The sequence below is a fragment of the Diabrotica undecimpunctata genome, chromosome 9 (assembly GCF_040954645.1).
Source record: "Diabrotica undecimpunctata isolate CICGRU chromosome 9, icDiaUnde3, whole genome shotgun sequence".
Taxonomy (NCBI): domain Eukaryota; kingdom Metazoa; phylum Arthropoda; class Insecta; order Coleoptera; family Chrysomelidae; genus Diabrotica; species Diabrotica undecimpunctata.
In genome coordinates this window covers 103,880,035-103,952,123 of record NC_092811.1, presented here as the reverse complement: position 1 = coordinate 103,952,123, position 72,089 = coordinate 103,880,035, and the positions used below count along the sequence as shown (strand labels likewise).

At 33.7% G+C, this 72,089-nt stretch overlaps 1 protein-coding gene and 1 non-coding gene across 3 annotated transcripts; one reads left to right on the top strand and one right to left on the bottom strand.

Annotated features, from left to right (window-relative positions):
• Positions 1-13,720: 13,720 nt before the first annotated feature.
• Positions 13,721-43,495, bottom strand: LOC140449829 (odorant receptor 88a-like). Of its 2 annotated transcripts, none has more exons than XM_072543187.1 (5): positions 43,368-43,495; positions 39,315-39,693; positions 32,659-32,763; positions 32,348-32,503; positions 13,721-13,829 (listed from the first exon to the last, which is right to left on the bottom strand). In XM_072543187.1, the coding sequence occupies exons 3-5, from the start codon at positions 32,734-32,736 to the stop codon at positions 13,776-13,778; spliced, it is 288 nt and encodes a 95-aa protein (XP_072399288.1). In that variant the 5' UTR covers positions 32,737-32,763; positions 39,315-39,693; positions 43,368-43,495; the 3' UTR covers positions 13,721-13,775. Both variants share the same exon structure in this region; 1 of them encodes a protein (XP_072399288.1).
• Positions 17,110-17,216, top strand: LOC140451560 (U6 spliceosomal RNA). Its single transcript, XR_011952082.1, has one exon. It is a non-coding gene; the product is annotated as a U6 spliceosomal RNA (small nuclear RNA).
• Positions 43,496-72,089: the final 28,594 nt, after the last annotated feature.

Genomic DNA, 72,089 nt, shown 5'->3' with positions numbered 1-72,089 from the left:
AGATATAGATCTGCTTTTTTGCAAAAAATAACTTTTTTGTAGTCCTCGCTTCGCATGTTTTATAAGTTATTAAAAGGTATTTTACAACGTGAAGTACGACACATTTATAATTTAAGATGTGGATTTATCAGTGGATATTGAAAATACTATAGATTGAAGTAGTATCAAATGATAAAATTAAGAAAGATAATAGATAATAAAAGCTGTATACGCTCTCAAGCACAATACATAGGGCCAACATTGACCAGAAGGAGATCAGAATTATTCAGAATCTATACTGGAACCAAATGGCAAAGGTGAGGATTGATCAAGACCAATATACTGATGAATTTAAAATCCGGAAAGGTGTCCGCCAAGGCTGCATACTCTCTCCGATGCTTTTTAATTTATATGTTGAAAATATATTTGCGGAAGCATTAGAAGACACGGAATTAGGCATTAAGGTGAACGGCATACCAATTAGCAACCTACGCTATGCAGACGACACAGTGATTATAACTGATAAATTGGAAGATCAGCAGTTATTACTTGATAGGGTGAATAGCATAGGTAAAAAATATGGCCTCAAAATCAACATTTTGAAAACGAAATATATGGTCATTAGCAGAAACCCTCCAGAAAACCCGATAATATGCATAGGTGACGATCGCATAAAACGCGTGAAAACTTTTAAATACCTTGGCACCACAATCAATGACCAATCGGATCCACAACAAGAGATAAAAACCCGAATACAAATGGCAAGACAAGCTTTTGTGAAATTCAGACCGCTTCTATGTAATCAAAACCTACATTTCGAAATACGCTACAGAATGGTCAAGTGCTACATATGGTCCATCTTGCTTTATGGCATGGAAACGTGGACTTTGAAAAAAACATCTATCAACAAACTTGAAGCATTTGAAATGTGGTCATTAAGAAGAATGATGCGCATACCTTGGGTGGATAGAGTTCGAAACGATGACGTCCTTAAGAGAGCCAGCGTGGAAAGAGAACTCTTTAAATTAATTAAAAAACGCAAGATTGGTTACCTTGGGCACATATTAAGAGGAGCAAAATATGAAATACCTCAGTTAATCCTACAAGGGAAGATCGAAGGTAGGAGAGGAGCCGGCCGCAAACAATTATCCTGGTTAAGAAATATTAAAGAATGGACAGGAATACACAATACAGGCGAGCTGTGTCACGCCGCCAAGAACAGAATTCTAGTAATGAGATAGTCGCCTACGCACTTTGGTGTATGGCATGTTAAGAAGAAGAACGCTCTCAAGCCCTGTTTTAAACCGGTCCCAAGCCCGGTCCAAGAAAGAAAGAGGGTGAAACGGCTGACTCTAGATTTTGGGGTGCTCACTGATGCCGATAGGTGGGTATCACAAATACTAATAAACGTCTTAAATTATAGAACAGCTAATACATAGTAAACATCGAGAATTACCGACCAATATCCTTGCTATCACATCTGTATAAATTACTAACTAAAATCATAACCAACCGCCTAACACATAAGCTCAATTTCTATCAACCTATCGAGCACTCTGGATTCAGAAAACATTTTAGTACCATAGACCACTTGCACATTCTAAGAACACTAATAGAAAAATGCACCGAGTATTATGTTTCAATTCATATGGCGTTCGTCGATTTCCATAAAGCATTCGATTCCATCGAATTATGGGCTGTGCTTGAATTTCTAGAAAATGCACGTATAGATTCAAGATACACTAACATAATTAAAAACATATATGAAAATTCCACCATGTAGATAAAACAGGACGAAAGCACAAAAACTAATCCCATAAGACTACAACGGGGAGTAAGACAAGGAGACACCATCTCTCCCAAACTATTTAACCTTGCTCTAGAAGACATTTTTAAGAAACTAGAATGGAACAACAAGGGTATCAACGTCGAAGGATCATACTTAAACCACTTGAGATTCGTAGATGAAATAGTTTTAATAGCCGATAATATCCAGGAACTAAATGATATGTTACAACAATTGAATGCAGTTTCAGGAGCGCTAGGCTTAAAAATGAACTACAACAAAACAAAAATACTGAGCCGAGACCAGACAAATATGACAATACAAAATCATACCATAGAAAATGTTAAACATTATGTATATCTAGATAATGTCATCAAACTGGGAAAACCAAATCAAGATGCTGAAATTAAAAAAAGAACACAACTGGCATGGGGCGCTTTCGGCAAACTAGCATATATCTTGAAAAAAACCTCCATTCCTGAAAACTTAAAGAAAAAGGTGTATACCACATGCATACTACCAGTTTGTACCTACGGCTTGGAGACAGTAGCCCTTACCAAAAAATCTGCTAAAAAATTAGAAACGACCCAAAGAGCAATGTAACGAATCATGCTTGGAATATCACTGAGAAACAAGATTAGAAACACCGAGATAAGATGTAGAACGAAGATTAGGGATATTGTGGAAGAAATTACAAATATGAAATGGCGCTGGGCAGGACACGTAGCCTGATATAATGACAACAGGTGGACACGGAGAATTCTAGAATGGAGACCAAGGACGACAACAAGAAGCATGGGAAGACCTCAAAAAAGATGGGTAGATAACATAAGAGCAGTGGCAGGCAAACAGTGCATTAGATTGGCGCAATATAAAGAAAGATGGAAGTAATTGGGAGAGACCTACATTCAGGAGTGGATTGAAAATTGTTGACAAAGCGAGCACATAGTAAGCAAATACTATATTAGAATGAGAAGGGTGAGTGTGAGTATTAAGCACCTACAAACTGGGCCACTCGGCTAAGTGTAGATGGATATTTGCACAATGTTTGTTACTCCTTACTAATTAATACGTACAACGAAATCTTGAAAAAAAATGTTGACGAAGATGCAAGAAAGCCAATGGAGAAGTGGATAGTATAAAGAATAAAAATCAACAGTGGAATAAAGAGATAGAAGATCTTGTGGAAAAGAATAAGGACATGCATAATAAATGGCTAGCAACAAAGGAACTTTTAAGCAAAGAATTTAAAAAGAGCTAAATAAATCCACCAATGAGATGTGGAATAAAGCCTATGATAACGTATAAAATTTTATGGGTACCGCAAAAAGTAAAGAAGCCTGGAAAACAATGAAGGTGAGTAGAACAGATAGTAAAAAACGCTGTAAGTTACCTCTAATATCCCTGGACTTTTGGGTAGAATATTATAAACAAATTCTAATAGAAGATTGAGCAGAATTCCAGGATATTCAGGATATGGGCTACAAAAAATATATTTGCTACCGCGAAGAAACTAAAATAACACCAGAAGACACACCAAGTTAAAAAACACATCAACGTTGGTAAAAATAGGAGAGCTTCAGGACCACAAAGAGTACCCATATAACTGATTAAATATGGCCTTGACAAATTATTTTAGCTCTTGGCTTCTATCTTTAATTTATTCTTGAGAGTTGAAAAGCTACCCCCAGAATGAAAAACTATCAGTAATCTATACAAAACTTAAGGCGACAGAAAGGATTATAAGAACTGTTGAGGGCTTACTGTAACCAAGTCAATATGTAGAATGTACAGGAAACCAAACTGAAGATTGTTGGGAAGACTTTGAAGATCAGAGTTGGGTTTTGTACTGGTTCTTCTTATATAGACTATATGTTAGGTCTAGAACAAACAATAGAAAAGCGCTTAAAACACAATATGGAGACAAATATAGTATTTATTTTAAAGAGGCGTATAATAGTTGTACCATTAGCCAAGCTGTGACAGGTACTACAAGACAAGAATATTTCACCAATTTACATTAATGCTATGAGGGAGTTGTACAAGTACCAGTTGTATGACCAGTTAAATAGATGGGACAACAAGTGACAAAAAAGATAAAAGTGACTAAAGGACTTCGCGAAAGCTGCTGCCTTGCATCTACGCTCTTTAAGATTTACTTTTAGAGGACCTTGGTCAAACAAAATGTTACAGTCTATCCCCACTACCTGCGGGAAAAAGGAAAGACCAAGAAGATCGTGGAGACAAGAAGTAAATGGTGCAATGAGGTGCAGAATGATGAAATCAAAGAGGCCAGCACAATTATACGATATGCACAAGATAGCGAAGAAACCCAGTGGGTGATCGCCAACCTCCGATTTGGAGAAGACACGTGAGAAAGAAGAAAATTATTATAAAAATTTAGATTATTAGCTCCCATCTCTTAAAATTTAAAGCTTTCGAATGTTAAGCTTATTGTTTCCCTGATGTTGCTTCCATTTGCTTGTGATTCTTCAATGTATTTACCAAAAGGGATTAAGATCACTTTAAGATTCCCACTTTTATTTTTTTAAGGCTTTCTTTAGTTTTAACAATTTTTCGCTCCAATTTTTTTTCTAGAAAATTCTTTGTAATGTTAAAGAATTTTTCTTCAGCACAATCCAAAATACCCATCTATACGTCGACTTATTTTCTTCATTTAGATGATCAGATGGAGTTTGAATAGGCATCTTTTACGGACCACAATGAGTTCAGTAAACATACCAATATATAAAGATAAAAAAAAATTACAATGGCTATTCGTACGATCTATTTAAGCAAGTATATGAAATTTAATAACATAAAAGCTAAAAAATGCATTTATCGCTAAAATACTTACTTTCAAAGAGCATTTTATCCCTGCTATATTCTGTGGTAGCTTGGAAATATTTAATATGGTAATATCTTACGTGTAGAGCTATTACAATATTATTATAACTTATAAAGTTCACAATTACATAGTTTAATTATTAAAATTAAAACTATTAAAACTTTCCTACTACCACCACTACTTTACTGGAAATGACAGCCATAAATTATTAAGACATAGATACATTAAGGAATATATATTATAGTTCATATATTTAAATATTTTATATTTAAAATTAATATTTTAGCATTTACAAAATGGTTTTATAAAAGGAAGCAAAACTTCAATAAATTATTATAAGAATTTTTTCACTTAACCAATGATGGTGCGAATTTTAATCTAATTCAACCAAAATATTTAACTATAGTATGGTACAATTGTTTTTTTCCTTTAACACTAAATTGTTTTATATGGTCCATATATTGTCCAATAAAAAGTTGCACCATTTTGGGGGGAGAGGGGTAGAGAGACGTCGGTTAATTAGTAGTTTTTTAGGTTTTCGTCAATAACGTGAACAATGTTTTATACAAAAATGTTCTACAATAAATTTAAAACAAGAAAAATCCTATGCATAATCCTTCTAAAACGAATGCTTCCAAAGTTACGGAGGGTTTACATGTAGACCATGCTACAAAAAATTACGAGAAATTAATAAGCAAATTAGTTTTCAAAATTGTAAAAGTAAACTGGAAATAAATCTGTTAAAATTCACAAACCATAAAAAAAATTAAATAAGTACAATGTATTATAAAACACCTGTACTTGGAAGATAAAAACTGTACGTATCTTGGAAGTGTCATAACAGAAAACGGAGGTACAGAAGACGATATTCGTATGAGGATACGAAAAGCCCAACAAGCTTTCAGCACTCTCAATCCTGTTTGGAGATCTGGCGAGTATACTACAAGGACAAAGATCCGAATATTCCGATCAAATGTCATGTTTGTTCTACTCTACGGATGTGAAACCTGGAAAGTGACAAACACCCTCACAGACAAACTGCAGGTCTTTGTTAACAAATGTCTACGAAAAATTGTTCGTATATTCTGGACTAACACTATCAGAAACGAAGATCTGCTACACCTGACCGAACAAAAGAGGGTACAAAATGAAATTAAGTCCAGAAAGTGGGGTTGGATCGGTCACACACTCCGAAAAAATAGTTCCAGTATAGCAAAGCTTGCCCTAGAGTGGAATCCCCAAGGGAAAAGAAAAAGAGGTTGCCTAGTACAAACTTAAAGAAGATCCATCATGGACGAGATAAGAGGACAAGGAAAGTCTTGGAATGAGTTGAAGGCCTTAGCGCAAAATAGAATCCGATGGCGCGTCTTCACTGAAGCTCTATGCTCCACTTAGGAGTTCAAGAACCTTATATATATATATATATATATATATATATATATAAATATATAATAAAACACCTGAACTATTTTCCTTATCAACAGGACTTATAAGAGATTAAAACATGAACTGTCATAAAGAGTTTGAAGTCGGAACCCTGGCTTTGCAGGAAATTGAAAATAAAACATTCAATGGGATACACTTCAAAAGAAAGTTAGCTGTTAAGTCCCTACCCTCCATAACCATGTCGATTATAACTAACACCACCACAGTATGTATAAACCCAAACACTCTCTTACATCGGATGGTGTGCACAGTAAGTAGTAGTAAGAGACTTGAAGAAATATTTCAATATGAACTATGTGCATATCCTCTATTGTTTTTTGACAAATCTGGCTTGATGAGAAAAGGTCGCAAATCTTCAATGGTAACTGTTTTGGTTCCAGATACAAAATGGAGGTCACCTCCTTCAACGTGTTATCTGGCGACGCCCAGTTACTTTCAAAGAGATTTACGAGCAATACAGAGACTACGTAATTACTTATTACGGCGACTGTTGTATTTGATGGATACCAGCAAGTAAATACAAAAGATGAAGAACACCCACGCAGAGCACGTTCTAGCATTGAAGTCAAAGTTGAAGACTCAATCCATGTAAATATAAACCAAAGTGATTTTTTAGCCAACGCTAACAACAAAATAGTGAAGTAGAAAGCTGAAGCCTTACAGAAGATGCCATAAAACTATTAGAGGCATTTGAAATGTGGTGCTACCGACGTATGTTGAGGGTCTCATATATACACCACACAAGTAATTATTCTCTAGAGGCTAAGAAAAGACAAAGAAATTATTAACACCGTAAAGAACACAAAATTGGCTTACTTCGGCCACATTATGCGTAATAATAAATACCGACTTTTCCAGTTGATTTTACAAGACAAGATTGGGGGTAAGAGAAACCCTGGACGTAGGCGTATATCCTGGATAACTAATCTTAGGAAGTAAACTGGTCTAACGTCATCTGATTTACTTTGAGCTGCTGTGAATAGAATAAGATGGGTCAATGTGGTCGCCAACATCTCTAGAAGATAGACATATTTAGACGAACAATAAAATGGACCGTACTTCACTTCTTACAGTGCATTTGCAAAGATGTGGTTTCACAGTTTATCAAGCATCGCATGACGCTGATGTATTAATAGTTTTAATAGTTTTTGATGAAACTAAGAAAGACGTTGAATCCTGTGTACAGATAGGAAAGTGCAAGTTATCGACGCTCTTCGTAGAAAGCTTCTGGTCTTCAAAGACCTCAAAGCTGACCCCAGTGCAGAAGGTGACTCCGGAAAGCATTTCCTTCTTGCGATTTTTGGTGTCAGTAAAATGGAAGTTTTAGATTGTTCTCGCTACCAGTCTTACTTGAAGGCTATTGCAAAGCAGCCTATGCATTCTTTGCTTAAGTTAGCTGCACTACCCCCACTTCAGGAGCTTCCAGTCAGCATTTGCTTATAACCTACCACTTGGTACAGCAGTGGCGGAATGAGAAGAAAAATCAGCTCAAGTAAGGTTGGAAGAAGATTAACGAATACCTGACACAAATTACAACAGTACGTGCTGTAGCTCACAAAGAATTACTGTCCCCTATAGTGTACAATTGCAAAGACCAATGCATTTGTAACTGTAAGTATAGAAAGAGTGGTCTAAACTGCTCAAGGGTATGTAGCAATGGCTCAGGCGTAGGATGTAATAATGGGGACACAACCGTCATGGACGAAGATATAGAAGAGGAGGATGTTGTACTTGAAGAGGACTGAAACTGCTGAATAAGTTTACTTGAAACTCATTGCATTATAATCATCATTATTATGCAATAAATATTTTGAGTATTTAAAATTATTCTGACGAAATTTACTATTGGAAAGATATTCATGAGACATTGTCCATAGAAAGTTCAGAGTGGGTTTCTCCATACTACAGGTTTATATGGCCTAGGCCTGTGGAAGCCTCGTTTTCCTTGTGCCCTTGACAAGGTTGACGTTCTTTCAGGAGCGTATCACCAATATACCACCGGCCACTGAAACAGCAAATTACTTCTACTTTTGATGTCAGGGTTTGGGTCTAATTATACCATACTATTAATGTTTTTTGTAAGAATCTTTGTGTAAAGAAAACATACCCTCGTTTACATATTTGTATACATACAGCTCTTTTTAAAAGTTTTTACTCAAACTAGTATAACACTAGATAATTAATCCCGTTATGAGAAAACAATATAACACGTATTTACTATATGGAGTGTAAACTGTAATAACTAATAGACTTGTTTTGCTAGTATTAACTTCTAGGTTATATTTTTTACTAGTTTCAGTTACTTTGTTCATTAAAAGTTGTAATTCTTGAGCAGTGTCGGCAAAAAGAGCGGTGTGTTTTTATAATAAGAGGTTGTTTCTGGATATGTGTTTTATTACTAACACAAAAATGTAATAAATTACAAAACAGATACGAATCAGTTAAGCAGCATCTACAGAAATATTGACGCAAATCACTGGAACGGAGTAGCGATATTAGTTGACAAAACTACCCAGAAATTTTTAACTGGCTTCTTACCCATCTCGGATAGAGTTATGATGGTAACACTAAAAACAGCTTAATCTAGAGTCAATTTAATTCAAGTATACGCTCCCACTGCAGAAAAGTCAGATGAAGAGCTCGACCAGTTTTATAATGAATTACAACAAGCTTTAGAAGTAACCAAGTCTAGAGACGTTACAATAGTCATGGGAGATCTAAATGCAAAAATCGGTAGAGGAAGTCAAGGTAATTTTATTGGAAACTTTGGACTGGGCACCCGTAACGAGAGAGGAGACAGATTGGCTCAATTCTGCCAAGAAACCGATTTTATTCTCGCGAATACTTATTACGATCTGCCGCCCAGGAGACTCTATACATGGAAATCTCCAGCAGACAACCAACAACGTCATCAGAAACCAGATTGACTACCTTCTCATCTGCAAACGATACCGAAATTCCATAAAATCAGTAAAATCATACCCCGGAGCTGATGTGAGATCAGATGACAACCCAGTTGTAGGAAGGTTTGGAATTAATCTAAAAAAGCACTAACAATTAAAGAAGATCTCACCAAAATAGAAATTATTCCTACTGAAGATGCGAACAGTAAATGGCATATATTAAAAGATGCTCTTATACGCACATGTGAGACAACACTAATACCTAAGCTGATCAAGAACAAAAATGAATGGATGGACGATTAAGCAAGAAGATCCTATAAAACCAAAGACAAAAACATGTATAATATTATACACACAAAAATAAGGAGAAAGATCAGAGATGCAAAGGAAAGATGGTATAGTGACAGATGCGAAGAGATTGAACAATTGGTAGAGAAACATGATAACTTAAACCTTCATAAAAAAATTAGGAAAATAACAGGCACTAATATTAAGAAAAAATCAAACATACTGCTGGATAAAAATGGTAAAATAATTATAGACGTCAGTGAAAGGCTTAAAAGATGGCAGGAATATATTCAAGAGCTATTTAAAGACGAACGGACTGAGATAGTACTAGAGCAGGAAAAGTTCGACAACGGCCCAGACATAACAGAAGATGAGGTATTAGAGGCGAAAAAGCGAACAAAGAACAACAAGGCAACAGGTCCTGATGAAATACCTGTAGACATAATACGGTTAATAGAAGAACAGCAAATTGGAATATTTGTCGACTTATTCAATACAATATACAGTACAGGAATCATTCCCAGAGATTGGCTGATGTCAACGTTCATAACACTACCAAAAAAACCAAATGCAAAAGAATGCCAAGACCACCGGATAATAAGTTTAATGAGTCATACGCTCAAAATATTTTTAAAAATTATACACCGGAGAATACACAACAAACTTGAGCAGGACATAAGTGACACACAATTTGGATTTAGAAATGCACTGGGAACGAGGGAAGCCTTGTTCGCTGTGAATGTACTTGTGCAAAGGTGCATGGATGTTAATCAGCCAGTATATATGTGTTTCTTGGATTACAACAAAGCCTTCGATAAGGTCAAACATAACCGTCTTATCGAATTACTTGAAAAGAAAAACTTAGATATGAGAGACATCAGGATCATTAGCGCTATTTATTATAATCAGATCGCTGTGGTAAAAGAGAACACCGTCTTTTCAAATGAAATATAGATTGAGAGGGGCGTCAGGCAGGGCTGTGTCCTGTCTCCTACTTTGTTTAATTTGTATTGAGAGGAAATAATCCAGGAAGCACTAGAAGAACTAACTATGGGAATAAAAGTAAATGGCCGACCAATCAATAATATACGGTTTGCCGACGACACTATTTTATTAGCGGAATGTCTTGAGGATTTACAACAAATGATTGACAGAGTGGTAGAAGTCAGTGAAAAAAACTGACTGTCCCTAAACACAAAAAGACACAATTTATGGTAATTACAAAAACCCAACAGCGCCAAGAAAACAAAACAATACATGGAGAACAAATTAAAAAAGTTAAAAAATATAAATATCTGGGTACAATAGTTAACGAAAATAATGAGTACATAGAAGAGATTAAGGCAAGAATAGGACAGGCAAGAAATTCTTTCAACAAACTGAAAAAAGTAGTTTGCAGCAGAGATATTTCAATTTCTTTAAAGATAAGACTTCTGAGATGCTACGTGTTCTCCGTATTATTTTATGGGTTGGAGAATTGGACATTAAAGAAAGATGTTTCGGACAGATTAGAAGCTTTCGAGTTATGGGCCTACAGAAGGAAATTAAGAATAAGTTGGGTGGATAGAGTCACGAATGTCGAGGTGTTAAGAAGAATGGGAAAAGATAAAGAGGTTTTAAAAACAATTAAAATCAGAAAACTGCAATATCTGGGACATGTCATGAGGGGCGAGCGTTATATCTTGTTGCAATTAATAATGCAAGGAAGAATACAGGATAGAAGGAGTCGCGGAAGAAGACGTATCTCCTGGTTAAATAATTTGAGAGCTTGGTTTAACTGCACTTCTGCTGACCTCTTTAGGGCAGCGGCGTCGAAAGTGCGAATTGCCATGATGATTGCCAACCTTCTTAGAGGAGATGGCACGTGAAGAAGAAGAAGAAGACAGAAATATTCTGCAATCCATTTAAGTCAAAATTAATTTACGATGTACCTGCTACCTTATTTTACACAGTGTGGATATTAAGTCTTACCACCCTAGTGAACTCCGTTATTTAAGACAAAAATGAAAAACGTTCGGACCCGTCAATTTTTATTTTAATAGAGGTATTTTATAACATAAAAAAATGTCACCCCTTTCATCCCCTTCACTTGACAGTACCCCCTCAGATTTTTTAAATAGCAATGGGGGTTGTACGATAGTTTGTTGGAAAGGGTTTGAAAAGAAGAATTCAAAAATGTATAAGTTTGGAATTTTGTATGGCATAATGGTTTTATTTCAAATAAAATATACAAAAAATAATGTATTAAATTACATCTTTAAAATCAAAGGAACTGGCAAATTATCCTAAAGAAAACTTAAATTACTACAGGAGATGCTCAAAATGTTCTCCATTTACTTCCTGGCAGAAATAGATTATTTGTTTCGTTGTCTCCCTAACCCTTTGTAGGGTCTGCATATCAATCCTATTACATTCTTCGATTATTCTTTGACGGAGTTCATCAAGTGTTGTCAACTGGCTCCCATACAGTTTGGATGTAAGGTAGATTGGTGGCCATTCAATGAATTCACGACGTCCAATCCATATTCTCTCATACAAATTATTACAAAAATTTCGAACGCGAGCATCCTAATGAGGCGAAGCTCCATCTTGCTGGAAAACAAGATTTTGGGTGAATTCGCCTGGATTGTCTCTAAGCACATTATTAATTGCAGGAATTATTTGTGTTTCCAATAGATTAAGATCGCTTTTCTCCGTTAAATTGCCTTCGATAAAAAAAAGGGCCTATATTGTGATCCCCTAGTATACCTGCCCAAACATTTAATTTAGTGAGAAATTGAGTATGACACTCTCAAAACAATCGGGGGTTTTCGTCAGGCCAATATCTTACGTTTTGTCGATGTACATGACCATTTAAATAGAATGTAGCTTCATCGGAAAAACAAATATGTCTTAAATAATTTGGATCTTGTGAAATATTATTATCCATAGTTTCACAATATTGCAGTCGTCGATCTCGATAATCCTCTGTCAATTCGTGCACCATTTTCATCTTATAGGGATGAAATTTTTGCCTTTTTAAAATGTTTAAGACAGTCCTGTGACTTACTTCGCATTCGCGAGCAACATTTCTAGTTGAACTGGATGGATTTACTACAAATTGAGACAAAATATCTACTTGCTTTTCCTCAGAAGTCTTTTTTCTACCATCCCGTTTTTTGTTTTCGACAAAACCAGTTTCACAAAATTTGATGACAAGTAGTCTATAGTAATGTCGATCAATTGGACCATTCGGAAAACGTTCATAAAATATTCTCACAGCTTCATGGTAGTTACGGCCTGTTTCACTAAATATTAAAATTGCTTCACATTTGTCTACTAATCTACGAGGTGGTGCCATTTTGATTGTTTTGACGTTTGAATACTAAAAATTTTCAGGTTACCACTAAAGCTCACCAAATCTTAAGTTTTTGTCAATATTCTTTAACCAACCTTTAACCAACAGTGCTAATTGCTTGGTTTTTATGACAGTTGTCAAAAACTAGACATGCCACCTAGATTATTAAAAAAATTGTTCTAACCACGATATGTTTTAACGACACAAAAGTATTTATTCTGCAAAAAAATAATTCGGTAAAAACGTTCAAGAATAAAAATTAAATAAACTTTGTTATACCGAATGTCCCATATTAAAGCAAAACCAGTGTACCTACTTTTGTATTGTTGTATCGCAAAGTGGTTCTCCAAACAATAAATCGTTATTAACAAAGAGATCCTTAAAGTTAAAGTAAAGTGTGATATATTTTAGAATTCTTTTTTTCAAACCCTTTCCAACGAACTATCGCACGACCCCCATTGCCACTTAAAAAATCTGAGGGGTAGCTGTCAAGTGAAGGGGATGAAAGTGGTGACAATTTTTTTATGTTATAAAATACCTCTATCTAAATAAAAATTGACTGGTCCCAGCGTTTTTCATCTTTGTCTTAAATAACGGAGTTTACTAGGGGGTAATACTTAATATCGACACTGTATATAGAAATGTAAAGAAACTCTATTTCACTATAGGTACGCTTTTTGTTGTTTTATGTGTATTTTTACTTATTTTAAAAATTGTCAGTTTAATTATGAAAGTGTAAAACAAATGTTTGTCTTGTTTTTTTTTGAGAACAGTTCTACTTCTGTAAGTAAATATTTATGTTATTTTATTGTAATGTTGCTTATCTCTTTGTTGTAAGAAATTTGTAAACAATCAAAGAATAAAATTGTTTTAATTCCAGTCCGACAGAACTTCACATATACCAAAGAAAATTATTAGCTGAAATAAAAAAAGACCCATACAATTATCTTGGGTAGTTTTTGGCAAGTTAAGCTCTAGTTTGAAGAACAAAGATGTACCAATGTGTCGGATATCTTAATTGGAAATTAATTTGTGCTGTATATATAACTATAGAAAGGGCATAGAAAGAAAATACAGAAAAAAATTCAATCGTTTTATTGTTTTTATAAATATCTACATAATTTTGTACATTGATGCTATCCTACAATGACCTGTAACAAATTCCAAAAATCCACTTCTTGTTTATTATTACTTCAAAACTGTATTTAAAACAGTAAATAGAGAAAACGCTAACTTTAAAACCTGAAACAAATTAAAATATGTAATACAATACAAATGCTGCAAATGCTGCATGTTATGATTATTGATGCATCTTTCCATTGTTTCTTGTGTGTTGTCGGCTTAAGTTTTAGACAGATCTCAGTGTAGTGGCTATTTTGAATGTTACTGCGATCTTGTACTTCTAGTAAAATTCTGATGTATAAAAGATAAGTTAATACTCACAATCTTAAGTAGTTTTTTATTGTTGTTTAATTTTTAGGCTAGTACATAGTACATAGGTCTTTGTTCTAACAAAAAAAACGGGTGTGGTAGAAGTTACACTTCTATACACGCATTCGCCGTTACAAATTTATATGGGAGTCAATCTGCATAATCATTCCATTTGTAATGCTATAGGTAAGACAGAGCAGAAAGAGAAACATAATTAGGTATTAAGATATATGGTGCATCGTTCAAATTTTCCTAACACAGCTAATAATACGAAACCCATACGGAACTGCTCGATCTTTTATAGGCGTCAACATGGTATAATAATCAGAAAAATGTAATCATTATTATATTGGGAATTTTAGAATTATATTGATTAAATAACCAAAAACATTTGTTATTATTAATAATATAAATTTTATGAAATAACTCTTTAAGACCAATATTCCACAAAATGATAATTTTTTAATTAAATATATTAGACAATTGTACGCAACTGATATGGATATACTTCAAATTTTTTGACAGTTCAGCGTGTCGTAAAATTGTTTAAAGTGTTGCCGCTTTTTTAGAGTAAGCATTTTGTTTATGTTTTGATTTCTGACACAATTTGATCATAACATATTATATATTAATAAATTATATTTATAAATACATATTAAATTTAGATTAATAGCTTTAAAAACTAATAATTGTTGTGTATTATGATTGTGCTATTCCAAAACAACTAAATAGTCTGTAGAAAGCTGATAAGCTTTCATATAAGATAGATTATTTTAAACAAGAAATAATGGTTGGACGTTTTTACTATTAATGTTCTAAATAGGGGTAAGTTTAAAATTTAGAATATATAATTTTGTATTAAAATGTTCAAATTTTCCTAATACAGCTAATAATACGAAACCCATACGGAACCGCTCGATCTTTCATAGGCGTCAACATGGTATAATAATCAGAAAAAAATAATCATCATTATATTGGGAATTTTAGAATTATATTGATTAAATAACCAAAAACATTTGTTATTATTAATAATATAAATTTTATGAAATAACTCTTTAAGTCTAATATTCCACAAAATAATAATTTTAATTAAATATATTAGACAATTGTACGCAACTGGTACGGCAATACTTCAAATTTTTTGACATTTCAGCGTGTCGTAAAATTGTTTAAAGTGTTGCCGCTTTTTTAGAGTAAGAATTTTGTTTATATTTTGATTTCTGACACAATTTGATCATAACATATTATATATTAATAAATTATATTTATAAATACATATTAAATTTAGATTAATAGCTTTAAAAACTAATAATTGTTGTGTATTATGATTGTGCTATTCCAAAACAACTAAATAGTCTGTAGAAAGCTGATAAGCTTTCATATAAGATAGATTATTTTAAACAAGAAATAATGGTGGGACGTTTTTACTATTAATGTTCTAAATAGGGGTAAGTTTAAAATTTAGAATATATAATTTTGTATTAAAATGTTCAAATTTTCCTAATACAGCTAATAATACGAAACCCATACGGAACTGCTCGATCTTTTATAGGCGTCAACATGGTATAATAATCAGAAAAATGTAATCATCATTATATTGGGAATTTTAGAATTATATTGATTTAATAACCAAAAACATTTGTTATTATTAATAATATAAATTTTATGAAATAACTCTTTAAGTCTAATATTCCACAAAATAATAATTTTAATTAAATATATTAGACAATTGTACGCAACTGGTACGGGAATACTTCAAATTTTTTGACATTTCATCGTGTGGTAAAATTGTTTATAGTGTAGCCGCTTTTTTAGAGTAGGAATTTTGTTTATGTTTTGATTTCTTACACAATTTGATCATAATTTGTTATATATTAATAAATTGTATTTATAAATACATATTAAATTTAGATTAATAGCGTTAAAAACGAATTATTGTTGTGTATTGTGATTGTGCTATGCCAAAACAACTAAATAGTCTGTTGAAAGCTGATAGGACGTTTTTATTAATAATGCTCTAAAAGTGGTTAGTTTAAAATTTAGAATATCTAATTTTGTATTAAAATGTTTTCTTATGTATTTAAGTGTATTGCAGTAATCTTAAAACTAAGTGTATTTGTTAATATAATAGTTTGACAAAGACTTGACATTTTTAAAATTCCTCAGTTACTAACTATTCTGATGTTTTGGCAACGCTGAGGGGTTCTGACGTCGTAAATCTTAAATGACGTGCACGCATTTTTATATGAGAAATACTATATTGATTTCACCGATTCACTCCCATACAAATTTCCAACGTCGAGCGGACGTATAGAAATATAACTTCAAAAATATAAGCTAAAAACAGCATAAAGCAAGCAATAAGCACCTAGTGCAAAAAATAGATAAAATCAAAATTAAATTAAGCTAAAACCTATATCTTTAATTAAGTAAGAGAGCTGATACTAATATAACGTTAATTAAATGAGAACTGTAAAATTAATCAAGTGAGAGAATTGACCCAATATACAATAAAAACATCAAAAATGTCAAAGAAACACAAAATTTTTTTCTCATATATATAAATCAACTCAATTTTAGTGTACTATAATTTCTTTATTACGAACTTTTATAGTGACCAGATTTAAGATGATTTACTCAAAACAAACTCCCTTTCATGGCCATTCGTTTATACCAGCTGAAGAAGTTTTTGGTCAAGTTAAGGTAGACTTACGTGCCCATCCTTTTATTAAGTCACTAGACAAATATTATAAGATATATTTTAAGAAAGGACAAGTTCGCAAGCTGGGCTCTGATTGGACCTTGTATGGCATAAAACATGCAGCACTTTCACTCAAAAAAGTTATAGGCATTAGTGAAGCCAAAAGAATAATCATAACTCGAGGCAAACGAAGTGCTGGGAAAATAAAATCTTTAAAGAAATGGTTCTTCTAAAAAAATTTTAAGTTTATTTCAACCGAAGAAAAAACTAAGTAACATACTACTGCCGGAGTTGCCAATGAAGCATGCTGTTGAAAAAGAAAAAACTGGATAGCGTATCACAATTTTTAGATAGCTTATCAGGCAAGTAATTGGCATTAGATCCAGAGCTGTACTCGCTTCGGCGGTATATATACTAAAATTGGAAAGATACCGAGAAGATTAATATGGCCCCTGCGCAAGGATGACACGCAAAATCGTAAAGCGTTCCACATTTTTATACATCAGAAAGTACGAAAATATTAGCAAACCATTATGAAAATAATTTAGGTGACAACAACTATAGTAATGCCTTCCTGGAAACAAAATACACCAAAGAAAAAGAATTAATGTATTACGATGATTATACACACAACTCAATAAATAACCTTTTTACAAAAACTTAAACTTTACAAGCACTTATAGGGTACAATCACTTAAAAGGTATATAATTAAAAAAAACCCAATCGGGCTATATCAAAAGACAAAACGTTTTCGGAATCCATATTCCATCACCAGTGTCTAGGTATACATGTCTTAAGCCACTAAATATGTAGATAAAAACCCGTTAAAAGTTATATGTTACAGTTTAGTTTACATTATTTAGTCTTATATATTAGGATGTTAAAGTTACCAGTGGATTTGATAACATGGCAACGTACGACTCTACATGAAGTTGAAGTTGAAGTACACTTGGTCCTGAGAAAAAGTGTCTACGGGACTTGATGATAGCAACTTAAGCAACGGGTTTGTACCCAGATATTTAGCCCAGTGGTTTAAAACATGTATACCTAGACACTGATGATGGAATATGGATTCCGAAAACGTTTTGTCTTTTGGTATAGCCCAATTGGGTTTTTTAATTATATACCTTTTATAAAGGATTTTATTAAATATAATTCGTCTGAACCAAGTAAAAATTGACAGGTTACGCCTGGGTCATACAAGACTAACTCATTCTTACCTATTTAATAGAGTCAATCCCCCTAAGTGTGAGTTTTGTAATAAAGACCTAAGTGTGTAGGTATCACATACTAATGAGGTGTCACAAACACAACAATATAAGAACTAACTATAACCTTGCAACTAACCTCACATCTATTTTAAAAGAAGACTGTAATTCGGTAAATGTTTTAAACTTTTTGAAGAATGTAGGTCTATTTCATCAGTTGTAATTGTAATGTAAATATATTTGTAGATAGACCAGGGTCGATAATAATTTTTCAAAAAAAATTATAGTAGAATGAAACCTATTGGAAAAGAAAGAGAATATGCTAAAATGGAAGAAAAAATAAATTCCACTCCATCCGAGGTCGGGAAGTGGGAGGGCGTGAGTTTTTAAGGGTAAAAATCGGTTTATCGCGATTTTCGTCGAAATTACAAGTGCTATGGAAAAAAGTTAAATAGCAAAGTTGTAGGGAACAAAAAGATCTACAACTTTTGTATTTATACTTTTTTCACATAACCTCAAAATTTTGTGGAAAATTAAAAAAACTAAGTTTTTGGTTTTTTATTTTTATCTTTTACAAAAGTTTTTTTTTAAATGTACTGTGGCCTGATAAAGGGGAGTATATTGTAAGCCCCGAAGCGAATTGCCTAAAAATTTAACAATAATAAAACACTATATAGGATTGTGAGAATTGACTCATCTCCTATACATAAATATTATGAACTCACATTGACAACCTTTTTATCATTTTGAAACATGTAAAATTTCTTGTTTTTAAATGACAATGGGTAGGTAGTCATTTTTAGTCAAAACCTTGGTAAGGTTTTTTTCTTCCTCAAATGCATTTTCATTGGAAGAACATGCCGATAACCTATTGTTGTATGGACTTAAGATTAGGTATCAAATTACTTTATACAATTATTACAAAAGTAACATATATTACATTCTTTTATAACAGGAGGAAAGTTACATATAACTTTGTATACATAATCGTTTGGCCGTCGGTAATATAAAAGTATTACTGTTCCCATAAATTTCTTAAATTTGATAATCTTTACAACATACTAATAGACGTGATTTTCTTCGCTGTAACGCGTTGAGTAGTCGTTTTTTCGCTGCTCACGTTTAGTAAATACAGTCTTCGCAAAAACGCTAATAGTCGAGTCGCCTATTATCAAAGTAGTCAATTTCCACCTTGATCAATTTTACAGGAACCGCGAAATTCTGTGGTAGCTTTATTTCGGTTACCTTTTGCCTAATTATTATAATTTGTTGTAAATATGTAATTAGGATTTTGTTTCACACACATTTTTTATATTCTCTCTTAATACCCTAGAAGCAGCTTACAAGTTATAGCAGGATACTTTGCTATTTCTTGGACCTACAGTGTACTGTTACGATAAATAATGACGTGTCATATGACTCAAAACTGTAAACATATTTATTACTAATATCTTTTCTATTCTAGTTATTTCGGCGCTCAGTTGAAAGACCTGTCTACCTGAATTCTGATGAGTCACCCGCGACTTAAAATTTCCAGAAGCAGGCCGAATAAAACCAGTCTGAGCGACCTTCTGGGCTCTCCGATGGGAAATCGCGGCAATTCTCGAATAACAGAATTTTATATTTTAAGAGGAATTTTGTTAGAAAGTTAGTTTTTGACCATCGCGTCGAGTTTTAAAATGTAACGCACGTATTATAATAAATATAGATAAATTATATAATTATTAAGTGTAAGATAAATTAGTAATATTGTACAAATAAAGACTTTAAATAAACTTATAAGTGTTATAAGTGTAGAACTTTTAATAATAAATAAAAACAATAAATTAGAATAATAAAAACATAACAGTACAATGTAGGCAACAGAGCCAGAGCTAGACATGATACCCCCATTAAAAAAATATTTTATAGAATTATCAGGTGAGTAATGATTTTTTTTTTATTTACAAAGAAAATAGTCGCTTCAACCACTTGGGTCATTAGCGACATTAGTTTTTACATTAGATTAAATTATATAAAGATGTATCTTTAAGAAAATTAATTAAGTCTTTGATGTTTAAATGTTCACCTAATACTGTTTTTAAATTGTTGGAAATATTGTTATTTTGTCTGTTGACTGTATATTTTCCACATTCTGTTAGGAAGTGTTTAACAGTAATGTTGATTTGACAGTATTCACACACTGGAATGTCTTCCTTATTCATTAGGTACTTATGTGTAATGTTGGTATGACCTAATCGAAGTCGAGAGATTTTGACTTGATCAGCTCTTTTTAAGTTCACTAGGCGCCACGGACTCACTGTCGATTTAATTTCTTTTAGTTTAGATTCCGATAAATTCCACTCATTTTGCCACGCACTGATCACTTTTTCTTTGACGAACTGTTTTATATCACTGGAAATAGTCTTTGACAATATTGTAGCATGATCGTTTTTGTAAGCTTCCCTTGCTTGGAGGTCTGCTTTTTCATTACCTTGTATTCCCATGTGAGATGGAACCCATATAAATTTGACTTCGGAACCAGTTTCTTGTAAGGCTGCAAGTTCTTTCTTGATAAGTAAGGCTACAGGGTTCTTAGTGAATAGTTGATCAATTGTTGTTAACGAGTTTAGAGAATCTGAGATAATGACGGAGGAAGACTGTTTTGTACTTTTGATATGAATGAGGGCTTGTAATATTGCATATAACTCTGCTGAGTATATAGAGGTGGCCGACCTTAATTTAAATTGGAAGGATGCATGTGGAGTGACAAATGCTGCTCCTACGTCGTTTGCAGATTTGGAGGCATCTGTATAAATGCAAAAACTTTCCCCGCAAGTCTCGAGTTCTTTTAAAAATGACTGTCTGATTACATTTGGTGATGTCTCTAATTTGTGATATTGGAGTAGTGTCGTATTGATCTCGGGAATCATGATTAACCAGGGAGGGGGAGTTTTTAGATTTGAAGGATAGAGGTCAGGAATTTGCAGTTGCAGATCTTTTAAATTTCTTCGGACTCTTTCATAGAAAGGTGGATCGAACTTACTTTTTTTATAAGCTTCTAGATACCGGTCCGTAAATGTATTTCGAAACACTGGGTGGAATTTGTTACTGGCAACTGAAGATGCATACGAAAGGCTTAGATACTTCCTTCGTAGGGTAAGAGGTGGTTCTCCTGTAAGACATTGGAGATTCTTAACGGGTGTGGTTCTAAATGCACCTGTGGCGATCGGAAGTGCTGTGTTTTGAATGATTTCAAGTTGATTGGTAACGTGTTTTTTAGCCGAGTCATATACAATAGCCCCATAATCTATTTTTGATCTAACAAGTGACTTATAAATATTTAATAATGTGGTGTCGTCGGTTCCCCATTTTTTATTTGATAATGTTTTCATTACGTTTAATCCACTTTGGCAAGACTTTTTTATTTCTGAAATATGATGTTTCCATGTTAGTTTTTGGTCGAATACCATTCCGAGAAAATTAATTTTGTCTGAGAATGCCAGCGGCTTGCCACACAGCTTTAGTGTAGTTCTTTGCATCCGGTGCCTTCTTGAGAAAATCATGCATCTTGTTTTTAGTGTGGAGAATTGTACACCTACTGATGTAGACCATATCTCTAGTTTGTAAATGGATTCTTGTAAGTGTTTTTGAAACATTTTTATATTCTTGCCCTTTGCAAATAGAACCAGATCATCGGCATATAGTCTTCCCTTAACTAGCGGGAAGCAATGATCCAGTATATCGTTGATAGCGACAAGAAAGAGAGTTGGGCTCATAACTGATCCCTGAGGTGTTACGTTTTCCTGAATTCTTTTTGTTGAAGTGGAATTATCGGCGCGCACAGAGAAAGCTCTTGACTGAAGAAAGTTTTCTATGAATCTTAGCATATTACCCCTGATTCCCCATTTGTGTAATTTTGATATAATGTTAAACCTCCAAACTGTATCGTACGCCTTGGTAATATCGAAAAACACTGCGATTATGCACTGAGAAAATTCGAAAAGAAAAATGAAGATTGGCGATTGTAATACTAATATTGTAACTAAGTCATTCTTGTCAAAATTAATTTTATTTGAATAAAATTTAAATGAAATTACACATACAGTGCTATATTCTCTGCACTTTGTGGACCACGGAATGAGTCTTCGTGGTTATGTACGCTTGGTAGATCCATGTTCTGTAAAGGTGCTGTGTAGTATTCCAACCTTGTATTTTGAAGCCAAGTGTCTCCAAAATAAATTTCAAGCAAATTCTTGACGTCCTTTAACTTCTCCCGACTGACATTTTGTATACTATTGGTTTTAAGTATGGTGGGATTGATACAAGATAAACTTACTTTATTTTTGGTTAAGCTTCGAAACACTCCAGTTGAAACGCTGAAATTTGAAGCACCCTTCACCAAAATGTCTCCAGGTTTTTTGATGGCTCGCTTCAGATAAAGTTGGATAATCATATAATATTTATTAGATTGCCTCTATCAGGAGTTCCATATCGTGAAACTCTAGGGATAGTTTACCCCCTGCATGGGGTTGATTAACTCGAACTCACCGGATAGTCATAATTACTTTATTGGTTCTCTAAGTACAATAATAAAGAGAGTACCCAGTTGACAGACGACAACACTAGCTTCGACTGTTAACTCTTAATTCTTAATCATCTACTCCCGTTATTTTCCAGGTATTTAACTCACGTGCGTTTGTTTATGCATTCATATTTTACTAATATAATTTGTACACAATATTAAATAAGCTTTTGATTACATTGCAAATTTCACTAGGTCAGCGTCTTGGTAAGCGTGTTCTAGTTACACCAATATTTTTAATGTCATAAACAAACAGTCGCATTGAGCAATAAGCAATAATTAATATTATTAAAAGGATTTTAAATTTTTGAACTGAATTGAGCTACTTAGATCTGATTTCTGGATGCTCAATTAAATCCCGTAACAACTACTTTGTAGCTTTAATGAAGCTATCAACTTCTGTTTTACAACCGAAAAGTTAAAATCTTGGACAGCTATCCAAACAGTGCTATATCTTTCATTTTATTGTAATATTCTGCAGGATTTGTTACAATTTCAAGTTATATTATTTCTCTTTCAATTAGCATAAATATCCTATCGGGAGAGATAAATTAGTCCCCTTTAACATGTACTAATAGCTCAATTGTCTTTATATTCAATGGAGCTCGCTTGTATAACCATGTCAAGCACACAGTAAGCTTAATCATATTCTAATTTTGACCGCTACATCCGTCACCCACAAGTCTCAGAGTAGTTAACTTTAGCATGTCTGTTTGGCCTAAACAGTGCCAGATTGCAGAGGCTACATAATTGAGCGATTTTCCATATTAGCCCTCAGCAATAGCTAAATGAGTTCTGCGGTCCAAGTGCAGCCTTTGAGTATCCCTAAACGACAGTGAGATTATGTATGTAAATAAAGCTGCCTGCTAGTCTGGTATTCTGAAGGTTAAAGGAGAAATTGATTATGTTGGTATTTTCTTCCTTCAGTAAATTATAGAATGCCCTGGCTCGTAGCTTGTTTATTCTTTTTTGACATATTAAATTAGCTTTCTCATCCCCTTCAGACCGTTTAATTTTTTCCTCTAGTTAAATATTTCGAACACATATCTGTATGTGGTGTACGAAAGCCTGGATTGAAATTTTTGTTAAATACCTCATGGAAAAAGCCTCCCTTGACAGGTTTATTTGACGGATCACTTGAGTAAAAACGATAGAGCTTAGTAATGTTTAAGTTTTCAGACATATATCTCCGTTCAGATTTGCCACTGCAATAATATGACTCAATACATTTTAGCTTCATTATAAAAGCTATAACACTTTGCTTCTTAGTTAAAAATTTTGTCTTTCTGTCTCCAGCCCTTCTTTCAATAGGTATACATTATTGTCCTTATTATAATTTTCAATGATTGTTCTAACTCTTTGTCGTTTCATACGAAATATATTCAAAAATGCCTTTAGCCAGACATTTACAACCGTATTATTACTTAAATTAATAAGATATTTGCAAGTCATTGTTTTCGCTGATCTCCCGGACCTCCCTTCTTGCACTTATTGCTGCTTACGTCGTCTTTTTACAACCTGCATTTCAATACCAATTAATATAAATGCATCTTGTGCAACCTTTGTTGAATTGTAATAGAATCGTTTGTTGACTTCTGCAAGTTCACTTAGTTTCAATTTTCTTCACTTAAAAGCTGTTGATTTGTGCTGGGACTGTGGTTGTTTTGGTACTTTTCCGATATACCTAAAATAGAAAGAAAACTGTTTTCATATCCTGAAAAATTGGTGGGTCAAAAACAAGAGATTTTAAATTCAAACAGACCTTTAAACCATACTGTTACAAATAGTATACGAGTACTTACCTGAGATGTTTCTTAACATTGCATATCCGTTTTTCAGGTTGTGTAATTCTTTTTCGGCATTTATAGTAGGGGAGCCCACGATGCTAAATCGGGATTTACTCGAGCGTCATAGAGACCTATTGGATTGCGAAGCTTAGATGATAAAAAGAAAAAAATCTTATATAATATATACCTTTTCATCGGTGGGGGCAGCCGCTATAGATTTTCAAAAATGTAAAAAAAAACTGTTGCATGGACATACTCGAGCGCGTCAGATATTGATATCATCCATGTCCTACGTATTTTTAAGAATGTATGTATGTTAATCTGATTGTTTCCATGATGGGGGTGGTCGTACGTAAGGGTTGAAAATCAAAAAAAAAAAAATTAATCGAGCGCGTCAGATTTTCTGAGGGGATGTTAAGTGAACCTGATAAAAAGCTCTTATATAATAATCTGACGATTTGGATGTGACGCGAACTCGCGGCCGTTATTAGAATGTGCAAAAAAAATTCGCCATTTTGAAATACTCAAGCGCGTCAGATTAAAATATATATGGTTCATCTATAAGCCCTAGATGTCGCTGTCTCATAATCTGACGATTATCTGGGGGGGTTCGCCTAATCTGACAATTTAAAGTTTTTTTTTTAATTTTTTTAGATCATTGAACTTAATTAATTGAAAAGCTCAGGAAATAGCATGCAAATAAAAAATCGTATGTTTTTTTTTAAGTACAATACTTGTATTTACAAGAAAATAATTATAAACAATGAAATTTTTTTGAGTATTTTTTTTAATTTTCATCTTCATCGGTAAGATCATCTTCTTCTTCTGGCTCGATTTCATCCTCAGATTGCGTATCTGTAACAAGAAATCATTGAAATACTTACAAATATTTTTTTTTATGAATAACCTGTATAATTATTGGGGAAAAAATATACCTAATTCTGGAGTATTCTCAAGAGTATCAGGTGTTATGACTACATCTTCATACGCTTTCGGCAATTGATCACCTGCAAACCAGATCATTTCGAACTTTCCGTCGACTATTTTCCATCCATAGTCCGTTGGTAAAAGATCAATAATTTTTGCATTATGGGCATTACTCCACATACATGCAATGAATCTTGTGCGTAACACTTGTTGGAGTAACTCCGATTGACAGGGTGGCAAGTTGCACGCATCGTAATTCCGGATATTCAAGGAGAAGGGTTGTGATGTGTCCTTTACCTTGTACGTCTTATTGAAGATGACAATCCTGGCTTGATTGACATCGTCTAACTTTTTTAGCCCATACAAGTGGCAAGTAAAAGACTGTATGACGTTTAAAGAATCCTGCAGATTATACTCCTTTGATCCTAAATCCAGAAATGCTTGTTGGAAAGTTTCTGAACTCATCAGAATTTGTAAAGGTTTCTTTTTCCCTCGTCGGTAAAATGCTGGGTTAAAATCTCAACCAGTGAACGCATGCAAAGCTGGAAGCGCCTTCGAAATTTTTGGGCCTAATTTATTGTAGAGAGCAGATACGTCGATATATCGGCGTGCATTGCCAACTCCAATATCCATCCAAACTTCTACTGTTGCTTGCAGGTGTTCCATATTCGCCAACATAATGACTACGATATCAGTATCAGATGTTCTGATAGTAATAGTAGAATCTTCTTTTTGTTGACAAGCAAGAAATGCTATCTTCGTATCCGCTTCTTCGTGATCAGGGCATGACAACTCATAATTAATGATGCGTGTTACTTTATTATCAGTAACAGAATATTCATAACACAAATCATGTATTATGTAAATTACCTTACTACCGATAATCGCTGCCATCTCCTGATCAGCCCAATGATCGATGAAAAACTTGACAATAGCTTCTTTAAACTTTATATTTTTCAAATCTTTTGTAAAATCTGCTGTTCTTATTTGTTGAGGACCTGAGATGTGGAATTCCTTGTCATCTACACTGCCACGAAGAGAATGCTCATAGTCTTTGATTGAAGGTGTAAAGTAGCGATCAAATACAATAGCAACTCTACTTGCAGTGTTATTGATAAGGCGTTGCAATATCTTCTTTGATACACCTCCAAAACTACGGGGCATTTCTTTAAAAGTATTTAAAAAAAAGAAGCCATCTACAATTAGAAGGTCAATTTGGGATGGCGGTTGCTCCACATCTTCAACTTGTTTCTCTAACTCATGAATTAGTACTGACTTATTAGTCTTGTTTAAAGAACCATCTATATGGCACAGCGATAACGGGATAGGAGTTATAGGAAAACAAAGTACTTTTTCCAGGTCTATAGACGTGTCAAGAGATAAAGCTAATAACCGACCAAATAAGTCCCGCTGCAATTTAACTTCGTGCACTTTTCCACCAATTTTTATTTTTCTTTTCTTCTTGAGATTTGCAAAAGTCAGCACCGTATTTTTTTTTAATGATTGGTGAAATCTGTCTGAATTTAAATTGCATTCCATTATGAATTGATCTCGCAGAAAAGTTCCTCCAGACACTGTCTTTAGCAAACAGTTTGTAATTTCTGGAGGGGCAGCTTGCCCTGTTGAAATGTTAAACAACTGATCCTTATCAATCGAAAAAGAGAATGGATTAATGGTCTGCAGGACACTGTTTGAAAAAGCTTCAATTTGGATGTTTTGTTTTTTCATTCTATCTGGGTGTAGATCAGCAGCAATATCATGGTAGTTTCTGTCAAGTCCTGCACGAGTAAGTACATGAGATATGATTCTTGTTCGCGCCCCATGATTTTTAGCCCAGCGTTGTCTAGCAGCAATTGAATTTGTGATGTTAACGATTCCAGTAAGACGACGAGCAGCATCACCATTTATCGTCTGCTCTAACGTTAAATCCACAGGAATTCGTGAAAAAGGCTTGATGGTTCTTCTGATTCCAAACGATCCTTTAGCCATTTCAGTTCGGAGGCCTGGATGTGTGTTATCTATGTGTTGTAGTAAATTAAGGTAGTACACTAGCCATCGACTGTAGTTGGGTTGATTGTAATAGAAGAATAAGCTGTCGATTTTCGCAATGGTATATACGTACAAATCTAAATCTCCAACTCTAATACTTTTAACGAATAAGTGGTAAAGATTTACAAAATCGATGTACATTGCGTAAAATTGCGCTGTTTTTCCGTGCTTGCCGTCTAATGTGTCTTCTGTATATTTCTCATAAGATTGAATGAGTTGTTGTGTTTCGGTATGCTGAACTTGTGGAGACACGTCTGTATGAGCCAAAAGTGAGGTGAGATATTCTAACACTGATTCCCCAACTGTCAATTGTTCGTTTTCCAAAAACGCTTCGAAATGTAATTGCTGCAATGCCAATGCCACGAGAGAATGTAACCGTTTACATCTATTGTAATTTTTTCCGCTAATAAAACCTGAAACTGAACCATTAGCGATCAATTCACACTCAGTCATGATATTGCTCAGTCCACAATCTTCAATAAAAGTGCCAAGTGCCTTGAAAAAAGCCATTTCAATATGAAAGGCTCCTAAATGAATAAAAATATTGTCAAATCGTGGAGATTCTTGAGCTTGAATACAATAACTAGTGCGAGCAATAGCTAGATCATAGGTGATCTGGATATAGGAAGCTTGACATTCATTTGCAATATCCTGACTCAATTCTAGAGTTTTCAAGACAGTTGAATTGTTGGTGGGAGATTCATTTATGGGAGTTAGATATGAAACTTTTTGAATTCGTGAATCGTCTACCAAAATCTTGCTGTGAAATCCAACCCACATTGGGGCGTCCGATATTTTATACTTATGTAATAACATCCACGTAATGTCCAGCTGTTTCGACATAGTCAAGTTGTCTGGAGCTTTATTAAGCTCTGAGATATCTAGCTGACTCCAGGAGGTAATTTTTAATTTCTTGGTGAATGGATGCATTTCGAAAGTAACTTCTTCAAAAGTCCTGCGTTTTCGGTTTTTTGTTTTTGTGGTAGTAACGGATAATTCCGAAAAACTACCATGCTCAATCTCTTCGATTGTTGAATTTTCAGGTACACTAGGGCTAGAAGATTCCACAGACACCGGATCCGGATTTTGCACGATATCCTGAAAAATTATCCCCACCGTATCATGCAGAGTATCTTTACCATTTAGGGTTTCTACGAAGCGGTCGAAATTGTCGAATGCGACACCAGTATTCAAATCCGGGCGACGTAGGATATCTTCAGGGCATACGTGAGCACTATTTACCGTTGAAAATGTCAGCTCAGTCTCTAGCTCTTCTAGAGTTGTGTACGAGCAACAATGTCCATATTTTGACAGTATGTTAACAACTTTCTTACTGTTACATAGGCTTTTCACTGCCAGACCAAGGGTAATGTGCTTAGATGTTTTAATTTTGTGGGCAGAAGCTGCGTAAATCAGATCTTGTCCAATGGAAAAAATAGAAAGCTCGTTCTTTTTTTTTCTATTTTCACGTGCTTTGTTGGATATATGAGAAACATCGCCCCAAATGAAGGATTCCAAAAAATAAGTAAGAAGCTCTGGCACGTTATCGCACTCTCCCATCATCAAATCTTCAGCTGTACAATTTTCAGGCAATTCTCTTCTGGCTGAGTTAAGGACTTCTTCGCGAAGTTGTGTTGCAACTGAACGAATTGTTTCTTTTACTGCCATCGTTTTAAATAAATCCTTGTAAGACAAAATAGTGGCGAAAAATGGAGCAATAAACTTTTTCTTCTCAGCGTAAATAATCTTAATCTTTTTGTCAAATGTTTCCATTAATTTTCTTTCTAAGTGACGGTCTGAGAACGAAGAAATAGTAATAGAATCAGACAATAAACTGCTTTGCTGTTCTAACAATTTTTGATATTCTTTTTTTATGTAGTCAAAAAATAAGCATTCATTATTCTTGACCACTCTTTCTTCTAGCATATCACAAATAATAGTATACGCAGTATTGTAAATCTTTTTTTTTTCTTAGAAATTCGCTATTTTCATCCTTATAAATTTCTCGTAAATATTGATCTTTGCAACATTTATGGTAAGGCATTTTGGAATCATCGGAGAAAGAACTAAGTTTTTCCAACATCGATATATCATTTTGTTCCGTGGCCGCATTTTTGACATTCTCTATAGTTTTTAATCTACTGATAGCTAAGCGAACTTCACGACCATGATGCCGTTTACGTTGTTTTTCGCAAATGAAGCAAGTTTGCGATGCTGAATCGTTATGAGCGACAGGCTTATCTGTGTTGAATGAATCATTGAAATCCTCCAAGTCTACTTGAATGTTGCTGTATTCTCCCGCTCTGCAAATTTTTTAATAAAGCTGAAGATTATATTATGAAATTAAAAGATTGATAAAAGAAATAGATTAGTTCATGTTTTATAATGGTATTAATAGTTATGTTGACGCAAGAAATAATGAAGGAACACCCATTAATTACGTCAGCTATTTTTCGATCATTTTAGACCCCTCCCCCCTTAGGTGACATTTAATGAGATTTACGCTATAAATTATTTAAACTAATTTTTTTTATTATTCGGGAAAATAACCGTTTCGGTATACTATAGATAATTTATTCAAATTAAATGAAATTTAAAGCAAAAACAGGTAAAAATAGTACATTTCTCAATTTTTCACTCAATCCATGGAGACTCATGTACTTTTTCGATTGATATAATTGGACATATATCATCTGTTATTTAAAATAATTTTTTCTTTAATATTTGTAATAATTTATATTTTTTTAAGATGACGTCAGATTTTCAATTATCCTCCCCTCGGTGTAAGTGAGACTCAATGAGATTCTATTGGACCCCATTTCGAGCTCACATAATTAATGGATGTCCCCTAGGTTTTTTTTTTGAATAATGATTTTTTTGGTCTATAAATTTAACTAAAAAAAAATTCAATAACTTTTTTTTTTAAATATTTACTACATAAAGTCATACTAAAACTCACTCATCTGTTGATGTACCAACAGCCTCAGTAGATGTGGAATCAACAGTAGCATATGATTTGGAACACTCTCCAGAAACAGGAACTTGTGACTCAGAACACTCTCCAGGAACAGAAACATGTGACTTGGAGCACTCTCCAGAAACAGGAGCATGTGATGAAAGTCTGGTGGTATTTTTATTGCAGTAAATAATTTGTAGCACTGTGCGTGATAGACTTCATGTAATGAAGATTCTTTCGAAAGTTCAAGATTATCGTATCTTGTTCGGGATTTTCTGAAAACCGGTTTGCTTCGACGATATTCTAAAATATTTATACATTTTTGTAATGTGTCTAATGTAAATTTAATTGTTTTTTGCAAAGTAGCTTCACCACAAAATACACACTTTATATTATTATCACTCATAGTAAATATTTATAAACTTAAATTCACCTTACTTATGTTAAAATCACAAAATGAGCAAAAACGTTGGAAATACGTTGTAAACAATATCATGCCACAAACGCGTTTGTGTGATCAGCTGTCATGGCGTCATGGCAACAGAAACCAGAGTGGGGACGGTATGAGAGATAGAGAAAGAGTGAGAGAGGAATAGAAACGCGGAGAGGGGAATATAGGCATCACGTAGCTGCACGTATTAAACTTTATCGATGAATTTTTATTACTTCGGCTTGTGGAAATCGTCAGATTATATATTTTTTGTAATTCTTCAATTATTCCCTTCAAAATAAAAAAAAATTTAGCCACGCTCGAGAATGTCGAGATGACGTTTTTTTTTACAACTTTGTCGCCCTCCCCCTTCTTTGCGTCACTCTCAAATTGTCAGATTAGTGGAATATACACTCTTTAGCATGTAACTAACTCACCCTACCTTAATCTGACGCGCTCGAGAATTTCAGATGATCAATTTTTTTTTACTAATCTGATCCTTTATCCTTGACGGGCGGCCATATATATGGGGTTCATATTTGGTGGAAGTACTTAACTGGGTACAAGGATTCTCTCTGTATAATAATCTGCCGCGCTTTAGTAAATCCCGAAATCCCCGCTTGGGCTCCCCTACTATTAGTTGGTGTTACTGGCAGGAGTGAAATATTCATTTTTTTATTAACTTTAAATTTTTTCAATTTCGATTAATGTTTTATTAAATGCTAAACATTTGTATATAATTAAGCACTGATTAAAAGAAATCGGCCATGTTTCTTGGCCGTCTCAAGTCTCCTCATTGGCTCTTTGGTTACTTTGAAATCGAAGGCAAACTATGTGATGTTTTATAGGCAAAATTCTGGCTATCTAAATACTAAACGTTACTACCAGTTGATAGGTATTAATGAGACCAATCCAGGGGAGTACATATCTCACAACTAGAAAATGGCATTTTGGCGATTTTGATCCTAGGCGAGGCAGTCACTAAAGTCACAGTCATCAAAGAGTAATTCTTTTCGTCGTAACTTAATTGCAATAATAGTTTTTTGGACACAAACAGAAATTATTTTGTTTGTCATCATCCATTATAGAGTTATTCTTTTCCCCGTGGCATGTTATAATCTTCGTCTCTACATAAATAGAAATATCCACTGAGAGTTTTTCTCGCCGTTCCTCATTTAGAGTATTTTTTCGCGGCGCATTACAGGAACTACTGTTTTAGAGGACACAGATCAGACCTGATTAAGTTTACCATTACTTATCAAAAAATTATTGTTTTCACTCTCAAGTGAAACTCACTCACTTTTAGTTTTTCAATAATAACAGTTTTGTTGACACACAAACAAAAATACTTAATTTCACTGGCATTCGTCAAAGGGTAGTTTTTTTTCTGACGCTTTATTGAGAGTTATAGTTTTCTTTGGCATACAAATAATATTCTTCGCCGCATTTATAGAAAAATATATTCTTTGCTATGTTTTTGGAGTTCTACACTTCGTAGACACCAGCGATGTAACAAAATAAGTGAAATGTTTGTTAGATGATCTTTCTGTGATTAGGTAGGTACGTGTTTAAAAAAAGCAAACTATTAGGTTACAGGTAATAAATAGGAGTGAAAGTGACCATACAAAAGAAGGAAGAATTATTCCAGGGCCAGCTCTAACTATGATTTATATGGCTCTGTATCATTAAATTCTAAGGAAACTTACCTTTAACCAAGAAGTCATATTCATGTCATATAATTTATAGGCGCTTAATTGTTGAATTCTTTGGGAATGTTGTAAGACGAAGGCTATATCCTTTTTTAATTCCATATCCAAACTCCACCAGTCGCTTTGAAACAAATAGTCGGGTAATAAATTACTCTAAAATAATAAAAACGTATATAAGTTTTTTAATAGTACTTTTTAAAATTTAGCTAAAATAGAGAAGCTAAAATAATAGATTCTGATATCATTAAAAATAGGTTCAAAAAAGTATAAATGAAAGTGTATATGAAATAAATATTATTAAAACTAACCTGATAAAACATTTCTGTTCCTATAATACAATCTATAAAAAGTTGAGTAACGAAACCTATTGATAATACAACGGCCATCAAGAATTGTACTAAAGCCGTGGATTTCTAAAAATAAACACAAAAAATTTATAAAATACATGTTCAATGCAAAAATTAAAATAAAATACCACAGAATACACACAAAACTGTAAAAACATTAAAATAGTTAGATATATAAATGCATCAAGGGTGTTATTAAGATGGTTACGCCCGGAGAGCAATCTAATCCAAACACATAGGCCTAACCCGAGGGATGGTAGATGCTAGATGGGCGTAATCAGCTGGTAACATCAGTGGTACATACAAGATTTTGGGGGATAAAGGGGTAGAATGCGAAAACATGGAGTTCATTCCAGTTTACTCCAATTAGCCTCTTCTACTTAAATCCAACTCACCTTCACGCTCCCTGTAAATCAAGCAACCCAACTGGACATCCGGTATCCAAACCGGACGGAGAGTTGAGTCAGGAACTGACGAGAGCGGGACAAAATGGCCCTCTGAAAAGGGGGTTTGGCGTTGGGTTAACTACCCAACCCTGTAAAAAACCTTTTGTTATGAGAGCTACAAGAAACCAGACTGTCCAACCTACGACGAACTCGCAAACGAAATAAGGATAATGATTTAAAAGTCACGGCTCTGTTCATACACGAAATAAATAAAAGTAGATATCATAAAGTGGACTAGCTCAGGTATCCTGGAAAAAAATAACTGCAATATTTACTACAGTGGACATCCTACCAACCCGAATTTGGTACCCATTTATTGTAAACAGCAAGGTCAAACATATTGTAATCGATTTCAAAGCCATTGATTATAGGATATGTCGAATAAGACTTAAAGGGACGTTCGCTAATATTAGCATTATTAGCATCCATGCTCCAACGGAAGAAAAAGAAAATGATGAAAAAGACATGTTGTATGAGGCATTAGACCCAAAGTACAATGAGTGCCCAAAAAATGACATCAAAATAATAGCAGGAGACTTTAATACCAAAGTCGGAAGAGAGAATATCTTTTCGTCCACCATCGGAAAAAGTACACGTAGACTCTAATAATAACGGTCTCAGAATCATAAACTTTGCGATGTCTAAGAACATGGTAATAGCTGGGATACGATTTCCCCATAAAGATATCCAGGGACTTGGAAATCTCCTGATAATGAAACGATTGACCAGATAGACCATATACTCATCGATGCAAGACACTGCTCTAACTTATTCGATGTTAGGTCTTTTAGAGATGTAAACATTTAGTTAAAGCACGATTTAAAGAGAGAACATCCAATTTAAAAAAGGAGATCTTAAGAAGGAGAGAAAAAATCGACATTATTAAACTTAAAGATCCCGACATTGCAAAAGTATACAGACAGCAAATACAAGATCAAATAATGACAAACCACTTAAAAGAAGAAGAAGACATTAACCAACTATGGGTAAATATACGAGATATTGTGTTATAGAAATCGGTTGAAATATTGGAAAGAACCAAGTCAGAAAAAAGAAATCATTGGTTTGATCATGAGTGCGAAATGGCCACAAATAGAAAGAACGCAGCATACCAAAAAACTATCGACGTAGGTTGTACACGGAGAAAAGAAGGAGAGTATAGACGTCTTAGAAGAGAGGAAAACCGTATCCATCGACGTAAGAAGAGGGAATAAGAACAAAACAATCTCAATGAGATACAAAGTTTATTAGATAAAAATGAAACGATGAAATACTACAAATTCTTAAATAATATCCATCGAGAATTTAAACCACGAGTAAAAATTTGTAAAGACACTTACGGTGAAATTCTATATGATAAAAACTCAATTCTTAACAGATAAGAGCAACATTTCAGCGAACATCTAAATATAAACGAGATTAAATGAAGTTACAACCTAGAAAATCAACAAAATCTACAACGTTAACTACACAGAAAATCCAACAAGAGAAGAAGTGTCAAATGCCATTCTAAAATTCAAAGACAATAAAGCCCAAGGAATCGATGAGATCTGTTCGAAAATGTATAAAAAAGGTAGTGATCAACTTTTATAATAATCCATAAACTAATAGTATTTATATGGCAGAATAAATTGGTATCAGAAGAGTGGCTATGTCCGTTGCATAAAAAGGGTGATCAACTAGAGTCTAAGAACTATAGAGGCATTACTCTGTTAGCATCTGCGTATAGAATCTTTGGCAATGTATTGTTTGAAAGACTTAAATATTTTAAAAAGGTATTGTTTGTCAATATCAATGAGGATTTACTGCTGGAAAGTCAACTACACATCTAATTCAAGCACATAGGCAGATTCTAGAAAAGTCACTAGAATATAACCTAGATACACACCACCTATTCGTCGACTTCAAAGCAGCCTATGACAGTGTGAAAAGAACTGCATTATATAATGCAATGATAGACTTTGGGATCCCACCTAAGTTAATTAAGTTAACCCAACTAATAATGAAAACGTAAGCTCATGCGTTAGAATGGAAGGAGAAAACTCTACGTTCTTTGACATTAATAATGGTCTAAGACAGGGGGACGCGCTGGCGTGTCTCCTCTTCAATATTGCCCTTGTAAAAGGCAATCAGGCAATTAAATATTAGAATGAATGGAACTATTTTTAATAGATCGACGCAATTTCTCGCATTCGCTGACGATATAGTTATAGTGGCCAGAAGTATGCGAAACATGGTGCAGTGTTTTACAAGGCTTGCGGACGCGGCAAGTGAATAAGGACTTGTTGTAAACGAGGAAACAACCAAATATATGTTGGTTTCTAAAAACCCCCGAAATATGCAACATAGAATTTAAATTAACAACCATACCTTTGAGCAAGTCAAAGAATTTACGTATCTTGGATCGCTAGTAAACGCAACAAACACGACAAGCGACGAAATAAAAAGACGCATAGCAATAGCAAACAGATCTGTTCATGGTCTCCAGAAACGCTCTTTCTGCAGTAGAGATCAATACAGACAAGATCTTATTAAGACCGGTTTTAATATATGGGACTGAAATGTGAACCTTATCTCAAAATGATGAAAGACTTTTTGGTATTTTTGAGAGAAAAATCCTTAGAAAGATTTTTGTGGCCATAAATGAAAATGGGCTATGGCTTCGAAGATACAACTTTGAACTATATCAGTTATACATCGATCCAGATATTGTGAAATTTGTTATAGTGCAGAGACTTAGATGGACTGGGCAGATTGCTAGGACGTCAGATCGCGAATACACGAAGGGATTAACATTTTGAAAATCAGAGGGCACAAAAAGCAGAGAACGACCACGAAGGAGATGTGGAAGAAGATCTACAAATTCTAAGGGTCAGAAGATGGAGGGAAGTTGCCAGGAATCGACAGGAGTGGCCACTTCTTTGTGAGCAGGACAAGATCCATAACGGATTGTCGAGTCACTTATGATGATAATGAAATACAAGATTTTATTTTTCACTTCAGATAATACAAAAACTAAAATTGAGACGCTTTTACTTGTTTGAAGCAGTCTATGACAGTTGTTGATATTTTGACGTTTGTTAATTATATTATGTTGTTGTCAGTTGGATTTATATTCAGTTATGGATTTATACCATTTATTTATAATCAGTTATTAAAAAAAATGTGCTTTCAAGATTATTTAGATTAAAAACTGTTAGTTCTATAATATTTACTCCTTCCAAAATTGTTTAAATATAAAATAGGACATAACACATGTGTTTATGATAACCGTATTCAAGGTAAAATTAACAAATAATATGCAATTGAAAAATAAAATTTATAAAAAAAAATCGGTTGCCTGTAAAGTCGGTTTTACGGGCGAAGATTTTACGTGACAACGTCTTTTTCTCGGTAGAATATTTATTGATATGAATATTATTAAATTGCACAATAGGAACAAGGAATTGAATGAAAATAAGAATTGCACAAATTTTAACTATAGAAATATATTTTGTTTACTAAAACATTGTACATGTAAACTTAAACTTAACTAATTTCTATTTGAGTGATTTTGTTGAGGATAGGACAATGATAGGAGAAATATGAAATGAAAGGAAGTGTTTCTGATGTTGGAACACGCGCGCTGTGTTGACCGATCATGTTTGAGTGGGAGAGAGACGCAAGGCATTCGCCGGTCCGGCGGACCTCTCTCTCGTTCGGTGACTCATCGTAACAGACGTGAGCGGGCGTTACACTTTTTCATGAGTGACTCCGAGCCACAACCTAATTTAAGACGTTGTCACGTCAAAACGTTATATATTATAAACATATGTAACAGATTATACCCCAATTATGGTAACTATTATTTCAAAGGAATATTTACGAACCTAGCCAGGTGAGCGGATAGGATAATGGGTAATATTGTAATGAATTATAAAAAATGTTTTACGGAATATATAGACTTGATAAACATCTAAACTTTAATGTTCGAAACACATTGTTTGTTTCTTACCCACAAGCCGAATCTTAGCCGAAAGTTTAGCATCAGAATCTGCTTATTATACACAAAAGAATAAATTAGCTTCAAATCAAAATGAATATATTTATATTTGTTGAGAAACTGTTATAAATAAACAGCCCGATGTAAACTTTGTGTAAACTTAATTAAACTTAAGTCAATTTAGTAAGGAAGGTATCAGCACTGACAGGTATTCTTCACTTATGTTAATTTCTCTGTTTGAATGATCAAATTTGATTATTGTCCAAGCAGGACAGATTGTAAATATTTACTTGGAAAATAAAAAAAACGCTTTCATCTCATATTTTTTGGGTTTTAAATTTGATGTCCGACCCATTGAACAATTTCCTCTATAAACGTTAAAATCGGTTTTTCTTAATTTTAAATTGTTTAATTGCATTTTACGTTTAAAGTAAGTATTTTACGAAAAAAACAGAAGAATAACTTTCGTCTTAGAATAACTCAAATTATTAAAAAAAATTTTTGAGGCAAAAAAAATTTTTAATTAATTTGTTTAAAAATTGTTAAATAAATAAATAAAAAATAGATTGCTATGGAAAAAGTTTATACAAGAAGTATAAATATTACTATGTTTTACAATAAAATTTACCTCAAATATCACTAAAAGAAAATAAAAAACTGAAAAAAAATTGTTTAAATAAATTAGATAGTTTATTTAACAATTTAATTATTTAAATAATCCATTTTCGTAATATACGCAAAAATTACATATAAATTAAAAAAAGAAACGTCGAAATCCGTCAACAGGAACCAGATATACAGTTAACAGATCCTTCCCCCTACACTGCTCCCGAGAGTTTCAAAGCCGGCCGATTTTGGGGACCGCATTTTGAAGCTTTGTAAACAATTCCGTTACAAGGCAATCTTTTTAGATTTTTGTACAATAAGATCTCTTAATTATTAGAAACAAATCTGCTATCAGTGTTAAAAAAAATAACTTCGTCCCAAATTGTCAGGCTGTCTAAATATGAAAAAATAATTTTCTTGTAGACAATGGTTAGAAAGTTATTCTAATTGTTTATATGCCAAAAATCGACATATTTTTGGAAAATTGTTTTGCAGTATTTAAAATTGTTTTTCTTTATCTATTTTAAATGATAATATTAGAATGAATCTTCTTCTTTCAGAATCTGCCGTATAATTACCATAACTATACAATTTTCTGACTTATATTCTTGCAAAAAATTTAATTTGGGATAAACAAATTATATAACTTTTAAACTATTTGACTTATGGGTTTAAAATTTTGCTCATATTTTAGAAACTACAAGACCCAACATTTCATTTAATATAAAGATTATAAATTTATTTTTAAAAAAGTTATTAACATCTATAAAAAAACTGAAATTTTTGACTTATTTTGCAATTTTCTAAGTAACAAATAAGGACAGAAACATATAGGTTTTTGTTACAGAGGTCAAAACTACTCAAAACAACTTTCGTTTGCTGGCTGGTTCAGTGTCGTAAACAGGGTACAGATATTCTAAAATTACACAAAATGAACGTGAAGTGTGAAAACCTATAAAATATAAAAAATATAGATAATTCTATTACTTACAGATGACACTATAAAAGCGCTTAGACAGAGTCCAACAACGCTTAATAAAAGCTGTCCCAATTCAATAAAATTTAAAGCTTCATTTATGTCTTTTACAAATCTAAAATAAATGAAAAGTACATTAAATACAATTTTAATTGGATAATATTATATTTAACACGATTTATCTTTAACGACCATCGTCGTTATCATCGTGTTCAGCTACCTCGAAAACCCCCGAGAACTAAAATTGAACCCATTCCTGTCGATATTTTCAGAGTTACAAATTTTTCATTTTCTATGTACTTTAGAAAAGCATTCTCCTTATGCACGAAAAGCAATTTTCATTTTAACAGCATGAATGTTGTTTACAAACTTGCTTGACACTTTCCCGAATGGAATGAAAAAAGTTGCATACCGATTTATCTTTCTGCGAAAAATTGGTAGGTTTAGTACTTTTCAGTGCTTCACTGCATCGCCTAAAGTTGTTTTAACTTAAACTGTAATATTTGTAAGCAGTGTAGTTCGTATATGCAATAAATAAGCAGTGTATATATTTAATCAAAAATCCTTCTACTTTTCGGTTTATAGTTTATATATTTTTAAATCTTACCTAAATAATCTGTCTTGATGTTTAACACATCGACTAAAAAACTTCCTATTTACTTCCCCTCTTCCACAAAATTCATCAGGAAACAACTTTTCCAGTTTAGAGCTTATATTGTTTACATCAGGTGTTCCAAGTAGTGAAAAGCAATGTCCAAGTAATCTAAATTGAGAAGCTGCGCATGCACATATAGCTAATACGTACAAATCTATGCCAACTCCTAGTATAACTATGGAAAAGACCAGAAAAATAACTTGCACGATGTAAATAACTTCATATATCGGTGAGACGGTGTGATCAAAATCAAATTTCACCGGAAAAGGTAAACTCTTCTGCGAAGATAAGAGTATTGGTGAAGGTAGCATTATCACGATATAAACTATGCCTAAAATATGAAAGTTAATTACTTATTAGTAATTTACAATAGAAAATTTATTCCAAAAATTATACACTAAACACTAAACAATGTTTATGTTTATTAACAAATATGTATACATACATAAAAACTTATATGGAACCATCCTGTATTTATTTTAAATATAAATAAAACCTTCTGCACGGTCCCAATCTGCAATCTGCAATCTTTGAAAAGTCCTGAGAGGACGAAATTCGTATGTGTAAGCGGATAAGTGGAAGTACTACACTGAAATCAAATCTTAATTGTTTTTTTGTATCTTTATTTACTCTTAATGAGTATAAGAAACCAGTTCACTAAAGGTTTGTACCTAAAAAGGTTTACTAAAGATGAATTGATATGTCGTGGAATGCAAATTTGGATTTCCCATGTCACTACATTGATTGCGTCTATTTTGCTTTAAAAATTGTGGAAGGTACAGATTTAGGCAATAATCTGAATTTTTGGTTTCGAAAACTAAGAAATCGTCGCTTATGTTATGTATGGTTGAAAATGCTGTATGAGGCAGAAGCTTGTACTCTGAAAGCCCAATCCATAAAAAAATTTGAGACATTTGAAATGTGGCTATATATGCATATTCTTAAACTTCATTGGACTGCAAAAGTCTCAAACGCAGAAGTGTTAAGACGAATTGGACATAACTGAAAACTTATGAAGACAATTAAAATAAGAAAAACATCGTATTTGTGCCAGATATTGCATAACGATAAATAATTTCTGCTACACTGTAGAGGAAAGAAAAGGCTTGGGAAGAACGAAGAAATCTTGAGGAGGAGGAGGAAAAGGAATATCAGAGATTGGGCTAACATCAATGCTGAGGAGATACGTCACGTTGCAAAAGATAGCAAAGCGTTTCTTCTTCTTAAAGTACCTATCCGTTCCGGATGTTAGCGATCATCATGGCTATCTTTACTTTGTTTATTGCAGCGCGGAACAGTTCAGTGGTAGTCGTGTTATACCACTTTCGTAAATTTTAAAGCCAGGAAATGCGTCTTCTTCCCGGTCCTCTCTTACCATTTACCTTCCCTTGGAGAATCAGCTGGAAAAGGCCGTAACGTTCTTGATTTCTCATTACATGTCCGAGATATTCCAACTTTTTAGTTTTGACGGTCATGAGAATTTCACATTCTTTCCCCATTCTACGCAGGACCTCCACATTAGTAACTCTGTCAACCCAGGATATACGTAAGATGCGCCTATAACACCACATTTCGAAAGCTTCGAGCCGATTTATAGATACAACAGTCAGTGTCCACGCTTCCATTCCGTAGAGCAGAACTGTGAATATGTAGCAGTTCAATAGACGGCATTTTGTTTTTAATGATATGTCTCGACTGTTGAAAATGGTTCTTATTCTAACGAATGCTGCTTTTGCTTTTATTATTCGCTGTTTAATTTCTGTTGAGTGGTCCCATTGGCTATTTTAATTGGTGCCTAGATATGTATATTGCTCGACTCTTTCGATATTCTGTTGGTTGATTGTAAGTTGAGCGTTTAGTATTGGTTTTTTACTAATTGTCATAAATTTGGTTTTCTTTATGTTAAGAGCTAGTCCGTATCTGTTGCTGACTTCTGTTATGCGATTTGTTAATATCTGTAAGTCATTCAGATTATCGGCACAAACTATAGTGTCATCTTCATATCTAATGTTATTCAACCATTCACCGTTTATTAGTATTCCTTTCGCACAACCGTCTACAGCTTCCTTAAATACCCATTCAGAATAAATATTGAACTACAATGGAGACAAAATACAGCCCTGTCGTACTCCACGTTCTATTGCAATTTTATCAGTTAACTGGTCTTCTATTTTGATTTTGGCCGTTTGATTGTAGTAAATGTTTCTGATAATTCTAAGATCTTTGTTGCCAATTCCAATTTCTAGCATTAGAGTCATTAATTTGTCATGTTTTGCTCTGTCAAATACCTTCTGGTAATCTATAAAGCATACGTATATGTCACAATTCACATTCCTGCATCTCTGAAATAGCACCTGTACAGCAAAAAGGGCCTCCCGTGTTCCCAGAGCATCACGAAATCCGAATTGTGTTCTTGTTAGTTGTTCCTCACATTTTGTATATATTCTTTTGTGAATGACCTTTAGAAATGTTTTAAGTAAATGGCTCATAAGGCTTATAGTTCTATAGTCTTCGCACTTTCTCATCGCATTGGGTTTTTTTGGAAGATTTATAAAATTTGACACTAACCATTTTTGGGGAATTATATTAAATTGTTAAATATATTTGTCAAAGTAAAGCGTTTAAAGAAGTAATTGCCAACGTTTGTTAGAAGATGGCACAATAGGAAGAAGAATAAGACTTAAAAGCTGTTAACTATCGTCTTTAATTAATTGTTCTTTTATAGTCCCAGATAATAAAGGTTTATTTCATGCTTACTTTTCATCCATAAGAAATAATTTAACCTAAAAACCTAACATTCCAAAAAGGGAAAATACTGGCATATTATATGATGCAAATCAATGCAGCCAATTGGCATATTGTATATTTTAACTTTTCTATAAGTCCTCGGGTATTAGGTAGATATGCTGTATTTAGTCTTTTCTCTAAGATCCAGTGAACTTTGACCAATTTGACCCTGGTATATTGGGGTTCCTGTATGCTCTAGATGAAATGGAACTCTTCCATAGACCTTTGGAACAGAGAAAAAATTCGCAACCCCTGAGTTCGCTAGCTCTCTGGCGCATCGCGAGGACAAAACTTTTCTCGCTATGTGAATTCTATAGGCACGATAGTGTAATACCTCCGAATTGTGCAGGTCAGTATTTAGCAGTAGAATTCTACCATGTGATAAGTTGTGTTGCGGCTATTTTGTGATTTGCTGATTGAGTGTGGTGTAGATGTACTTTAGTGAATGTATTTTGTGTATGTGTGTGTATATTTATGTGTAAATGTTTTATAGTGATCTCAGTTTGGGAACCAAGATGCGAATAGTGAGGTGCTACGTTCTTCCAGTGTTACTGTATGGAGTTGAAGCCTGGACACTGACGCAAGCCACTGAAAAACGAATCGAAGCCTTCGAGATGTGGATATACAGAAGGATACTAAAAATATCTTATGTGGACCATGTCACCAACGTTGAGGTCCTACAGCGCATGACAAAAGAAAAAGAAGTGCTTAATTTAATTAAACAACGCAAGCTTGAGTACCTCGGCCACGTGATGCGGAACGAAGAAAAATATCGAATTCTTCAACTTGTTATGCAGGGTAAAGTATTTGGCAGAAGAGGACCGGGACGCCGTCGTATCTCGTGGTTGAAAAATCTCCGACAATGGTTTGGGATGACCTCAGCGGAGCTGTTTCGCAGAGCAGTCAACAAAACCATGATAGCCTTGATGATCGCCAACATCCGGACCGGATAAGGCACTGAAGAAGAAATGTTTTATATTCAATCAACATATCTAGAGTTAATGACAAAGCTGCAGCCCCCAAGTCATGTTAGTTGTTGCACTGGATTTTTTATTTATTCCTTGTTCATACAGTCCTATGGTATACTGGTGAGCTTGGACTTACGTTCTCGGACAGCTAATTCCATATTGATTAATTTGTAACAATTTTCTATATAATATAACTAAATAAATTAAAATTATGATATTACACAGTATTATTTATTTATAAACTTCTTACCCAATCCACTAAACGATAGTTGGAGTGTATTAATTGCAAAGAAAAGAGATTCTATATACTTTTGGGAATGACCACCAAGTAAATCATATGGCCAAAAGTATTGCATTATTTGCCTAACCAAGAGCTCCATTTTTTTGATATTATAACACATTGCAGGACCTTTTAGAAGATGCTAAAAATAAAAATAATTAGGTTATTACTTATGTATGCAATTTATTTCTAGAGCTTTAGCCCGATTGCTGGATGGATAATTCCCATCGTTTTCTGTTCTTAGCTGCCAGCTTCCCATCTCTGATTCCTATTTCTCTGATATCTTCCATCACAACATCTCTTAATTTCTTTCTTGATCTTCCTCTCTGTTTTTGCCCTCTGGTATTCTCCAACTAATATTTTTTACTTGGGTGTTACCTTGTATTCTTTCTAGGTATCTAAACCATTTTAGTCTACGTTTTTTTCACTAACTTTGTTATTGAAGGGTAAGAATACAATTGGTACACTTCTATATCAGTTCGTCGTCTCTATTGTATGGTGTTGTTCATAGTCTTGCAGGCGTATGGCATTGTTCGGCTAATTTTATACTAATAAACTAATAAACTAATAAATAAACTAATTTTATTTGAAGCTCTTGATAAAGATTGTAAACACAATTGAAAGCTTGACATAAAGAATAGTTTAACAATAGCCCTTTTATTGACTCCAATCCATAAAAAACATATTTATATATTTTTTCCAAACGAGTCACAAGTACTTCTTTATATATATATATATATATATATATATATATATATATATATATATATATATATATATATATATATATATATATATATATATATATATATAAGTGCAGTCGTAAGTGAATGGGATGTTTTCGGTCAATTTGGAGATAAAAAAGACAAGAGTTGTGCTATTTTATCTATTTAATGAAGACGTTTCGCCCACTGTTTAATGAGCATCATCAGTTAATCTAAAAGAGTGTTATTAGCGATACATCAATATGAGAAACAATTAAGTAAATGATCTTACCTTTAAAAGATCTGTAGCGTTAATGGTATTAATGTGAAGAAACATCAAAAAAGCAAACATTAAAAATTAATCTAATAAATACATCAGCAAAAAAAAACACAGAAACACAAAACGCCGGAAGATTCCCTATTTACGTAATTTCATAATAATTTTTTAATTTAACTTTTGACAACATTGATTGATTATAAAATCTATCAAAAAATGTACTTGTCAATTTCGAAATGTTAGATTAACAACGCATCGAGTTAGAATCTATGGAGAAGCTATGAGCATACTAACGTGTGTATTGTTAGTAGAAAAGTAAATGTTTTCTTTATGAACTTTGGTTTAAGAATTTTATCGATGTTGTCTAATACATTTACTATAAGGATAAAAATCTCAGGATATTTTTTGGATTGGAATGAACGGGATATAGATGGTTGTCGATCCGGCTATTGGCATGATTTTCGTAGTAAAAAAGCTTTGTTTTTCCATCCGACCATGAAATCATATTTTTGATTTTAATTTTTATTATAATATTTCTTGCTAAAACTAAAGTATTTACTTACTAAATAATACTTACCAAAATTGGTACTATGAAGAGACATAATCCATAAGCGAACTTGTCGAACTGATCTTTGTAAGTTATGATATACTGAAGGATACCATAACCAATAAACATATTAACACTCAGTAGAAATATGTAGTTGGCTCTGATCAGTAATAAATTCATTCCTTTCTCGGGCCATAAAATCACTGATTTTAATAAAGCTTTTGGCACCCATAAAAACAGTTTTCCAATATCTTTAGTATTTAAAATACGGCTACCAAAACCTTAAACAATAATAATAATTGTTAATAATATATTATGATAGTACGATGTTACTATTGAAATATATATATATATATATATATATATATATATATATATATATATATATATATATATATATTATTGTGATATTTATTAAAGTCTTGGTGCGCCAAGCAATAATTAGCTAATTAATTTGTTTTAATAATTAATATTATTTAAATGATATGATTATGACTCTATCACAATTTTTAATTCTTTTATCTCAGGGTTCAATTCGTGCTTCTATATCTATGCTATTACATGTGAAAGGTAAGGTCCAGAGAATACCGGAACAATAAAAAAACACATATGATCTAACACTATATATTGAAATAAAAATAATGAAATAATTCACACTCAAAAGTTTTCAATAAACAAATCTCATATAAGGATTCTCAAAATTTTGTTCTCCGTACGTGAACAATCAAAAATTAATGGTACAAACAATATTAATTGAAATCTCAAAATCCCAAACTATTCTAACTCTCCTAATCCAAATATTTATATCCTTTCTAAATTACGTGTAAAAATTGTGTTATCAATAAAAGAAAAAACTGCAGAAAACAAAATTATCTCTCTCTGATGATGAGTGGTCCAAATCCTTGTTCCTTGTAGATTATATTATCTCCCCTTAACCGCTCCCTATGTAATCAGCAATCTTACATCAGATTGTTGCAAGTATATCGTCCTTAATGATCTCCTTCAAAAGCACAAATCATTCAAATTATGATAGCCTTTCTCTTTACGATAAACTGAATCTCTCGTTGGCCTGAACAGTGACTCTTGGAATATAAGTAGAGAAATATGACTTACAATATTTTGTTGTTTCAGCTTCTGTCAGATACACTAACTCCACAAAAACTCACTAACATTCAACACTACTGCTTGCTACATTTCGGGAACCGACAGAGAACAAACACTGTTCTTTCTTGAAGACTTGGAAACCAACTGCCTATATTTTCTCTCTCCTCAATCTAGCTAAACTTTCCTTATCCCACCTTTTTCAATCTCCGCCAATCAAAACTCGTCACAATTCCCCATTTTTTCATTTCGATAACAAACAAATTTTTACCTATAATTATAAAATTTCCTAAAACTTATTTACAAATATTATTTTCTATAATTCTTAAAACTAACAAAAACCTCTTTATAAAATATCTTCTATTGTCTTTAATCACTGCACTAATGTATTTGTAAAAACCCGTTTCAATTTGTCTTTTGTTTCACTTAAACTTATGCGGGTCAACTGAAGTATTACAAAGAAATAATTTATGTAAAGCTTACTTTTTGTTTAGTACAGATAATCCAAGAATTTAATAACTTTCCTTCTTAGAAATGTTTGTTGGTTATACTTTCTGAATTATTTTAATTTTTTGTTGAACTTTGAAATATTTTAAACAAACCAATATTTTCTTGATTTTACATATAACAAATCCCCGCCATTTGATCTGCCGAAAACTCTTTGTTAAATTTTAAAATGACAAAAGTTTTCCAGGATCAAATCATTTCACTATGTTATTAAAATCTACTTATGATACTGATAAATGTCGTGAATGTTAAAATACCCCGTATATTGCCTGTCTTTATACGGGATTGGATATATTTTCGTTTTAAATTTTTCCAAGTATTTTCCCTTCAAAGAAAGTTCATAATTTTTAGCCACTCGGTTTACTTTATTAACAAGATCTCCATGGTTTCTTAAAATCTTCTCTATGTTTTCTCCACAATTTATTTTTCTTTCATCCTCCTTTTGTTCATATGTGTTCACTGTCCATAATACTTCTTCACACAATTCTGGATTCTCGTCCATTAGTGCCATTTTTTCTTCTGTTTTCCTTTTATCCTCTAATTCCCTTTGGTATTCCGAGCACCATGTTTCTATTCCTTTCATTTCTCTGATGATACTTTCTTTTTCTTCCTGCTTCCATTCTGTTTTATCGTCGGTTGCCGACAATTCTTCTGTACCTTCTATTTCCTGTTTTTCTCTGGTCTCCATCTTATTTTCCTGCTTTCTTTTCGAACTCTTCTTCTTTTTCTTCCTTCTCTTTTTCTCTTCTGTTAGATCTTGTTCTTGTACTTTCGGTTTATTCTCTACAGTCATATCGATTTCTTTGTGTTTTTCCTGTGCATTGATCCTTCCAGAATTTGTTTTCCTATCTGTTTGCTTTTCTTCTCCTGTGTTGTCTGGTTCTGCTCTGATTTCCATTTTATTTTCCGCAAAATTTATGGTGATATCTTTTTTCCTCAATTCATCAATTCCCGCTATCATATCATGATTTAAATCTTCAATCACCACACATTTCATAATATGGAATTTGTTTCCCACTCTTATCTGTACTCCCAAACCTTCGTTTACTGTCGTCAAATTTTTATTGTTTGCACCCACTAAATCAACCCTAGGAATCTTATACACAAATCTGTCCAAATTTAATTCTTTTACTAGTTTTTTATTGATTAGCGATATCTCCGAGCCAGAATCAATCACAATTTTAATTGCTTTATGTTTTATAAATGCATCTAAAAATATTAGATTAGAATTAGAGATTTGTCTTTCGTTTCCTATTGCTACATGATTCATCTCCCTTCTATTTTGTTGTTGGAAGCTCTGGTTATTTCTATCATCCCTTTGTTCGTTAGTATTCCTATTCGGAGTATTTTGTGCATCTCTATTCCTGTTGTGATTTTCATATGTTCTATGTTGTGTGTCATTCCTGTTATCGTAATTTTGTTGTCTATTGTAATTATTGTAATTTCTCGGCCTATATTCGTTTGTTGATCTGGGATGTCGGTTTCTCTGGTCATAATTTGATGAATACCTTCTTTCCGGTCCATTATATTGGTCATGTTGTCTTCTATTTCTCATTTCTTTTCTTTTTGCTTCTTTTAATTGAAGGAATTGGCACAAACTATCAATATCTTGATAGTTTCTCAAAATCACGTGATCTTCCAACGTTTCCTCAAAATGTCTGCTGATCATTTCTACCAGCTGTTCGGTAGAATATTTGTATTCTAGATATTTTGAATTGTTATATATCTGCAAAGCATATCTTTCTTCAGATATTCCCATTTTTTCGTGATATTTTCCATTCTGTAGCTCTTGGTTGATTTCTCTCTGTTTATTTTTCCCCCAGAAATAGTTGAGAAATTTATTTTCAAAATCTGTCCAATTTTCAAACTCATCTTCCTTGCTTTCATACCATAACGCTGCTTCTTCTTTCAAATGGTTTCTAATTGTTTCTTTGCAATCGTCAAAATATCTAGTATGTTGTAATTTGGTTTTCAAATTTTTAACAAACGGTACTGGGTGTGTTTTCCGAATATCCCCGCCAAATTGTATTTTTATGTCACCCGGACTTTGGATGAGTACTTCTCTCCTGTCTCCCATCTCTCGTTGTTTTCTGATATCCTCAATTTGTTTTTCTATTTCTTTCTTGTCTTCTTGTAAAGCCATTTCAAATTTTGTTTCTAACTGTTCTAATTCCTTTTTTTGTACAGTCTCAATTTTCTTGATCTTATTTTCTACTTTCTTTTCTTGTTCTTCCATTTTATTTTTAATTTCATTAATCTCTTCTAGTTGTTGTATCAGTTCTTTCTTTATCCCCTCAACACATCCTTTAATTTCCTGTTCATAGTTTTCCAAACGCTGCTCTATATTGCTCATTGTTTGTTTTGTTTCCTCCATTTTTAGTGATGTTTCTTGTTGATTTCTATCCATTTTTTGTGACTGGAGTTGCATTAGTTGTAATATTTTATCTATTCCTGATAGTTCTTTTTTCTCCTCAACTATTGTCACATTTCCTTCATTATCCGATACTTCTTCCAAAATTGTTTCATCTTCTCTGTTATCCTCCTTCCTTTCCTGCATTTTACTTTGCCTCCTTGTGACAGACATGTTGTTACTTTTTGTTATTGTTTTTGTCCCCGCCAAATGTGAAATTTTACAACACTCTATATGTTTCAGAACACGACAATATTTCTCCCCAAATGTATTAAATTTTCACGACAAATATCAAATATGCAATTAGTAAAATTCAAATAATTCAAAATAAATATCAAATGTATGATTGGTAAAGAAAATAAAATCAAATAATTCAATAGCAGTAAATATCCACTAACTACGATCAATCAATAAATCAAATTTATATTCCCTGGAAAAAATTGTCAAAATACTTTCAAATTCAAATTCCCTCAATGTTATATGTTTTTATCTCTGGATCACCTGTACTTATTCCAGATCTCTTTCCCTTCCTTCAAATGTAAAGCTGCGATATTTTCAAGCCCCACGTTTTGGAAGCCAGTTATTGTGATATTTAAAGTCTTGGTGCGCCAAGCAATAATTAGCTAATTAATTTGTTTTAATAATTAATATTATTTAAATGATATGATTATGACTCTATCACAATTTTTAATTCTTTTATCTCAGGGTTCAATTCGTGCTTCTATATCTATGCTATTACATGTGAAAGGTAAGGTCCAGAGAATACCGGAACAATAAAAAAACACATATGATCTAACACTATATATTGAAATAAAAATAATGAAATAATTCACACTCAAAAGTTTTCAATAAACAAATCTCATATAAGGATTCTCAAAATTTTGTTCTCCGTACGTGAACAATCAAAAATTAATGGTACAAACAATATTAATTGAAATCTCAAAATCCCAAACTATTCTAACTCTCCTAATCCAAATATTTATATCCTTTCTAAATTACGTGTAAAAATTGTGTTATCAATAAAAGAAAAAACTGCAGAAAACAAAATTATCTCTCTCTGATGATGAGTGGTCCAAATCCTTGTTCCTTGTAGATTATATTATCTCCTCTCAACCGCTCCCTATGTAATCAGCAATCTTACATCAGATTGTTGCAAGTATATCGTCCTTAATGATCTCCTTCAAAAGCACAAATCATTCAAATTATGATAGCCTTTCTCCTCTCGATAAACTGAATCTCTCGTTGGCCCGAGTGAAAAATTGACTCTTGGAATATCTTCTCTTTACGATAAACTGAATCTCTCGTTGGCCTGAACAGTGACTCTTGGAATATAAGTAGAGAAATATGACTTACAATATTTTGTTGTTTCAGCTTCTGTCAGATACACTAACTCCACAAAAACTCACTAACATTCAACACTACTGCTTGCTACATTTCGGGAACCGACAGAGAACAAACACTGTTCTTTCTTGAAGACTTGGAAACCAACTGCCTATATTTTCTCTCTCCTCAATCTAGCTAAACTTTCCTTATCCCACCTTTTTCAATCTCCGCCAATCAAAACTCGTCACAATTCCCCATTTTTTCATTTCGATAACAAACAAATTTTTACCTATAATTATAAAATTTCCTAAAACTTATTTACAAATATTATTTTCTATAATTCTTAAAACTAACAAAAACCTCTTTATAAAATATCTTCTATTGTCTTTAATCACTGCACTAATGTATTTGTAAAAACCCGTTTCAATTTGTCTTTTGTTTCACTTAAACTTATGCGGGTCAACTGAAGTATTACAAAGAAATAATTTATGTAAAGCTTACTTTTTGTTTAGTACAGATAATCCAAGAATTTAATAACTTTCCTTCTTAGAAATGTTTGTTGGTTATACTTTCTGAATTATTTTAATTTTTTGTTGAACTTTGAAATATTTTAAACAAACCAATATTTTCTTGATTTTACATATCATAACAATATATATATATATATATATATATATATATATATATATATATATATATATATATATACATACTATACATGAAATCTTCAGTGGCCCATATTTAAAATTCAAAGAAAGGAAGGCCACAGATCACAAGGAATATCTCTTTAACCAAATAACAGAAACATGCTGAATACCTTTATGCAAAAGACCTATACCAAGGAGAGATAGAAAGATTTTTGGAGACAGACAATACACGACATTACGATGACCGCTACACTTCCTCCGGGGGGTCAGGACAGAAGATAGGGTAAACTTGTTAAACTTGTGGAGCGTTACAAATCCCAGACAACTTGATAGCGACACCCCTTATGGTATATCTAATTGCCGATTGACCTGAGCTTTCGAATAATTATTCGAAAGCTACTAAAGCGCTATTGGTGTTTGGAGTAAAATTTAAACTTATAACGGCTACTCTCTGAACGTGGGATTTCTCACACCCCACCTGACGGATGCCGGGTTAAGTTGTCGTTGAACTAATTTGTTTTTAAGAGAAAACTGCTAACCTTGGTCTTGTTTGGATTATGTTTAAATCTCCAGTATATGAAGTATTTAACCAGTCCTGCAAAAGCATCCGTTAGGATATCCTCGGACTTTTTAATCGAAGAGTTTTGAGTTACAAATGCCCAGTTGTCTGCATATTAATTTTTTTTTATATCTAGTACGGGTCATATCAGCAATTTACACATATTAAATAAAATCGATGCGAGTATAAAGCCATAGGAAAGACCTTTGTTTAATATTCTTTGTGTGCACAAAAAGCACACTATTGGTAAAGTTAATTATTTGTAAGAATTTTTGGGACTTAAACCCAAGTATACTTACAATACTTTATTTGGCGTTTTGAGTTCCATCTCGAAATCAATTTAAAATACTTCAACTTGTCGTAAGTGAAATGTCTTCAATCTTTTGTATCAGCCTCTCTTGGCGATTAGGTTTCCGAAAGCAGACGGGACACTATATTTCTTTCTACTACATACTTTTCCCCGACCGAGTATAGGTGGTATAACCTTCACATCTCACACGCAGGAAATGTCGTTGCCACCTTCTGGACCACTACTCCCTGAGGCTTGTCTGAAAGCTACAGTCGGCAGCCCCGGCACCAGACTATAACCTACCCATCTTAAATTTTATTTTATTACTGAAACTTTGGTAGATACAAATCGGATGGATCAATTTGTTGACGACCTTGGCATCACCGAAAACACGGATACGATTTGGTTGCTGGAATGTTAAAACTCTGTATAAGATTTCTAAACTAGCTCAAATAGTAAAAGAATTAAATACGTATAAATTAAGCTTTGTTGATCTATGGAAGTAAGATGGTTAAGCAATGGTGAACACCATACCCAAACAGGAGAGCTCCTATTATACAGTGGTAAAGAAAATAGAAGTAACGAGAGCGAAGTGGGTCTCCTTCTCAACAAACAAACCAAAAATAAGCTTTTTTTCATGGCGACCCATTGTTGATAGAATTATGACTGCCAGATTTTATACCAGATACCGCAAGATAACAGCGATTCAGTGCTATGCTCGGACGAACCCAACCCCCCCCGAATATAAAGACATTTTCTACGAACAACTAGAACAAACAACCCAACAAGTAAACTAGCGATATACTAATAGTGATGAGCTATATGAACTCTAAAGTTGGAGAAGACAAGATTAACTTAGATACCGTAATGGACAAACATGGCCTGGGAGTGATAAATGAAAATAGAGAGCGTTTTACAAATTCTTGTTCCAATAATAGCTTAGTTATTTATGGAACCATCTTCCCACATAAAAATATCCACAAGGTTACATGGACTACACCAGGTTATATAAGAGAAAATCAAATAGATCACATCGCCATATCAAAAAGATGGAGATTATCTCTTCTTGACGTACGTAATAAAAGAGGAGCAGACATCGCAAGTGACCATCATCTTGTAATCGGTATTATTAAAATCAAGATGGCAAAAAACAAAATCAATCGAAACACCAACAGATCAACATACAATCTAGACAAATTAAAAACGGCTCCAGGACGACACATGTTTAGGGAGGAACTCCAAGTTAAAACAAGAGAACGTGAAGTAAATAACTGGGAAGATTTGGCAGATGTTTTGACAGAAATAGCTGAAGATAAACTGGGTATGAAAGAGAAACATTGAAATTAATGGATGTCAGATGAAACTTGGAATCTTATCGAGGAAAGAAAACAGCAAAAGAAAGATATTTTGCAAGCAAGAACTGTAGAAGAAAGAGCGAACCGACAACAAGAATATGAAACAATAAATAAAGCAGTTAAAAGAAATGTAAGAAGAGACAAAAGCGGGTGGGCTGAAGAATTAACAAAACAAGCTGAGACAGCTGCACAACACAGCAGAACTAGAGAGCTATACCAAATTACTAGACGACTGACAACAAATGGGCCCAACTGTTCAAACATTGTAAGATCCAAGACAGGCGAATTACTTACTACAAAAAATGACCAAGTAGAAAGATGGAAAGAGCATTTTCAGGAAATGCTAGGCAAGCCCAGAGAAAACGCAGATGAAATTGTCGAAATCTCGCAGAATGTAGACTTGCATATATCTTGCGAGGCCTCTTCCAAAACGGAGATAATAACAGCTATCAGATCTCTGAAAAATAACAACTCTACGGAAATCGATAACATTGCTGCCTAAATACTTAAAACTGATCCGCATCTAACTGCTGAACTTTTGCTCTCCATGATCCGTAGTCAGACAGGGATGCGTGCTTTCTCCGTTTCTTTTTAACATAGCAGTAGACTATGTTCTCTCCAAACTAGACTCCGACACAAGAGGGATACAATGGACGTTAACCGTACGCTTAAGCGATCTGGAATACGCCGAAGATATCTGCCTGTTAGGGCAAAAGTTCCAAGATGTGGCTGATCAATTGGAAACACTTTCCACTAAAGCCAATAAAGTAGGTTTGAAAATCAATATTATTAAAACCAAATCCATGAGAGTAAAGGCAAGAAATAAAACGCTATATACTATCAACAACATGCAGATTGAAAATGTGGAAAACTTTACGTATCTTGGAAGTGTCATAACAGAAGACGATATTCGTATGAGGATACGAAAAGCTTAACAAGCATTTAGCATGCTTAACATTGTTTGGAGATCTGGCGAGTATACTACAAGGACAAAGATCCGCATATTCCAGTCAAATGTCATGTTTGTTCTACTCTACGGATGTGAAACCTGGAAAGTGACAAAAATTCTTACAGATAAGCTGCAGGTCTTTATTAATAAACGTCTACGACGAATTGTTCGTATTTTCTGGCCTAACATCATCAGAAATGAAGATTTACTACACCTGACCGAACAAAAGAGGGTAGAACATCAAATAAAATCCAGAAAGTGAGGTTGGTTTGGTCAAACACTTTTGGAAAAAATAATTCCAGTATTGCAAAGACTGCACTAGAGTGAAATCCTCATGGAAGAAGAAAAAGAGGTCGCCCAGTACAAACTTGGGGAAGATCTATCATGGACGAGATAAAAGGTCAAGGAAAGTCTTGGAGTGAGGTGAAGGCCTTAGCGTAAAATAGAACCCGATGGCGCATTTTCACTGAAGCTCTATGCTCCACTTAGGATTTCAAGAACCTTATTACCAATATTGCCACTGTACTGCAGCATACTCCGTCCGGCTCGCGGAGATAAGAATACGGCCGGGGTCAGAAAGCCCTGCCTGTCGTAAGAGGCGACTAATGGGTAGGAATAGGGAGGTGGAGAGCCGTCGCCTGAGGTGTCGGGTTTGTAGAAACGCACACGGTCGCTTCGGCGACACGGTCACCGGTCTACACTCCTAGTATCCGAGACGAGACTACTCGTGGGACCACTCTACTTCCATTCCAAAAGAGCCTGGTGAGGTTGAACGAGCTGGGCCCGTAAATACCTCTCCTGACCTCGGTCAGGAGGGGTGTATATACACCGCGCCTGACGGCGGTCAGGAGCGGTGTAGGTGCCCCGGCACGTACCCACCGGGAGATCCAAGAGTGGTAGAGGAGAGATCCTCGGCGGCGACCTGTCTACGTGTGAGGTGGAAATTCCTCCGCCTGCCGAACCTACCCGCCCGTGGTGTGGGAGTAACGGGTAGGCAAGGTACTCACAACACAGGTACTACGGGGAAGGTGGAGCCCCCGCGGGTTGCGTGTGCTAGACGTGTCGTGGTAACCCTACGGGGTACCCCCACAGGGGGACCCACGGGACGTCTTTGGTACGCGCCCCGTGGCACCTTCACTTTGGTGTCGGACTCGTAGGGGCAGAGGTTTCGCTAAGGGCGTATGTCGAAAGATAGGTAGCCCAGGGTCCTGCCAGGTCATAGTATTTGGAGGGCACGCACATATTGCAATGTACTGCAGCATTCAGTATATCTTGTATTATATATCTATGTTTAGAACTAATGTTTTCAGGAGGTTACCTATCAGACCACCTGATAAAACAATATTATATTTTGTTATAAAATATATTCAGGAATTATAACAACAAATACATACAAATTAAAACATTTCGCCTTCTGTTAATACAAACAATGTAAGCAGGCATAGAAAATATATCACAACTAATAATTATGGAACTTGTGCACCAGTAAAATACTTACTCTGTAGCAGCATTTTTTCTGTGAGAATTTTTGTGGTATATTGAAAATATTTAATACAGGAATGACTTGTAGTTATATTAAAATATTTATGTAATTTGATATTTGATAATTACCTTGTTTAAATATTAACATGGTTTTATTTTAGCAGCAGTATCAGTCCTAAATTATTAATTAAATTATATACACATTACATGTATTTTATTTTTAAAAGTAAAACAGTTATTAAAATTAAATATTTAATTTATACGATACAAAGAAGAATATAACTCGATTTAAAAATTGTTATTTTTAAAGTTACAGAACACAAGACTTGTGAAAATAATAATGAGCTGGACAATCTGTAATTGACAAAATTTTCCCATTAATATTACTAATAGAGCAAAGAAATGCATGTAATAAAAAACATTGTGGCGTTTTTGGACCTTACTATGGCCTATGACAACATAGCAGTCAGTGAAATGTTAACTGTTTTGGGATGAATCACTAGGTAATAGTTACAGTAATTTGTGATGTAATTTTATTTTTATTTACGCTTACTTTCATTTATTTACAGTCTTTTAACAGTAACACTAAAAACATAGTTAATTTATTATCACATTTTATTTACTTTACGCTACAAATATATTTATTAGACTAACTCTCTACAATTTGATTTTCCATATATATGTTTGTCCCGTTATTCTGGAATTTCATCAAAATCTCTTAGCTGACCTCCGACTCGTTAGACAAGTTTCTAGGCCCTTTCGTGACGTCAGATCCCCGTTACATGATAATCTCGAATATTTGCTTTATCAAACAGTCTGGAATCATCTACACTAGACAACTAGCTTCTTCGAACGTTTGGTTACATCAAAATATTGCCATTAGGATGGGGATCAGTAGCATAGCGAGCAGACTGATGTAACAAGTTAACCTGTTAAAGCACAAATCATTTTTTCTTATTTCTTTTTGATTTTAAACTAAAATCGGGTTTAAATGGAATACTATTGTGTGACAAATTATAATCATTACATTTTTATTGCAAAGTTTTTTGAGATGGCTTTTATATGTGCCACTAACGATCAAACAAAAACGGGAAATTTACAAACATATCATTACTATAAATTCTAATTAGTGACTACAAAATAAAAATCTACCCAGTGTTATAAAATTTTGAAACATCCTAAACACATACCAACATTACACTATCTATAATACACGCTATTTTTGATCTCTTCACATTTGTTTTGGCGGAGCAACGTGCATATCGCGTATACTTCCCCTTTACTGGTAAATGCACCTCAACATTCGTTTTTCTAGTAACATTATTGGTGGAAATAGAACGTCCACCAATTTTACGCATTTTGTTTTTTCTTGTAGTAGCTGGCACCCATCTTTGTTTTCTGCTGGAAAAATTACTAATTAGTTCATTGGCTATTGTTCTGAAGCTATTTTCTTGTGGCGTTTTAAAGTAATTACTATTTAAATGTGAATAAGCCACAATTAAAGGTTACAGTAAGTTTATTGACGTTACAATTTCCACTTCGGAAAAAAATGTTTTTTTTCCAGGGCACTTTTTATTTTTTTCCTTCTTTGTTTGTTCAAACAACATTAACTTTCAATTAAGAATCATAAAGAGAACTAATTACGACCACACACATTTTGCCCCTTTCATGCCATTTGCAAACTGTTATTCCACCGTAATAATCTTCTACAAAATCAGAATCACCCAATTTCAATTGGTTACCATTTAGCAAAAGCTTCTTTATATAATTGTATTTATTCTGAAAGTACCGCAGGTAAACTTTTGTAGCAAATTGGATAGCAATTCAATTGTGGAAAAAATTTCTTCTTCTTGTAGTGCCTATCCGTTTCGGATGTTGGCGACCATCATGGCAATCTGTATTTTGCAAACTGCTCCTCTGAAAAGTTTTGAGGTTGTGGTGAACGACGTACGTAGAATTTTCAGCCAGGAAATCCTTCGCCTTTCTGGTCCTCGTTTTCTTTTTACTTTTCCTTGAAGAATTAATTGCAGCAACCCATATCTTTCGCTGTTTCTTATGATGTGACCGAGGTATTACGTGGTTAGTAACGTGGTCGGTATAGGATATCTTCAGGATTCTACAACCAAGCCACATTTTGAAAGCCTCAATTTTCTTACAGGTAGCGTCTGTGAGAGTCCACGACTCAACTCCGTACAACAGTATAGGAAAGATATAACATCGTAGTAACCTGATTTTTATGAATACTGATAAAACGTGGCGTTTGAATAGCTTACCCATTTTTTGAAATGTAGATCTTGCTTTTTTGCTTTTTTTTACTCAGATAATTGAAAAGAACGTTGCTCGTGGCCAAGAAGTCCATCTGACCTTCGTAGACCTTAGAAAAGCATATAATAGTATCCCGCTTGATAAATTTTGGGAGGCACTGGGAAAACAAATATAAATATAGAATTGATTGAAGCAGTAAAAACGTTGTACTACCAACAAACAACAAGAATTAAAACAGTAAATCTGATAACACCGGGATTCAAAGTGACTAAAGGACTAAGACAAGGATGCTGTATATCCCCAACATTATTCAAAATATACCTCGAAGCAGCACTCAAAAAATGGAAGAAAAAATGTACGAATATGGGCATACCACTAATAGACTTAACTTTGTACACTCTGTGCTTTGCGGATGACCAGGTCATCATCGCATAGGACTCTGAAGACCTTAGTTACATGATGCGAAAACTATAAGAAAAGTTTACAGAGTGGGGTTTGGAAGTGAATATGGAAAAAACTGAGTACATGAGTATCGGAGGAGATCAACATAACCTTCTCGTAGAGGAAAATCAAGAGATCAAACTATGTGATGACTACAAATACCTAGGAGTAAAGATCACTCAGGACGGAAAATTAGATGCAGCCATTAAGGAACGAAATACACAGGGAAGGAAAGGCATAGCCTTACTGAACAGCGTACTGGGATAAAAACATCTCTAAAGAAAATAAAAAAAAAGAATATACAACACCATAATAAAAAGTATCACAATATATGGATGCGAAGTGTGGCCCCTAAAAGACAGAACAGAGAAAATGCTTAGAGCAACAGAAATGGACTTCTGGTGCCGCTTGGCGGGAATCTCCAGACACGACAGAATAACAAACGAGAGAGCCCGAGAAATCATGGGGGTTACACATAATATTGTTGATGACATCAAAAGGACACAACACAGATGGTACGGGCACGTAAGGAGAATGCAGGAGAATAGAATACCAAGACAAATTCTTGAATGGCAACCAAGAGGTAGGCGAAGACCAGGAAGGCCTAGAAGAAGTTGGAGAGAAGGAGTTGATAAAGAAATCAGAGAAAGAGAACTGGAGGACGATCTATAGAACGATAGAATGAGATGGAGATTGGAAATCGGAAGACGTCGAAGAACGTTGTAAACCGACATTATATATATATATATATATATATATATATATATATATATACATATATATATAGATCTTGCTTTTACTATCCTAGATTTCATTTCCAGGGAATGGTCGCAGTTTTCATTGACATTCATACCAAGGTAGGTGTATGTTTTTATTCTTTCTATTGGTTAACCATTCACACTTATTGGTCATTATATATGTAGAACGGAGGTTGTTCTGAACTATTATCATCAAAGAGTTCTTTTATGTATTTGGCCCGTATGCATATTTCTTGATTTTTATCTGTGATGATGTTCCCGTGTTGATCTTTGCAGTTTGCTAGCTATGTTTTATTTTTTAAGACCAGCTGCTTGTTTTACCTTCTTACGCATTTTAAATGTATCGTAAATTTGAAATACAGATGGAACTCATAGAAGCTACAGAAGCTCTGTATAAAGAAAATAAAGTGTCCATTAAAATGGGCACAAGAATCATAGGAGACTTCAACACAACAAAAGTGCTCCTGCAGGGTTGTTCCACATCTCCAACCCTATTCAAAATATACTTGAGAGAAAGCCTTGACTACATGAAAAATAAAATCCAAAGGCATGTGAGTACCGGTACAAAACGAATACCTATATACATTAAGCTTTGCAGATGATCAAATAGTGATTGCACAAGACCAAGAAGACCTCAGTTATATGATAAAGAAACTACAAGAAGAATATACCAAGGCTGGCCTAGATATTAACCTCGCAAAAACAGACTACCTATCAAAAATACCTAACAAAAAACAGCAATCGGACAACTTAACTCAGTATGGTGGGATACAGATTAATAAAACATTAGTGCAAAGTATTATGACATATGGGGCTGAAAATTGCATTATATACAAGAAAAACAGCAGTATGATAGTAGCAACAGAGCAGGAATGCCTGCGAAGATGCTGCAGAATAACAAGAATGGATAGAAGAAGTAATAACGAAATAAAGCAAAGAACATAAATAGAAACAGACATACTAACATATATAGAACAAAAAAGACTAAAGTGGTATGGACATGTAATAAGATCTAGCGACAGTAGATGGATAAAGAGAATAACCGAATGGGGCCCCATAGAAAGGAGAAAAAAAAAGACGACCCCGAAGATCCTGAAGGAACAAAGTAGACAACGCCATGAGTAAGAAAGGCCTAAACGATGGAGAATGGGACAACAGAGACAGATGGGAACGTTTGAGCTAGGGAAAGCAGTGAATACTGTAGAATCCCTGAAAATATATAAATGTATCATGTTTTCTTCCAAATGTGTTTTGCATTTTGTATTTGTTCGTTGAAAAAGATTATCAAAGGATAAAGCATAAACTTTGAAATGGTATAACTCGCTCCAATGCAGAACAGTTCCTTCATCCAATGTACCCGAATTGTGATTGATTTTCTTCCCATCGTACACAGGTTATAGCGCAAATGTTGAAGCCTCGTTAAAAAGGCTTTATGAGTATTTATTGCTTTAAAGTCAAGTGCTGCTTAAGACCTACTATGCTTTCATCTATTAAAAACTCTTGATAGTGAAAATAAAAGTTTAAATTCTTAATATAGATGACCGATAAGTTACTTCAATTTATGAAGTTTATCAAAATTGTTTTCACCTTTTTTGAGCATTTTATATTAAAGTTGAAGTGGATGTAACGTAGAATCACTAAAAGCGCTTTAGGGCATATTTTTTGCGATTCTATCCACTCGAAAATTTCAGTCATAAGACAAATCATTTAAGTTAATGGAAGCCCATGATTAACACGATTCCATAAAAAGCTTGGAGTTCGTGTTTCGCAATTGAAAAATTACGCCTATTTTATAGATTGATTTCCTCAACGACCTTGCTTAGTAACTTATCCAAAAACATGTTTTTAAATATTTCGACAGGTCTTGCTTATTCTATGTTAGGAAAACTTTATCCAAAATTTTGTACAAAATTAAAATTTTTGAGTTTGTCCTAAGATCGTGGTTTATTTTTCCATTTTATCAAAAACTTATTTGCTAAATTGGTTTTGCTAGGTAGCATATCACTTTCTTCATTCTCGGGTTAATCTTCCAAATGATATCGTCGAAACTAGACGAAGATGAAGCAAAACTCCTTTTTGAAGCTTTCTTTTCAGGATCATAATTTTTGTCACCAATTCAGTCATCTAAGCCATAGTCAATATCTGATCATGATTTCTCAAAATCCAATAAACTTTTATTTCTTGCTCTCTGGCTCTCTGTCTGGAAGGACAAGATGAGCCAGGTGTCGAAGAAATAGATGGATCAGCTGTTGAAACATTGGAAGAACAAGTTGTACCAAAACCGCAAAGTGTAGAGGCTAACACATTGTCTTCGGCATATCATCTGTAATGCCATCAAATAACTTACACAGTTGATCAGCAGATAAGCATTCTAGTTTCTCGATAGTAATATTCGATTATTCGATTATTAATATAAAACCTTAAATCAAAAATTGCATAAGAAACTCTGATTTTAGTATTTCCCCTAACAGAGAAAAAATATAGTACTTTCTGCTCAGCGGCTAATGATGATGATGACGATTTACACGTTCAACAGATCCTTGTGACTGACTGTGTGGGATATATTCTGTAACACTTCCGTTAAATTTTAGGCCTCAAAAATTTTAACATCCGCTAAACTTATTTTTTTATTTTGTAACTTATGCATCCGTTAAAATCATAACATAAACTGTTAAAACTGCCGCTAAAACAGAATATTTTGGAGGATGACAAAGACAGATGACAGATGACAAAGAAAAGAAGAAAAAGTAATTATCCTTTCCAGATACCCACTTTAACATTTAGAAAACTTTTTAGATTTAATAAAGATGTTGCAAGGATCATTATTGATATGATTAGTCCATATATGCAAGAAGGGCAAAGAATATCTGTAATTCCTAAAGAACTGAAGATTTTAACAATTTTAGACTTTTATGGTACTGGAAGCTACCAATTATCCTCTGGACAAGGATACAATTTTACTCTAAGTCAAGTGTCCTCAGTGTCGAGTGACCGAGTAGGCAGATTGAGACCTCAGTGCCGAGAGACAGTTCTTGCAATATAGAACACGATACTGGTACGTCTCGAGTGAGGGGAGTAGGCAGATTGAGACCCCGAACTCGAACCGAACCGTATCACTCTTGATAATGGCTCCAAAATGGGTGCCGAAACGTCGAGTTTTAAATTATCAACGCGGTTCTTCCCGAGAACTCAGTAATTTTCATTTATTTGACCGCGGAAACTTATCCGAACATATATATATATATATATATATATATATATATATATATATATATATATATATATGTATATATATATATATATATATATATATATATATATATATATATATATATATATGTATTAATATGTATTAACTGACATCTTATCTAAATCTTATAATTATAATAACAACTTAAATATTTTGATTCTTTTCAGTTTAGTGAATTTATTAATAATTTTGAACTTCCACAAGGCTACATTTTAGTGAGTTTTGATGTGGTATCTCTTTTCACTAATTTACCTCTCTCTAGTGTTATTACCTCCTTAAGAAATCACTGGAACTCCATCCAACCTAACTGTCCTGTATCCTGGGATGTATTTGCAGAACTTTTCCAATTAATATTTGACACTAATTTTTTGGTCTTTAACGACAAATATTACCTTCAAATTTTTGGGACAACTATGGGTTCCTCAATCTCACCCATCCTAGTTAATTATGTACTGGATGATTTAGTATCTGACCGTTTGGGTCTTTTAGATTTCCAAATCCCTTTTATTAAACGGTATGTTGATGACTTATTACTAGCCTTACCTCCAGACAAGATTCAGGCCACCTTGTCTTTGTTCAATGAGTTTGATCCTCATTTACAGTTCACTGTTGAACTTGAGGACTCTAACACAAACAGTATTCCCTTCTTAGACATGCGTGTCATTAGAATGGGAGATAATACCATAACTACAAGTTGGTACAGGAAACCAATGGCCTCTAATAGGTTTCTCAACTACCACTCTTGTCATCCATTTAAATATAAATTAAACCTAATTAAAGCTTTAAGCTGCAGGCTAAATAGACTGACACATCCGGTTAATCGAAGGAAATCCCTTCAATTACTTAAGAAAATTCTGATTGAGAATTCCTATCCATCCTCCCTTATTAATAAATACCTTTTCGTGCAAAGCTATGGTTCTTCTTTAAATGACATACCCAATGGTGACCAACTTAGAATAATATCAAATAATTCAATCAACAACACTGTTCTGCCTAATACTGTACTTGGGACTTCTATTACCCATTACTCATCGTTACCTTATTTTCCTCAAGTTACTGAGAAACTCATTAAACTGTACAAACATAATAACGTACCTGTTAAAATTGCAATTAAGAATGCTAAGACTGTCAGGAATTTGTTTTCTAAAACTAAAACACCTCTGTCCCTTCTGGAACAATTTAATGTAATATATCATATACCTTGTGCTGAGTGTGACTCATGTTACATCGGTCAGACAGGGAGATCACCGAGAGGGCCTCTTACGACACACCGCAGTGATATTAACTTATCTAAGCATACTTGTGCTCTTGCCCAGCATGCTATTAATACTAAGCATGAAGTGAACTTTAATGAAGTTAAAATTCTTGGCACTGAACGCAATCTCGTTAAAAGACAGTTTTTAGAAATGTGTTCAATATTAAAACATCCAAATACCCTTAATAAGAGAACCGACATTAGTAACTTGAGCCAAATTTATCATGCATTAATTTTGCAGAACTAGGCTTAATATGTTGTTTACTTTAAATTTGTCCCTTAATGGATTTTTTATCACATTTTCATATATAACAAATTTAAATAAAAATAAAATAAAATAAATTATTCTTTCCTTATTAACTTAGATTTATCAACTTACATTTTATTAACTATTTGGTCAATATCACTTTTACATACTTAAAGTAATTGTTCCTTTTGATTAACTTGTTTGGTAAAATTTTTAAACTGAAATTGATTCATAGAATCTTTTTCATTACAGTTCCAAATGCTATGAACCTTGGACTGTGGAAGTTGAATTAATCTTCACCTGTTAGCTGGCTAACCAGTGACGTCATAAATATTATAATATATGATATTTTTGTTTGACCTCGCATGCTTTGTTCTTTGTTAACAAATCAATCACTGGGGGGTAATTGGTGATCTTAACCACCTTTTTTTTTCATTTTTTGGCTTTTTAACGACAAGTTGTCAACCAAATTTATCACATTCTATGAATATACCGCTCTATTATATTAGAGGTTGGTATTTTGCCTTGCTGTGCTGTCATTTTGACCTCAAGGCCATATCTATTCACGTTGTTTGCGTGGGTGTTAAACCTGTAAATTCATTTACCTGCGAGATTCAGTAAGCTTAAGACTGGTAACTTCATTTTTATCTTTATTACTATATTAATCTTAAATAATTCAATAATGTTACCTAAAGTTAAAATTAAAATTTAATTGATTATAAATAAATTGTTGAAAGTGCATTCTCATGATCTTTCTATGTTTTTACACTATAAAATAGACCTTAATGTTTTTTACTTAAGTTTTTATAATAACTTTTTTATACACATGTGTGTTTATCACATGTTCTTTTGCTGTGCTAATTTTGTTAAATTGCAAACTATACCTAGTTTCAATTAATTGTTTTATACAACTTTAACTCTAAATGTCCAGTTTCGTAAGCTTTTTCATATTTGTAACATCATTGACTGCTACATGTCTTTGTAAGGTAACACACATTTTTTTAACTTCTCTATGGATGTTTGGTTTCATATTGTTCTTTTTAGATGAACTGATGATGCTTTCTGAGCAGAAAGCGAAACGTCTTCAATAAATAGATGAAGTAGCCACCTTTTTTGTCTTTTATTTCTCCACTTTGACCGAAAAACCCACCACTCCACACCACTATATTTATATATATATATATATATATATATATATATATATATATATATATATATATATATATATATATATAATATATTAAATATAAAAGCTCATAAAGAACTTAAATTTAAATGTTGTCCTCCTCTCCTACTTTATCCTTCATAGATATGTGAATATGGATCACGGTGTTACACTCATTATTTTTAGTGTAGCAAATTTATTATTCAATTAAACTGTAATTACAGTTATTTATTCGTCAATTTATTATAGTAAGCTTTATATATAAATGCCACCTTCAATAGCCAGCTGCTCATTTTTCATCTTGATACTGATGAGATTTCAGTTTACGGATAAAGGCAATTAGGATTTAATTGAAATAGACAATCAACAACAAAGTAATCATACCTTCTATGCAGTAAAGTAATCAAGATTTGGATATATTGAGCATCATTTAGTTAATACGAAATTACTGTTAATAAAAATCAAATCAATTATAAACTTTTTACATTCATAAATTCATCTTGGGAAAGTCAAACAATTTTATTAAAACATGTAATTTTACGTCGTGGTTTATGTAGTTTATGTAAAAATATACCAGAGAAAGAAAATAATATAGTTATTTTCGACGGGTGTCAAATTGATGAAGATAAACCGACGTCTTCTCCATTTTGAGAAAACTGCATACTAGGACCCTTAAGCTAGCGGGGACAAATAAGCGGAATCCAATTTAACCTACGTAATATTTTTTCAGCCATTTTTACTAATTTATTACCACCCTAATAATTTTTCACCAACAAACCACCTAACCTTAAGGGAAGCGACTCTGCTGGCTTAACCCTGCGTTGGTGTGGTGCCTGAAACTTACGTGCCTGGTGTGGTGGGGTGTGACATACCCCATAGCAGAATACGTCTTGGAAAACTCAATATTTGAGTATCTGCATTAAAAGTATATACATTTCATTTGAACATTTGAAATAGTGTGTACTATAAAAAAATTGAAAAAGTATCAGCTCAAACAATTTATTGCACAGTTCAAAAATAGCAGAAATAGCAGCTTAAAACCATTACATTTTTCTGAAATGAAAAAAAACTAAAGACTTCTAAAAACACATTTTTCTTTATTTTCTTATAAATTAATAAACATTATAAAGAAAAATACGGACATCAACACAATTAACAACATCATTTACTGACTTTCCTCGTTGATGAAGTATCACATTTGAAACATGCATGTTCTAAACAAACAAAATGCCTGCAATCATAACACACGTAGCGACTTTTTCTGTCTCTTGTTCTTGGGCACACCACACATCTACCTTGTACTTTCTGACGTTTAGGCAACGGTTCATCACAATCTGCAGTCTTATAGCCCGGTGTCTCACGCAGTTTTCTCGGCAACCGAGGATTGTGTTGCCTTTCTTCCATATAATTTGCTATGAGTGACAAACTAAGAGATTTCAAATATTTTCGACGCTTCAGTGTATAGTTATTATTGTTGATCTTATAGATTACTTGGGAGTTAATTCCACACATATTCAAGAGCGCATAGAACACCGTCAACGGCCACCTTCTGCTGTTACGGGAAACGTCGTATGTACCTGATAACTGGTCAACGGTGTCAACCCCTCCCTTAGTAACATTGTAGAATGTGATTATTTCTGGCTTCCTAGCGTTTCCCGTAGATTCGTCTATTGTGTCATCATGGTGTAGTGTTGATAACAAAAGAACATTTTTGTTTTTCTTTGGGATATAGGATACTAAGGTTGTATTTTTTTGGAAACCAAAAAGTGTAGAATACTGTTCTCGATTCTTTGTATTGACCATTGTGGAAGGAATTTGCTTCTTATTCTTTCGGACAGTACCCACAGATGTTAACTGGTGTTCTTCAAGAAGTTGTTGCATTAATGGATAATTAGTGAACCAATTATCGAATGTGATATTTCGTTTGCTGCCAGACACTGGTGAAATCAATCTTAAAACTACATCTGTAGGCTTTGTACTCAGTTTGAAAGGACCATCCGGTTGAGAACCACAATAAATTTCCAAGTTTGTAGTATAATAACATCTTGAATCGACTAAAGATTTTGATTCCATAACGAGCCGGTTTATTCGGAATGTATTGCCGAAAAGGGCACCTGCCACGAAATGCCTCCAATTTTTCATCAATAGTGAGATACATGCCAGGTGTATAGGCAGACTGAAAATTGTCAACTACTCTTTCGAAAACACTTCTAATTGGGGCTAATTTATCGATTTTGATTCTATCTACGCGCGTAGCTCCATTGTCAAACCGCAAGCACCTTAGCAGAAATTGAAAGCGTTTTAGAGACATAGTTTTCTTGAATATTGGCATTTCTGTGCCGTCGTTTGCCCAGAAATCTTCAAGGTTTCGCCGAGATGATCGATGAATTCCTGTCAAATAAAGTAATCTAACGACAGCCTTGATTTCTTGCTCGGAGGTCTCTTTTACTACGTATTGGTGCCCATCGTTGTAACGTTCACTTACTGAATTGATTTTCTCATTAGTATGTTTTACAATATCAGCAATGAGTGTGTCTTTAGCGTGTCTAGCTACTAGATTTTTACTTAATTATTCTATCCGCTACATTTAGTGAACATCTCGCTGACCTCGAGCAAGTATTATCTCGGCTAACAATATTTAAATTACATTTAAATCGTTTAAAATGTAATTTCTGTTGTATTTCTGTCCTTTACCTAGGTAATGTAATTACTTCATCTGGTATAAACCCTGACCCAAATAAGGTTGCCAGTATTGTCAACCGACCTATTCCGAAAAATGTCAAAGAGCTAACTTCATTCCTACAAGCATGTTCTTGGTTTAGACGTTTTATTGAAGATTTCGCTGACATCTTCTTCTTCAAGGGCCATCTCCGCGGCGGAGGTCGGCAATCATCATAGCTATTCGAACTTTTGAGACGGCTGCTCTGAAAAGTTCATTTGATGTACATCCGTACCACTCTCTCAGGTTGCGCAGCCATGACATTCTACGCCTCCCTATGCTTCTCTTTCCTTGGATCTTTCCCTGCATGATCAGTTGAAGCAAGGTGTATTTCTCTCCACGTGACATCAGCAAACCTCTATCCAATCTTCTTAAGAAGAATGCTCGTTGGACTTGGACTACAAACCAAATTCAAGCTTTTGACCGACTTAAAATTCTTCTGTGCTCTAGCCCTATACTAAGACAGGCTGATCCTAACCTACCCTATACTCTTAGAACCCATGCTAGTTCTTACGCATTGAGAGCTTGTTTACTCCAGGGGGAGGGATCCGAGGAGAGACCAGTGGAATACGCCAGTCGTCTCCTAACAAAGTCTGAACAGAACTACTGTACTACTGAACTTGAGGCCTTAGCTATCATGTGGGCAGTAAATAAGTTCAGAGGATATATAGAAAATTCTCAAATCAAAATACAAAGTGATCACCAGCCTCTAAAATGGTTAATGTCCCTCAAATCTCCATCTGGCCGACTCTCGATATGGGCCCTGTCATTGATGGCCTATGACTTAAAAATAGATTATACTCCTGGACGTTTAAATGTCGTAGCTGATATGCTATCCAGTCCACAAATTAAAAATATTGATGTTAATCTTGTCCAAGTTGACTTACCTCAACAAACTGCCAGTGATTTGAGAACAAAACAACTGAATGATCCCGATTTGAGAAAGATCGTCGAATCTTTCGAAAATCCAGATACCAATTCCGTTGATTATAAAAGATGTTCTGAATGAGGATATTTTACAATGCAAGGTGTTCTTTACAGATACACTCCTGATTTGGACAGCGAAGAAGCACAGCTGGTCGCTCGAAAGTCCCGCATACAAAATATACTTAGTGATTACCATGCCGCACCCTTAGCTGGACATTATGGTGCCGAACGTACCTATCAACGAATCGCTAGCAGATATTATTGGACTGGTATGCGTAAAACAATAATAGATTATGTAGCGAAGTGCCTGGATTGCCAACGTTATAAAACATCTAATCTAAAACCAGCAGGAGAGTTTCAAACGCCTGTTCAATCTCAACGCTTCGAAACCATGTCTATCGATCTATTCGGTCCACTTCCAGAGACATCTGACGGATACAAGTGTATCGTATATATGAAAACCATGTATACGAAGAAAAGAATGACGTTGCTTCGCCTCATACCGATGCCGAGGCACTCCTTCTCACAATAACACCTGACCCGAATGATGACCCTCCTAGTAAACTCTTTCGTCATCGCCTCCAGAGACATCCCGTCCAGAGGCCCACCTGCCAGTGTTGCCTTCTGCTCACACCTGTTCGTGCTTCTACTTGAGGGACTCTGCATGAAGCAAAGGGGGAGGTTGTAACAAATCTCCTAAGTGTATGCAACCTGTGTTGCAATTTGTTGGGTATGTTGCCTACCCTGTAGGTCGCTCTGCGTCCTGTATTATTGGTGATGTTGTGCCATGCGTTCTACTAGAAAAAGGGCCATACGGATTATTAGTTTTTTTTTTGACTTAAGAGGTTATAACGCTTCATGTTTTGTTTTTTTATCTAAGACTTGTTAATCTTCAGTTTGTTCATATAAGAACAGTGCTTAATAAATACCTGTTAACATTGAAAATCCATTCTTTCCCTAAGTAAAAATAATTGAACAAACTCAACAATAATTAAAGGGGAAAAATAACAACATACCCCCCTTACAAACTCATATTATTTTTATGTTTAATTTGACATTTCAAGGTATTTAATCGGTATTTACGCTAGCTAAATGCGAAATCTTTGTGGAAATACAAAAGTGCTCTGCTAGATTTTTACTATATTTTTACCAGCCTAGTCATTGTTTTCTTAACTACCCTAAGTAAAAACATTCTGAAATGTTACTCTGTGCTAACTAATATCTATTTTTTAAATGTTTAAATATTGAAAATATAAAAATACTCTATTACAAAAATTATAAATTTTAACTGTTTTAAAAAGTTGATTGATTATAGTAATGAGTACATGGCTAAGAGAAATCGTGTGTTCTTTGTATGAATATAAAATAACTGAAATCAAGTTGAGTTTTAGTAAATATTGTTAAAAGATTAAAAGATTTGTATTTGTTGGGTACATACATTGACCTGAGCGAAGTGTACTGCCAATCAAGGAGTGAGGGTTGCAGTCTTAATCGGATTTTAGATTGATACCGCCTTCTTCACTATTATTTAACTTTGGAAATAAATTGCAAATATAGCCCCTCTGTACTGTCCCTGAGTGTATTTTATGCTGAGTACAATACTTTTTGAGTAATTTTTAATAGTAAACACTTTTTATTTCAGTTATAAGTAGAGGAGAGTGAATTTGATAAAAAAGAATTTTCCCCTTAAATTTTAATCTAACAAAATTATTGAATTTCCTTAAGGGATAGTTAACCGGTGAAAAATTAATAAGGTGGTAATAAATTCATAAAAACCTAGTAGAGCACTGTGGTATATCATAAATATTTTTTTTTTAAATTCTACTAATTTTAACCGTAATTCAGCAAAATCGTTAAGTGTGGTTTGGCGGTGAAAAATTATTAGGGTGGTAATAAATTAGTGAAAAATGAGTGAAAAAATATTACTTAGGTTAAATTGGATTCCGCTCATTTGTCCCCGCTAGCTTAAGGGTCCTAATTTTTTGTATCTTTGCATTTCTCATTAATGTCTCTACTATTTGAATATCAAAATAAATATCCATTTAATATGTTTCGTTAAGCCTCATATCTAAACCATAATTATACCCTTTCAGAAATAACAACATATACTTGTGTATTGTAATTTTGTAGAATTGCGTCAAAAGTATTGCTATTGCCACACAAAAATTAGACTTCAATTATTGTTAACGTTACTGCATGCTCTTTTATTACCATAACTACCGCAAATAGTTTGAAATTTTAGCGAAGTAACTAAGCGTAAAATTATTCGTTAATATTGATTCAACTCTATTCATATACTACATCCTGAAGAAGCGATTACATTAAAGTTGTTTACTGCAAATTTAGATGTCATTCTTATCGTTTCATTAATCAGTTGTTGTAAAATCAATCAAATGAAGAAATTGAAGCGGCATAAAAACATCCTTACAATAAGCAAGTACTCTTATAATATAAATGTATAATTTATTTGGTTGCTCTTTTGGTTTTTAAGTCCGTTTCAAAGGTTAACTATACATATATTTTAATTGTGTAGGATACAACTCGTAAACTTGCAAAATTACTTATTGCTCATTATTTTTAAAAGTATAAGAGTAATAAGAATAATAATAACCAGCTGTACTACAAATTTATTTACTTACGTATGATAATTCAAACAATTACGAAACAAGTTATTAACGCGAATAATAATTTCTTCTTCTTCTTCTTTCAGCCTTAAATAATCCAACTTTGGACCCAAATCAATCCAGTGTTTTCCATTCTGCGCCACTTGCTTTCAGTTGTGTCCTCCGATCTTCTTAATATCATCAGCTTATCTCATTTGTGGCCTTCCTCTGCTTCTCTTTCCTAACCATGGTCTCCATGTATTTCGTGGTTCCATCTTTTATCCTTTAGTCGGGCATTGTGTCCTGCAAAGCTCCATTTTAATTTGGCAGCATGTTCTCCTGCGTCTTTTACTTTCGTTTTGCTTCTAATCCATTTGTTTGCTTTTTTGTCTATGTCTCACCCCGAGCATTGATCTTTCTATCGCTCTTTGTGCTTTTACTATTTTATCCATATTAGACTTGGTAAGTGTCCACGTCTGTGAATTATATGTGAGTATAGGGAGGATACACTGATGGTAAATTCTGGTTTTCAAATATTGTTCTATTTTAGTGCTTTTCAAGATCCAACTCAGTTTTACAAATCCTGCTCATGCTAACCTTATTCTTCTGGTAATTTCGGTAGTTTGATTTTCATTGTTAACTTTCATTATCTGCCCCAGGTAGATGTATTCGCTTAGTGTTTCTAAATTTATGTCGTTCAACGACATTTCTCTAATGTTCGGTGTATTTGTTATTATTTTTGTTTTTTTCCAAGTTCATCTTATGTTCTTCTTTTTCCGAAGCTTGAAATAGTTGCGTCATCATGGTCTGTAGTTCTTCAAAAACTTGTAGCAAATATTACAATGTCATCAGCGTATCTTAAATGACTCAGTTTTCTTCCATTAACATTTATTTCTTTACCTACCCAGTTAA

Excerpts from the sequence above, each read along its gene's own strand:
- LOC140449829 (XM_072543187.1), bottom strand. The coding sequence starts at position 32,736 with ATGGCCGTTGTATTATCAATAGGTTTCGTTACTCAACTTTTTATAGAT. Across the intron at positions 32,504-32,658 it reads GAACAGAAATGTTTTATCAG|AGTAATTTATTACCCGACTA; the intron begins GTTAGTTTTAAT and ends TTATTATTTTAG. Across the intron at positions 13,830-32,347 it reads ATATGACTTCTTGGTTAAAG|GTTTTAAAGTTAGCGTTTTC; the intron begins GTAAGTTTCCTT and ends AATTTGTTTCAG.